Genomic DNA, 72,089 nt, shown 5'->3' with positions numbered 1-72,089 from the left:
TGCCTGTAGATGTTGGAGATTAAACCTTTATCAGTGATAGCATTTGCAAATATGTTTTCCCATGCAGTGGGCTTTCTTGTTGTTTTGTTGATGGTTTCTTTTGCTGTGAAAAAGCTTTTTATTTTGATGTAGTCCCATTTGTTAATTTTCTCTTTAGCTTCCATTGCCCTAGGGGCAGTGTCAGTGAAGAAGTTCTTGTGGCATATGTCTGATATTTTGTTGCCTGTGGATTCCTCTAGTATTTTTATGGTTTCCCGTCTTATGTTTAAGTCCTGTATCCATTTTGAGTTTATTTTTGTGTATGGTGTAAGTTGGTGATCTAGTTTCATTTTTTTGCATGTATCTGTCCAGTTTTCCCAACACCATTTATTGAAGAGACTGTCTTGACTCCATTGTATGTTCTTGCCTCCTTTGTCAAATATTAATTGAGCATAGTGGTTTGGGTCGATATCTGGGTTCTCTATTCTGTTCCATTGATCAATATGTCTGTTCTTGTGCCAGTACCAGGCTGTTTTGAGAACAGTGGCTTTGTAATACAGCTTGAAATCTGGTATTGAGATCCCACCTACTTTATTCTTCTTTCTGAGGATTGCTGAGGCTAGTCGGGGTCTTTTTTTATTCCAGATGAATTTTTGGAGAGTTCTTTCTAGGTCTGTGAAATATGCTGTTGGTATTTTGATGGGGAGTGCATTGAATCTGTAGATTGCTTTGGGTAGTATGGACATTTTAATGATGTTGATTCTACCCATCCAGGAACATGGTATGTTCTTCCATCTGTTTACGTCTTCCTCTATCTCTTTTCTCAGTGTCCTGTAGTTTTCCGCGTATAGGTCTTTTACCTCCTTAGTTAAGTTTATTCCTAGGTATCTTAATTTTTTTGGTGCGATGGTAAATGGGATTGCTTTTTTAGTCTCTCTTTCTGTAAGTTCATTATTGGTGTATAGAAAAGCCATAGATTTCTTGGCGTTAATTTTGTATCCCGCTACATTGCCGAATTCATTTATTAAGTCTATTAGTTTTTTGATGGAATCTTTTCGGTTTTTTATGTACAATATCATGTCATCTGCAAATAAGGACAGCTTCACTTCTTCTTTTCCAATTTGGATGCCTCTTATTTCTTCTTCTTGCCTAATTGCGATAGCTAATACTTCCAGTACTATGTCAAACAGGAGTGGTGAGAGTGGGCATCCCTGTCTTGTTCCTGTTCTTAGGGGAAATGGTTTTAGTTTTTGCCCATTGAGTATGATGTTGGCTGTGGGTTTATCATAAATAGCTTTTATTATGTTGAGGTATGAGCCTTCTATTCCCACCTTGTTGAGAGTTTTTATCAAGAAAGGGTGTTGGATTTTGTCAAATGCTTTTTCTGCATCTATTGATATGACTATGTGATTTTTATCTCTCAATTTGTTTATGTGATGTATCACGTTTATTGATTTGCGGATATTGTACCATCCTTGCATTCCTGGGATAAATCCTACTTGGTCATGGTGTATGATCTTTCTGATGTACTGCTGGAGCCTATTTGCTAGAATTTTGTTGAGGATTTTGGCATCAATGTTCATGAGGGATATTGGCCTGTAATTCTCTTTCATTGAGTTGTCTTTATCTGGTTTTGGTATTAGGGTGATGCTGGCTTCATAGAAGGAGCCTGGAAGTGTTCCTTCCTCTTGAATTTTTTGGAATAGTCTGAGGAGGATAGGTTTTAGTTCTTCCTTGAAAGTTTGATAAAACTCTCCTGTGAAGCCATCTGGCCCCGGGCTTTTGTTTGCCGAAAGCTTTTTGATGACTGCTTCAATTTCTTCCATAGTTACTGGCATGTTGAGCTGTTTAGAATCTTCCTGATTGAGTTTTGGAAGGTTGTATTTTTCTAGGAATATGTCGATTTCCTCTAGGTTGTCCAGTTTGTTGAAGTAGAGTTGTTCGTAGTATTTTGTAACAATCCTTTGTATTTCGTCGGGATCTGTTGTTATTTCACCTCTTTCATTTCTGATTTTGTTTATTTGGGTCCTCTCTCTTTGCTTCTTGGTGAGCCTGGCTAGAGGTCCATCAATCTTGTTTATCCTTTCAAAGAACCAGCTCTTGGTTTTGTTGATCTTTTGTATTGTTTCTTTGGTCTCTATGTCGTTTATCTCCGCTCTGATCTTTATTATTTCTTTCCTTCTGCTTACACTGGGCTTATCTTGTTGCTCTCTCTCTAACTCTTTGAGTTGTTGGGTTAGGTAATTTATTACCATTGTTTCTTGTTTTTTGCAATAGGCTTGTAGAGCTATAAACTTCCCTCTCAGGACTGCTTTCGCTGTGTCCCATAGATTTTGGATTGTTGTGTTTTCATTGTCGTTTGTTGCCATGATGTTTTTTATTTCTTCCTTGATGTCTTTGGTAACCCAGTCATGGTTTAATAGCATGCTGTTTAGTCTCCAAGTGTTTGATTTCTTTGGGTTGTTTTTATTGTAGTTGATTTCCAGTTTTATGCCACTGTGATCTGAGAAGATACTTGATATGATTTCTATCTTCTTGAATTTGGAGAGACTTTGCCTATGTCCTAACATATGGTCTATCTTTGAAAATTACCCATGTGCACTTGAGAAGAATGTATATTCTGTGGCTTTGGGGTGAAATGTTCTGAAGATGTCGATTAATTCCATCTGTTCTAGTGAGTCATTTAGGTTTGATGTTTCTTTGCTGATTTTTTGTTTAGAGGATTTGTCCAATGGTGATAGTGGGGTATTGAAGTCTCCTACTATGATTGTATTACTGTCAATCTCTCCTTTGATATCTTCCAGGAGTTTTTTAATGTATCTTGGTGCTCCTGTATTGGGTGCATATATGTTTACTAGAGTTATTTCTTCTTGTTGGATTTCTCCCTTTAGTATTATGAAGTGGCCTTCATTATCTCTTGTTATGTCCTTCACTTTGAGATCTAATTTGTCAGATATAAGTATTGCAACCCCCGCTTTTTTTTCATTTCCATTTGCCTGGAAAACCTTTTTCCATCCCTTTACTCTCAGTCTGTATGCATCCTTTTTTCTGAGGTGGGTTTCCTGTAGACAGCAGATATCTGGGTTTTGTTTTCTTATCCAGTCTGTTACCCTGTGTCTTTTGATTGGGGCATTCAATCCATTTACATTTAAAGTTATTATTGATAGGTACTTATTTGACGCCATTTTTATTCTATACCCCTGTGTACCTTCTTTGCTTCCTATTTCTTTCTTTTTTTTTTTTTTTACAGCAGACCCTTTAGCATTTCTTTCATTGCTGGTTTGGTAGTGATAAACTCCCTTAGTCCTTTTTTGTCTGTGAAGCTCCTGATTTCACCTTCAATTTTGATTGATAGCCTTGCTGGGTACAGTATTCTTGGATTTAGACCCTTCCTTTGCATGACTTGGTATATTTCATTCCATTCCCTTCTGGCCTGATGAGTTTCTGTTGAGAAATCAGTTGCTAGTCTGATGGGGGTTCCTTTGTATGTAACTGTCTGTCTCTCTCTGGCCGCTTGTAAGATTCTTACTTTGTCGTTGGTGTTTGCCAACTTAACTATAATGTGCCTTGGCGTCGGTCTTTTGGGGTTCATTTTGCTTGGAACTCTGTGAGCTTCTTGGATTTGTGTGGGTTTTTTCTTCCCTATATCAGGGAAGTTTTCAGTTATTATTTCTTCAAACAGGTTTTCTATTCCTTGCTCAGTTTCCTTTCCTTCTGGCACCCCTATTATCCTGATGTTGTTTTGTTTTGTATTGTCCCGAAGTTCCCTTACGCTCTCCTCAATCTTTCTAATTTTTGTTTCTAGAAGCTGTTGTAATTGGGTATTTTTTTTCCATCTTGTCTTCTAACTCACTTATGCGGTCCTCTGCTTCATCTAGTCTACTCTTGATGCTTTCTATTGAGTTCTTTACAGCAGCGATGTCATTTTTCATTTCTTCTTGGTTCTTCTTCATTTCTTCTTGGTTCTTACTCATATTGTCGAATTTGTCTTCCATCCTTTTCAGCCACTTTATGACCATTTCTCTGAATTCTTTCTCTGATAGGTTGTTTGCCTCTAAATCGTTTACTTCCTTTTCTGGTGATGCCTGCTTCTCTTTCCTGTGGGGGCTGTTTCTTTGTCTCCTCATGGTCTCTCTTCTCCGGATGTCTGGTTATATAGATTTCTCTCTCTGGCGTTGATTTAAAGGTATAAAATACAACACAACCAGGCACAACAGACAAGGCACTGAACAGAATTGTATTCACGATATTAATAACATCCAATAAAGGTAACCACCAGAGAAAGACAAATTAGGGAATAGGAGTGGAAGAGGGAGAGTAAAAAGAAAGAACAACAACGAAAAAAAAAACAAAAAACAAAGAGTGTGAATCTGAACTTGGGAAAAGAGCAGAAAGAAAGAAAAGAAAAAGAAATAACAGAAAAGAAAGAGAAAAGAAAAAAAAAGTAAGAGAGACAAGAATGATACTAAGAGAGAAAAGGGGAACAAACTATATATATGGGGAGTAAACTCCACTAGAACAACCACTATTCCCAGCAAATTCCAGCAACACGAGCCTGGAGATTAATACAAACTGCAACAGCAGCTAATATCAAGTGAGGCAAGGGAAAGCAAAAGTAAAAAACAAACAAAAACAAAGCAAACAAAAGAACCAACCAAACCAACAAAAAGAATAATCAAAACAATCTCATAAAAAAGCATAAAAATTCAATCTAATCAACATTCAAGCAAACAACAACAAAAGGCCCGAGAGAAAAATAATTTTTTTAAGGTAGCGTAGAGAGAGGTTTGTATGGATTTGGAGCAGGGGGTTGGGAATTAGATATATAAGTAGGGTGAAGTTTTAGCAGGGAGTAAACTGAAAAAGTAGGGAAAATCTAAAGCCAGAAAGGGTTAAGATAAACTGGGGACCAAGGGGAAAAGGTTAGGAGGAGAGTGATGACATAATGTTAGCTTTGAGATAGGGTAAAGCGATTGTAAGGGAAAGATGCAAATCGAATGTAGGACACTAATCCAAAAATAAAAGAAAGAGAAAATCAAATGACATTAAAAAAAAAAAAAAGTAAAATAATAGTAATAATAGTGCTGATTGAAAATAAAAATGTAATAATTAAAAAGGTGAAAATCGAGTGAGGAAAAAGAAAAAAAATTAGTTTCTTAAGTAAAAGATGCAAAAAATGAAAATAAAAAATATGAGAATAAAAAATTTAAAAAATTGAAAAAAGAATTGAAAATTAAAAAATAGGAAGACTAAAATGTGCAGTAGCGGCTGTCATTAACTTCCTCTATTATTCTGTTTGGTACGCCTTTTTCCCAGTCTGGGCGGTATTTCAGTTCAGCTTCATTCCAGGGCTCCTCAGTGTTGGAAGCCAGTCCTGCTTTTTAAGCCAGCCGTGTCTTAATTTCTCGTATTTATTTTTTATTACACCAGAGACAATTAGCGTTTCAGCCCCTGGGTGGCAGTGTTTCTGAATTGACTTCCGGGCCTCTCTAGCTCTTTTTTTTTTTTTTTTTTTCCCTCTATGGCACTCACTACCGGTTTGTGGAGGTGTGCGCCTCAGAGCTGCCTCTCTGATGGTCACACGCAGCTCTGGTCCCCAGGTTCCGAAAAAACACCTTCCCCCTGCAGTCTTTCAGGGTTTCCACCTGGGTTTACCTCTGTATTGGGCTTAGCAATCAGAGTCGGAAAGAGCCCAGGTGTGCGGACCGTGGGTCTGTGCACCAGGCTAAGGAGCCTGCACTCCTTTGAAAATTCTTAGTCTGACCCTCCTGGTCAGATTAAAATGAGTTGCTTTCAAGAGGTCACTTCTGTTAGCAGCTCAGAAGACCCCCCTCCTCATTCACGGATCACGGCAGTTCCAACTGCCGCCGATTTTTCTAGGCACAGACCTCCCGGCTCCTGCCGGTCCTGCGGCTGCCGCGCTTCCCTCACCCAGCGCTTCCCTCACCCACCGCGGGGATTAGAAACCGCCCCTCATTTCAGGCGAAATCTGACCTTTCCGTGGTGCAGTGAAGAGTTTCTTTGAATCCGAATGTTTGCGCTGATAGGGGACCGGTGGTCTGGTGCTCCCAGCAGTTCAGTGTTTGCAGTTGTCGCGGAAAGTCAGGTTTCCACTAAAATCCTCCTTTCCTTGCAAGATGGCGAGGCGCCCGGCGAGCCCGCAGCTCCGGGAGGGGACCCAGCCCCTGTGGGTGCTGCACGGTCAGGGGAACACTGCCCAGCACTCCCCCGCCTTCTCCTGGAGTTTAGTTGTCCCTTGGCTTGCCCACATACACTCCCTCTGCGAGCCTCTGCTGCTCCGACTCTCCGCCCCAGGAACAGACTCCAAACCCGACTCTATTCCGTCGCCATTTTTTCCTCTCTCCATTTATTCTTATTAATACTTGTAGAAAAAAACCCACAGTCCTGTTTACTCTATGTGACACCTTAATCAATAAAGAAATTAAAAAAAAAAAGAATCATTTCCACCCTAATTGGTTTGGCTCAGTGGATAAAGCGTCGGCCTATGGACTGAAGGGTCTCAGGTTCGATTCCAGTCAAGGGCATGTACCTTAGTTGTGGGCACATCCCCAATAGGGGGTGTGCGGGAGGCAGCTGATCGATGTTTCTAACTCTATCCCTATCCTTTCCTCTCTGTAGAAAATCAATAAAATAAAAAAATAAAAAGAATCGTTTCCACTTCTGCTGTCAGTCATTCAATGGCTTCCTTTTGTCTCAGAATAAAGGTCTGAGTGTTCCACTGGCCAAGTAGGAGCCAGGCTCCAGCTGGCAGGATCGGATGTAACTGCAGGACAGAGTGGCACCTGTGAGCTCCCAGGAGCCACACCTCAGGTGTCCCTCCCAGTTTCAGGAGCCCCAGGAGTTGCTACACAGCAAGGTCTGGGGAGGACCAGGGAGCCAAGGACACAGGTTCTCTAGACTGACCAACAGGGAGAGTCCACACCTGCCCTCACCCAACTCCTGTCCAGACTCACCTATCCTCGCTGAGCTGTTCCAGGGCCCAGAACCAGGCCCCAAATTGCTCCTTGGGCTCTATTTTGTATTTCTGGCCAGCCTCCTGCAGCAGCACTGTCTCCTCCATTATTTTCTGCTCCTGGGCCCAGAGGGAAGGAGAGGATGCAGACACTGCCTGAATGGGGGTAAGGAGTTGGGTAGGGAACTGGTCCTGGGTCCTTTCACACAGGGGCTCCCTCCTTCCCTCTAATTCTATCCAGGCCCTACCTATGCTCAGAGCCCTTCCTCCAGGGTGATGTGAGTTTATGTGGGCTAGAAAGAGGGGGATTGAATTATCCTGGAGAAGTGTCAAAGTGCTAGATTTCAGTAATATTTGAGAAAGAGAATAAAGGATATACAAGGAAGAGCACAGCCAAAGAACTATATGGCTCAGCAGTGAAAAATATTTGCACATTCATAAAAATGTATCTGATTCAATAAAAACTATGACACATGTCGAGGGAACAGAGGGAGGGAAATAAGGCCACAGTAGAGTGAGAAAGCTAAGCTTTCACCTGCTGGGACTATCAATAGATAAGTCCTAACAATTACGTTAGCAATTATACTTTTGTTAAAAAATAAGTTTAAAAATTAAGGGGAAAACATTGGGGCCAATCTTTATATTACAACATTATTGAAATTTAACCTAAATGTTGAAAACTTTTTTAAAAAGGCATTACTAGGTCAAAGATATTCCTGAATATGAATATTTAAACATTAGAAAAACAGAAGAGGTTTAGAAAAGCAACAAAAAGAGGTCCAGGCTAATGGTATTGGGCCCATTATATATTTTAGGAATCATGGCAGACAACTTTGAAATCAAGCCAGTAATTTTTTAACTTTTCAACTGTTTACATACATGAATTACATCATTGTTCTTTAGCTTCTCTTCTCTTCTCTAATAATAGAAAACAATTAACTGATCAATTCTGATACAAATGCCATAGAAAAATAAAAGTTGCTGATTACCTGACAGATTGATTACTAACATATAAAATGAGACAAAATTTTATTCTATTTTTATAACATCCAACAAAATTTATAGTTTAAATTACCTGGAAAGATGATGCTCATAAAGTAAAATCTAAAAACTTACTGTTACTTTTGACCAAAAGGTATTCTCTATTCGGTACAAATGAACGAATATCCACGTACAGAGAAAAACAGCAAAGCACATTAGACCAGGCGTGGAACTTACCTCCTGCATATGGGAACCTCTAGTTAGTCATTTCTAATCTTACTTTCATACCAACCTCACTTGAAACACCAGATCTAACAGTTGACAGCTCTCAGAACCAGCTCTGGCCAGGCAGTAATCCCTAGATGCACCCGCATCCCTGGCCACATCCTTAACCACTGATTGATAATCAACTAAAATATCTTACTAAAAAAATAAGTGGGTTTCTACTCAATTGCAAAGCAAGCTATTTACATTTGAATTTAAACAGAGCATGCTAATCGAATTGAGTATGTCTATAGCATACAAATCATTTTGCTCTTACAAAGGCCAGAAGAAGAAAAGCTCCAAACAGGGTCTTGGGCTATACTTTGTTCCTACCTCCTTCCATAATGTGGGCCGGGCATCATGGGCACACATTCCTTATGACTGAAGAGAGGGGGGCATGGGATAGCTTTCCCTTTACTGTCCCAACTGTCTCTCTACAGGCGAGCCACCCAGGGCCCTGGAAGAAACTAGGAAATACAGCAATAGACCCTTAAATGAACAGTTCGAGACAGGCAAAATGCACACTCCATGAGAACGCAGCTCAGAAACCCCCGTCGTTTATTGTGCTTATTACTTCAAATATAATGGAACCTTCACTTGTACTTCTGCTCTCACAGTCAATTGAAAAACTTGTCATGTGGGGGCCTTTTCAAGCAAATCAACTCAATTTAACATAGCGTTCAGGAAAAGAAGCAGCCAAGCAGGAGTGTTAAATCCTACAGTTCAGATGCTTCTCCTAAAACAAACAGGACACAGGAGATGAGGCTAGTTTCACACGCTGAGGCTCACCTCCCGGACCACCATAGGGCTCTGTGTGCCCCATGTGCTCTGACGGCACAGCATTGCATGTGGATGAGAACGATTTGAATAGCTTAAATCTGTATGTGGGACGGGATCATTTGGTTGAGCACTATGTAAAATGGGCCCCAAATCAGAAATTCAATCCTTGTACATAAACAACTGATTTTTAAAAATTTGTGCAAATGAAAAGTTGTGACCTCAATCCAATCGTTCATCTTTAAAATGCATGCTCTTTGGAGCAAGGGGACAGGACATAGTGGTTTGAAAACACAGACCACATCAAAATCATGTGGCCAGTTGACCATGCTGATAAAAAGGTGGCGAAATGTGTAAACAGAGGGTCTGCTGTTCTACTCTACTTGTTCCCCTCGTTCACGTATAAGGAATAAACACAGTTTCTTTCCTTTCTGCTGATATTATCAGCACATACCAGGCACAATCTCAACAAGCAAGTTATGCTGCGGCCAGTTACTGTCAGATACCAGCTAATATATCAAACATGTCAAAAGCAAAATGATCTGGTTTTGGCAAATGTTCTTGAGACATTTAGACTAATTCTAACTATATTCAACACATGAACTTATTTAGTTGGCTGTGGTTTACTTGGGGGCTATTCAACATGGCAGATTCAAAAAGTTAGTGTAAGAGCTCAGTGTTCTAATCATTTTCATGATAGTGATTTTTAATTCTTTCAAAAAGTGGTTTTTAACTCTTGCCCTGTACTTACAAAGCTAACATCTTACTTCTTCCTCCCATGCCACATGATTAATTTGAGGCTTCAATTAGAATACTTTATGGAGTTGATCATACGCTACTTCATAAAAAATTTTGCTGTATCTGTGTAGAGGTTTGTCTGCAATCTACCTTACACAAAGGTGGGATAATTTTCTGTTTAGGCAGAAATACAAAATAGGTACTTAAATTTTCATGAAACAACGTATGCCACCAATGGAATGATAAATTTGTCATTTATAAAAAGAACCCTATGATACTCACCAGTAATGTCCATCTCAAACCACTTAACCAATCTTATAAGAAAGTGGAGCAAGATCCTGATAGAGTATTGGTTAAGGCGCTATTTTCCAAACCATGCAATAATGGTTCTATGCAATAATGGGTTTAAAAGGGAAATTGGTAGTCAAATATAAAGATACTAAATCTTTGGTTCTGAGAGAATCAAAATGCTCACTGATGTGTTAAAAGCTAATCAATCAAGTAATGAATAATGTCTAACAGCATTCACAAATTTATCTACTTAAGATTCTTTATTTTTTCCTCCAAATAATACAGTATATTCCTGCAAAAAGCCTAATTTGTGACTTTGTAGTTTCACAGGAATCTGAACCAGTCATTTTAATAGTATTGCCAGCACCAGAAATGTACACAGCTAAACCAACTGCTGCTTTGTTCTTTAAGGAAATTCCTTCAGTGAATTTCAAGTTCATTAAACTGCTTGAAGAAATCATCCTATTCAACATTTTTATGTAAGAGTCACATAAAATTATTGCAAAGGCCTCCCCTCCTTCACATATTTGAAAAATGAGACAATGTTAGCTCTTTGAAAAATAAATTAATTCAGTTGTGCACAAAGTGACAGGCAGAGACTTTCACAACTTCCTCTAACTTCAGGCTAATGAAAGGATTTGAATTAAGCAGGAGTTTGATTTTATGATAAAATCAGAGGACTTGCATATGCCTACAGATAGCTGAATATCCTCTGGGAGGACTTGATGATCATTGTTTTACATAGTCTGGAGTAAACTTATTCATTCATTCATCCAATTCATTCACAGCACCCATTCAATCCACGAGCCTGTACCACATGGCCTTCTGTTTTTTGGTGCTGGGGGTGTTGCTTGATGAAAATTTTAACAAGGTGTGAACGAAAGGAGCCACATGCTAACCTGACAAGCTCAGGGGAGGCCTGCGTGGCAGTCTTGCAAACTCAGAGACCTGAAATAACCACAAAGGATGGTTTGAAAATTAAATATTTAACTACAAACAGGTTATAGTGGGTAGTCATGTCCTAGTCCGATATCTTCCCTGACAAAGATCAACTTAGATCTTCTTTCCTGAGCCCATTTGCCTCTAAGATAACATATCTGTGAGATGTCTGGGTAACTTGTAACTTCCTTCTTTTGCTGGAGCCCCTGGGGCACAACCAAATGTGGTGGGCGCCAGGACAGATACTTCAAATTCCTTCATTATCATGTTAATTGTTCCTGTACCCACCTAAGTATGTGTCCATCATTTTGCTTTTTATCCAATCCCAGGGGTTTCCCACCGGTTGACTTTATCCCACCTCCTTAATCCATCACCAATGAGTTTCATGTAGCCGACCTATGTCCTTCCTTTGATGGCAATGTATAAATACAGATGTAACCCACCATTTCTTAGGAGCATTATCTCAATACATTGAGGTTCTGCTTCCCGGCATATGTCGACATTTTGGCTCAAATAAACTCACTAAAATTCTTTACAGGTTTCAATGGTTTTTTTCGTTAACAAAGGTGACTTCTCCAGTGATTTTCATTTCTAGTCGAAGGTCCACAGACAGTGCTGCCCATTAAACCTCAAACTCATGGCCAAGGGGGGCTCTTGATCTCCTGCTGTTTTAGCTACATTCCAGACAGATGGACAAAAGAAGAAAAGGGAGATTTTTCAGAAGATCAGCATAGCACAGTGCTTTCATATGATCGGCTTAAAGCTTCATCACATGGCCATACCTCGATGCAAGAGAGGCTAAAAAATGTAATTATATAGCTGAGTCACTGATGCAGAAGGAGAACTGGATATTGGAAGGTAACTAGCACTCTGCCACAATCTGTAAGGAAAGATTAGGGACGTTTTAACTTCAGACTTAACCATGATAAAATTTCATAGCCCTTTGCAAGCATATATGAAAAGCTTATAAAAGCAGGTCTGTAATAATAATTTCTTAAGCTAACAGGACAGACAAAGTGGTGTGGACAAAAGGGGCCACATGCTAACCTGACAAGCTCAGGGGAGGCCTGCATGGCAGTCTTGCAAACTCAGAGACCTAAAGTGACCACAAAAGATGGTCTGAAAATTAAATATTTAACTAAAAACAGGTTATAGTGGGTAGTCCTGTCCTAGGCCGATATTTTCCCTGACAAAGATCAACTTAGATCTTTACTGAGCCCATTTGCATTTTTGCCTCTAAGATAACATATCTGTGAGATGTCTGGTGATTTGTAACTTCCTTTTTACCCTGGGCCCCTCAGGGCACAACAAATGGCACCAGGACATTCCCTCATTGTTATTATTATCAAGTTAATTGTCAACTGTTAATTACGTTAAAATATCCTGAATCCATCTCTGTAAAAGAACCACATGTCCATCATTTCACTTTTTACCCTATCCCAGAGGTTTTTCCGCTTTGTTTTATCCCACCTCTTTAATCTATCACCAATGAATTTCATGTAACTCCCCTACGTCCCTTTCCTTTGATTGCAATGTATAAATACAGATGTAACCCTGCATTCTCCAGAGCATTATCTCAATTCATTGAGGTTCTGCTTCCTGGCACATGTCGACAGTTTGGCTCAAATAAACTCACAAACATTCTTTACAGGTTTCAATCGTTTTTTTTTTTTGTTTGTTTGTTTGTTTTTTACATTAACAGTGGAGATAGGCTTAACTTTTAGAATGAAACTAGGTTTGATGCAAGAAATTTTATGCCAGTCAACTGATCAGGATTACATATTATATGTGTGTGTGTTTCATCTTGAGTATTATAACTAGTAGTTCTTAAAGAACAGGATTTTGTGTGTATTGTGTACATTTTTCTAGGAAGTGTTTATCATTATTATCATAGACTCAAAGACATATGTGAAGAAAAAGGCTAAGAATTACTATCCCTGATTTGATGTGGGACACCTCTCATTTCCAACTTCACAGAGAATTATAATCCAGAATTTTCAGTAAGTGGGGCATTCGCTGGTGCTGACATTAGTAAACTGTCCAGTGCCCCTTCCAGAAGCCTGTCTCTTCCCTTGCCCTCTGAACTCTTCTCTCACTTTCTCTCTTCTTGTGGCATATCGGTTTCTTTCTTCCAAGTGAGTCAATGAATGCAGATGAGAATGTTAATTTATTTGATATGATGCTCTGAAAAAACATGAGGTTCTTCATTTGTCAGACCATCAGGGCAGTTTGAGAAGGCTAAAAAGGGCTAATTCCAATGTAACCCTGATACTTGGGCTAGTGATCTGAATCCAAGCCAGCAAGCTCAGTGTACATTCCTGATAACCTATAATTAAGTCCCTATCTCCTTCCCAGATACTGGTCTTGCAGAACCTGTTACTGTGAACAGTGCACTGCCCCAGAGGGAGGGTTATTAATGCTGGCGCTACGCCAGACCATCAGATATGGCCTGGAGACCCCCAACACCTGGGGGCCTTATTGCAAGGCCCGCGAAAAGGACCTGAAGCATAATCCACGTTTGTGGGACAAGGACCACAGAGAGATATAAGGGAGGGCCCCATGCATGTTCCTTCACTCAGATTTGGAAGGCTGTTCCCTGAGTCCCCGGCATATTAAACAGTGTCCCTCCATTTCTTTGAAGCGTCCTTGGTTTTCTTTGGTCTCCTGTAATAGCTAATGCTCTTTGGACAGATCAGATCTCAGCCCAAATGTCCACTCTGATTGCTCTCCCAAACCTTGGGACATGTCATGAGACAAGTTATAAGAAGGGCCATCAGTGCTGAATGATAGCTTCTTTTTGCCTTCCTGGGCCCTTCACTCTTGCCTGCTACTTACTGGTGTATTTGCTTACAGTTCCATTGGTCTAGATGCTATAAGACTCTAGATGCTATAAGAAATCTAGCATCTTCCTCAGCCACGACCAGTACTTCCTCAGTCACCTTCACATGAAACTGCCAGAGCCTTTCTCCACTAGAAGGGCCCTGCTCAGACTCCTGGTTTTCTAAAGCAGATGCCAGCTCTACTCCCCACGCCAAAGACTGTAACAGTCAGCTGATCAGGATTACAGACTATGTGCGGTGCACTTAAATGGTATCATAAGGGGCAGCCCTCTGTACTTGCTCAGGAAATTGTTGTGGGGTCGAACCCTGGAGTCAGAATAAGACCACTGGAGGCTGCTGATTGATTAAAAAAAGCAGACAAGGATTTATTGAACTGGCCAGGACGGCCGCGAGAGCACCACACGCAGGTGGCCACGCTTACGACCGCGCTGTCCTAGGTGTAAGGCAGTCCTTTTAAAGGCCCAAACCACAAAAATTTTCCTTTGTTCTAAATTCTAAATTCTAAATGCTGGGAACAGCCCGCAGGGGGGTTCCCAGCCATATCCTATTGAACATTGGAATGTGGCCCTATTTTGCGAAAGCAGGTTTTTACAGAAGCAGAACCAAGTGGAGTCAGTAATCTCTAAAGGTAAGGTGACCAGATTTTAACATTGGTAAAGCAGGACACCATTGACCGGGGCGGGGGGTGGGGGAGTGGGGGGGTGGGGTTAATTTTTTAAAAAATATATATTTTATTGCTTTTTTACAGAGAGGAAGAGAGAGGGATAGAGAGAAACATCGATGAGAGAGAAACATCGATCAGCTGCCTCCTGCACACCCCCTACTAGGGATGTGCCCGCAACCAAGGTACATGCCCTTGACTGGAATCGAACCTGGGACCCTTGAGTCCACAGGCCGACGCTCTATCCACTGAGCCAAACCGGTTTGGGGTCAAGGGGGAGAGGGGTTCTTGATTAAAAATTTGGTCTATATTGTAATCGCTTTTGGTTTTTTTAATAAAAGGAAATTCACTTCTTAGATCATCATTGAATTTGCATCCTCTTTTCTTACTCATCATGTTAAAAATCTAAAAAAAATAATTTAAAATTATATTATAAATTATTATATACATATTGCTTAAAAACACAGTAAGTAGGTACATAATTACATGAACATTTTGTTAGTTTAAAAATTAAATTAATTTGATTGTTATAAAGTAACTATATTTTAAAAATTATTTTAATCCTATATTTTTTTCTAAATAATAACAATACTAACTTGTATTATTTTTCCTCTGAATTTGCCGTAACGTAAGTCGTGTCACTTTCAAGGCCGGCGCTAGACTTTTTGCCGCCACTATAAAATATAAATAATACGAGTACTGTCTGCTAAATTACCTAAATTATCTGAATAGCTGATTTGTAATGACATCACTTGTTTAACTAGCTTACTAGCACGCAGTACGATGTGTATCATCTGAGAGAGAGTTACAAAATGTTTTCGTCGTTGCCAATCCCCAAAAATTCCATTGTTCATTAAGTCCAAACAATGGTGGTCGAATTCTAACAACTGATCAACAATGTGAACTTTGATAAGCAGTTCTCGATAATCAGTTCTCAACAATTTTTTGTTATTATTAAAGTTTAACATTATAAAATTAACAAAAATAATATAAAACTCATATCCTGGCTAAATAGCCACATGGCCGCCGAAAACCGTATATTCCCTTCCCGTTCTCCCGCCGTTCCCTAGCTTGTCGTGCATTCTTTCCAAAAATCAGGACTTTTTTAAAACGCCGCGGGACGCGGGACAAATTGTTAAAAATCAGGACTGTCCCGCCAAAAGCGGGACGTCTGGTCACCTTACTAAAAGTTATCTACAGTTTCTACTCCTGGAGCTACTGAGTCAGTGGGAATCAATCTCCTGTAGTTCTGGTCCACAGGCACAGGAAAATGACCTCTGTGAGTCTCCAGGTCTCAGTCTGGAAGCTGAGGTAACCACCCTATTGTCCAAGCAAGTGTGTGCAGAAGCCAGAATAGCAGGGTTAAAATTCAAACAGCAGTTTTTACCTAAGTATGGTTGCTACCATACTTCAGAAATCACCTCCCTGCAGCAGGCCTAAGCTGGAAGGTCCGTGTGGCCATGAACACCAGGCCACAGGGACCTGAGTGCCATGGGCTAGACCCAATCCTAACCTCACAGACAGGAAAACCATAACCCAAAGAGCAAATTACCTGAGCGAGCAGTGCAGAGCAGGGCCTGATTCCTGCTCACTCTAATGTGTGAACTGCCAAGACAATGGAAACCCTATGCCCACAGGGAGGGACAGCTGCGAGGTAAATTTTAATGGAAACCTAGATTAACCATCCTTTTCCAAGGGCCCATTTGGGCTGCAACAGTGTGTGTGGTAAGATTAATTAGTCATGGCCTTTGATGAATTGGTGACACGGAGACAGAATTTAGCAAGAGCTCCTGAGGGTGCAGTGCAAACCGTTGTTCAGCATTAAGGAGAAATACTCAGTGCTTCCCAGGCCAGAAGGAATCACAGAAGGCACCCACAACCGTCTCCGCAGAGACGGAGCTAAGGCCAGGATAAGACAAAGGGTGCACCTTCTGAACAAAGGTGTGACTCGAACACGTGGGCAGCTCTCGGTGTCTTGGCATCGCATTTCCCAAGACAAGAGCTGATGGAGAACCAAACTGGTGGGGACTCCACTGGAGACCACAGCAGCAAGCACAGGACAGAGTCAGAATGTGCATGCTGACCACCCGGGGAGAATGCGTGCCACCTCCCCACCTTCTTGGAAGGAGCACAGCAAGGCAGGGCTGTGGCTTTCAGTTCTTAAGAGGGGGAAGCAACCCCTCCAGGCGAGTCCCACCCCTGAACTGCTGGGCAGGAGCTGCAACCACCACCTGGGCCCCTCCTCCCAGGGCCTGAGACAGGCCTCTAGACCAGGCAGGATGGGTTTGTTCCCCTGGCCAATGTCTGGTTTTGGCAGGGGCATGTGGTTGTGACAGGAGACAGAGGGACCTCCAGGGAAGGCTTTCTTTACAAACTGGGGGAGATGCAGGGAAGAAATCTGCTTCCTCTCTGCTGATGTGGGAGTGTAGCTGAGACGGCTGCAACCAATGCAGCCACTTTGCTGTCTGGGGAAGAAGTGCTCCAGGGTGCATGGCTGATGGAGGGTTTTGAGAGTGGCCTTCTGCACACAGTGCACACAGGGATCAGGTGCCACATTGGTGAGGGAATTGGAGGTCATTTTAAATTTTTTAGTTTTTTTCAAACAAGCCTCTATTTGTAGGAAGAACAGAACTCAGGATTTTTCCCCTTCACTGCACCAAAACCTAAGCTCTCTTTGTGGAGAAAAACCTGTGTCCTACACCTTGATGTGGCTTGACCTTGGCTTCACCCTCATCCCGTGAATGCAGATGGAAATTTTGTGACCAAAATGGTTTAGAATATAACAAAATATTTCTGTCACACCAAATAGACGTTAGTGATCTGTTGGAGAGACAGATCTAATTACAGGTGATTCTTTGGGGAAGAAAAAAAGTTCTTTTATGAATAATGAAAGCTGATAAAACTCAGAGCACCACAAAATTAAATTGTGTCCTTCATGTTTGAGTCAGACCACTAGCTAGACTGCTTTTTGATATCTCAGTTTCTCTCCTCTGTATCTCTTGTCTGCACAGGGATCCTATCAGGTGACCCAACCCTCATTAGCAATCCAGTTTGGGAGACCATGTATTCCAGCTGCTCTACCCATGCATGCATATATGCATCTATCCTTCCTTCCATCACATGCATGCATGCATCCATCATCATCCCTCACTCCCTCCCTCTACACATCCACCCACACATCCATTCACTGGCATTATCACCTATTTGCCATGCACTACCCTATGGGGGATGTTGTCCTCACATAACATCCACTGTTAAAAGGTTCTACATTACAGATGTGGACACTGAAGCAGGTGAAAAAGCTTGCCCAAAGTCACATTGTGAGTTGCAGAAATGGGACTTGATTCTGAAGCTTGAATGCTGCTTCAACCTCCAAAAGACTAGCAGCCTCAGCGTCTCCCTCATGTCTCATGCTCTTGGTACTCCCTTTACCTTAGCCACAGGCCCACACCTGTCCCAGCAAAACCTGAAAATTCCAATTAAAGGCAACAACTGTACAGTACATACCTATAGCTGGGTAACAACTTACAAAAAAGCAGAGGCTGTATCTCTGTGTTCAAAGCTCAGCTGTGGGTTCCCCTTCACACAGCCCTTAGACATGGCAGCCATTCAACCCATTCAACCTCTCACAATGTGTGCCCCACACCATCTTTCCCCAGGCTCAGCAACTACTTCCTCTGAAATATATTTAGTTTTTAAAATGCTATACCTGTGTAGTTGGATTCAGTGAAGAGAAAGAATGTCCTACTTTCCTGTCAGAATTCCCCCCACCCCGAGTTTTATTCATTTTTTATATCCAAAGCAGACAGTCATTGTAGCCTTGTACTACTCTGGAACAAAAAATTCCTCTGCTACTCAGCCATGGAGGTTAGGGAGCCGGTGTTTGGGATTAAGGAGGTTCTTCCTAGTGTTTCTTAGCATCACCATGCCCTGTGATTAGTCTGGGGCAGTGGTTGGCAAACTCATTAGTCAACAGAGCCAAATATCAACAGTACAATGATTGAAATTTCTTTAGAGAGCCAAAATTTTTAAACTTAAACTTCTTCTAACGCCACTTCTTCAAAACAGACTTGCCCAGGCTGTGGTATTTTGTGGAATAGCCACACTCAAGGGGCCCAAGAGCTGCATGTGGCTCGCAAGCCACAGTTTGCCGACCACGGGTCTGGGGAAAGACAAGGTGCCTTTTACTCAATGTACCATTGGATGTCCTAGCCAGAACAATTAGGCAGGAAATAAAAGGTATGCAAATCAGAAAGAAGTAAAATCCTGTTTGCAGATGTGCCTTTATATGCAGAGAACCCTAAGACTCCACTACAAAACTGTTAGAACTATTAAACAAAATCAGTGAAGTTAGAAAATTAAGAATAAAAATAGAAAAATTAGTTGCCTTTCTATACACTAACAATGTACTGTCTGGAAAAGAAATAAAGAAAACAATCCCACTAATAGCTTCAAAAACAATATTTGGGAATATATTTAACCAAGGGATTAAAAGCTCTGTACACTGAATACTAAGACACTGATAGTAGAAACAGAAGATACAAATAAATGGAATGACATCCTGTGTTCATGGCTCAGAAATATTGTTAAGATGTCCAGCCCTGGCCAGTGTTCCTAAGCGGTTAGAGCGTAGGCCCACACACCAAATGGTCTTAGGTTTGATTTCCAGTCAAGGGGAAGTACCTGGGTTGCAGGTTTAATCCTCATTCGGGAGGCAACCAGTCGACATTTCTCTCTCTCTCTGCCACTCTCTTCCACTCTAAAAATCAATGGAAGCTCTGGCAGGTGCGGCTCAATGTTTACCGAGTCTCCCATGTACTGACGGGTCTCGAGTTTGATTCCTGGTCAAAGGCACTACCTGGTTGCAAGTTCCTGGGCCCAGGTCCAGGCACATGTGGGAAGCAAACAATTCATGTGTCTCTCTCACATTGAAGTTTCTCTCTCACACTGATGCTTTTCTCCTTCTTCCCCACCTCCCTTCCACTCTCTCTAAAATCAATAAAAAAAATATCCTTGGGTGAGGATTAACAACAAATGTTCATACGAATCAAAGCAATCTTTAGTTCAATGCAACCACTATAAAAATGCCAATGGCATTTTTCACATAAATAAAGTCCCAGCCCAGTCAGCAAGGCTCAGTGGTTGAGCATTGACCTATGAACCTCGGGGTCATGGTTTGATTTTCAGTCAGGGCACATGCCTGGGTTGTTGGCTCAATCCCATGTGGGGCATGCAGGAGGCAGCTGATCGATGATTCTCTCTCATCATTGATGTTTCTATCTTCCTCTCCCTCTTTGAAATCAATAAAAATATATTTTTTAAAAATTAAAATTAAAAAGTCCTACAATTTTTAGGGACCACGTAAAATCCTGAATAGTCAAAGCAATCCTGAGGGAGAACAAAGCTGCACCACACTTCCTGACTTCAAGCTACATTACAAAGTTGTATTGAAAACAGTATGGCATAAACCAGACACCTAGAACAACTAAACAAAATCAAGTGCCCAGAAATAACTCCTGCATACAGGTTCAACTATTATTTGACAAGGGAGCAAAGAATACGCCATAGAGGAAAAGCTCTTCCATAACTGTGTTGAGGAAAGTGCATATTCACTTAAAATAGAATGAAACTGGACCTCTTTCTTATAACATTCACAAAAGTAAACATGAGGTTTCAATATAAGACCTGAAACTGTGACACTCCTAGAACAGGGAAAAGCTCCTTGACAATGATGGATTTGTTAATAAATTTTTGGATGACAACAAAACCACAAGTAACAAAAGCGAAAATCAACAAGTAGGACTACATCAACCAGAAAAACCTTCTGCAGAGCAAAAGAAACAATCTATAATATGAAAGGGAACACACACACACACACACACACACACCACTAAAACAAAACAGGAAAGATATGAAATAAGAATTTCCATAGTGAAAAAAAAAAAATTTCCATAGTGATGGTTACTTGAACTTTGAAATTAGGAGACTTTTTTTTCTTATTTCTCAATTGAGGATGGCATTTTATAACAAAAAATGCAAAAGAGTAATTTAAAACTTTATGAATCAGAGTATAACACAAAATTTTAAAAAATTTCATGGCAACAGAGGAGAAACCAAGATGGCAGCATAAGTAAACCCCTGAACTTGCTGCCTCTCACAACCACTTCCAAACTACAACTAAAAGACAAAACAGACATCATCCAGAACCACAGGGAGGGTGGCTAAGTGGAAATTCTACAACTAGAAGTTAAGAGAAAAGCACACTGAGACTCAGAGGAGCTGCAGAAGTAAAGTGCAGAGGTATTGAGGTGCGTGCGCTGAGAGGGCTGGCAACTGAGTACGCAGCTGGCTTTTTCAATCCGCGAGAGACACAAGCTCCCAACTGCTCTGAACTCCAGTTTTGGGCAAGACTTTGGTGACCCAGACTCATATGGGAAGAAACTGGACTGCCAGTGGGCGGAACTCGAGGGCGGCTTTCTCTCAGAGGTGCTTGCAGCGATTACCAAGGGACACTGAGACCTGGGAGCCTCTTAGGGCAGGGCTGACGGGAAGCCATTGCTGTTTGCTCCACCCTGTGACTCCACACCACCCCAGCTGTGCGCAGAAACTTTTGCATATGAATGGCCTGGTCCTGTGAAATCTAAATTTACCTAACAAACTGTAGCTGAGTCAGCAAGATACAGAACATCCAAAAGAAGGCCCAAGGGCCATAGCAGCTTGCATTGCTTCACAGCTGGGCCTCATCTGGGCACCTCCAAAACCCAAAGAAGAGGAATATGCAGATCTCTCCACAGTTCCTGCTGGGTGGCCTCAGGCAAAGGCTAAATTAGCACCTCCTTGGAGATCCAAGAGCCAGTGTACCCAGGAGTCAGAGTAGGACCATCCAGGTTACAACTCCTCAGATCCATAAGGGACACACTCAGGTGGCAGACTCAGTGAGCACCAAAGCCCCAATGAAGCAAGTCTTGCCTCATAAGGGTATCTCCAGCACAGAAGTCCTCCCATTGTAGACACAGCTGAGCCTCACAGCCAATTGGCCGGGAGGTCAATTCCTCCCAGTGATACCAACAACAATCAAGGCTTAACTACAACAAGACTGTGCACACAGCCTACATAGGGGTGCACCAAGAGTGTCCACCTCCAGTAACTGGGGAGGCTGAGCCATTGGGCTCTATAGGACACCTAGCACACAAAGCCATTCTATCAACACAGGAAAGCAGCCAAAATGCGGAGACAAAGAAACAGGTCACAAATGCAAGAAATGGAGGAAAACAAATGACTGGAGATAGAGTTCAAAACCACGGTTATAAGGTTTTTCAAGAATTTTCTAGAAAAGGCCGATAAATTTTGTGAGATCCTTGAGGATATGAAAAAGGACCAACTAGAAATTAAGCATACACTGACTGAAATAAAAAATTATATACAGAGATCCAAGAGCAGACGAGAGGATTGCAAGAATCACGTCAAAGATTTAAAATACAAAGGAGCAAAAAACACCCAACCGGAAAAGCAAAAAGAAAAAAGAATCCAAAAATATGAAGACAGTGTAAGGAGCCTCTGGGACAACTTCAAGTGTACCAAGATCAGAATTATGGGGGTGTCAGAAGAGATAGAGCAAGATACTAAAAACCTATTTGAAGAAATAATGACAGAAAACTTTTCCCACCTGGTGAAAGAAATAGACTTACAAGTCCAGGAAGCTCAGAGAACCCCAAACAAAAGGAATCCGAAGAGGACTACATCAAGACACATCATAATTAAAATGCCAAGAGCAAAAGACAAAGAATATTAAAAGCAGCAAGAGAAAAACAGTTACCTACAAGGGAGCATCCATATGATTGTCAGCTGATTTCTCAACAGAAACTATACAGGCCAGATGGGAATGGCAAGAAATATTCAAAGTGATGAATAGCAAGAACCTACAACCAAGATTACTCTACCCAGCAAAGCTATCATTCAGAATTGAAGGTCAGATAAAGAGCTTCACAGATAAGAAAAAGGTAAAGGAGTTCATCACCACCAAACCAGTATTATATGAAATGCTGAAAGGTATTCTTTAAGAAGAGGAAGAAGAAAGTAAAGATAAAAAATATGAACAACAGATACATATCTATCAACAAGTGAATCTAAAAATCAAGTGAATAAAAAATCTGATGAACAGAATAATTCTGGTGAATATAATAGAATCAGGGGCATAGAAAGGGAGTGGACTGACAATCCTCAGGGGGAAAGGGCTGTGGGGGTGCGGGAAGAGACTAGATAAAAATCATACACCAATACTGTCAGATCTGGTAATCTGGTCAATGGCTCTGACAAGCCTCACTGCATTCAGATTGAAGCCTCTGAATTTGTGTCCAGGCAGGAAATCCAGCCCATTATTATCAGGCCTGCTTAGAGTTAACTTATGGCTACTCTGGTCAGAGATTGAAGCCTTTGTCCTATGGATGAGGACAGTGCGGGGGAAAAGTAAGGGCATGGGGTGGGGTGGGAACCGGGTGGAGGGGAGATATGGGGGGAAAAAAGAGGAACAACTGTAATAATCTGAACAATAAAGATTTAATAAAAAAATAAATAAAAAAATAAAAAAATTTCATGGCAACAGAAATGTTAAGCCAAAAACAGATAATAAACTGGAACAAATATTTGCATCTCATACATCAAGGGCTCTGACAAATTAACCTGAAAAGGAACAATCCAAATAAAATGTGCATAAAAGATCAAGTTCACAGAAATACACAGCTCTTGAATATATGAATGTATTTGGTGTAATTCCTGAGAATGCAAATGAAGACCACAAGGAAATCCCATTTTTCACCTGTCACAGCAGTAAAGGTTACAGAGCTGTGATGTTAGTAGAGGTGTAGGGAACAAAAGCTTCTATGCAGGCTGGAACAGGCCCCATGGGGGCAGTTTGCAAATATTGACACAAAATGTTAAATGCACTCACCTTTAACCCAGCAATTTAAATTCTAGGAATTTACAGATGTATCAGATAACTGAGTATTACACAGCCATTAACATTCAATGTGACTATGCCATATATACTCTCTACTATACATTGTGAAAAAAAAAAAATTCTGCTAGTTGTGTCAGAAATACGCATAAAATCACTTTTGGAAAGATTCACAAAAAGTAGATTGTGCCCTGGCCAGCGTTGCTCAGTGGTTAGAGTGTCAGTCCACACACAGAAGGGTCTCAGGTTTGATTCCTGGTCCAGGGCATGTACCTGTTCCTGTACCGTGTTTCAGTTTAGCTCACTGCCTCCAGTTAGGGCGAGGAAGCTAACCATCATCGATGTTTCTCTCTTCCTGTCCCTCCCTCCCACTCTCTCTGAAAAAGCAATGAAAAAAATATCCTCAGTTGAGAATTAACCAAAAAAACAAAACAACAACAAAAAGTAGGTGGTGGTGGCTTTTGGAATGGGGAAAAGGAGTGGGAGTCAGTGTAGGAGGAAGCAGTTGTATGGATTCTTGAACTGGGTGCTACCTGATTGGCTTTCCTTCATTATGCTAATGAAGGAAGGAGGAAGTTCCGTTTAGGTTGTAGGACCCTTCCAGCTTTAAAAATTAATAAATGATAAGTTGGTTCCTATAATTTTAGGGCTAACTTAATAACTTATACAGCTTATAAGGCCATTTTCAAGATGTGAAATTTTCCTTTGAATGGTATTTTTAAATAATGAAGAGGCCTAAGATTTATCACTTTAATATTTCCCATAGATAGCAATGCAGAACAGGCAATAAGACAGGGAAACTATTCATAACAACTTGAGTCCCTTGGCTATGTTTCGAGAATTTTTGTATATTTTACATAAATACAAACCCTCAAATTTGGAAGGGAAAAACAAAAAAGCTGTTTTGGCCCTTTTTTGGCTTAGAGTGAACAGGTAAGTGTAAACACTGATTTTAGAGAATGTCCACACCCCAATTCTTCTCATGAGTGTTTATGTCCAAAGAGCAGCTATGCTACACAGAAACCTTATCAAGCTGTGTATTTTGTTGAATTATTGACATAACCAAGTGCTCACATGAATATATTTTATAGACTTTTAAAAAAGAAACATTTACAAAAAGAAAAAGAAAGAAAGAAACATTTACACAAACAATAAACATGGAGGCACTAAGGCTCAAAGTGAGCAGGCCAGCATTTACAAAGTGATTTTTCAGGAGTGGTCTTATTTTCGAGAACGTTTATGTTCTAAGAGCAGTACAATTAGCCTGTTACGGAGGGTCTTAATCTTGTTTGTATAGTGTTGTTGAAATATTTTCTTTAGCTTTTGCCTTAACAAATCCAAAGATGGAAGATGATGACAGTCTGGTATATTCAACATGATGTGGAAAAATTCATTCCACATATCCAAATGCGGAAGCCTGGGAAAACAAAGCACAAATAAAGGATAATATGTAGCATTCAATATGTAGGACCCACTCTTGCCTCTGACTCCCAGTCTTGGAGAACTGAACATTAACAACCTTCACCTACATGCAACTCAATGCATCAAGAAAAGGAATGTTTAATCTATCCTACCTAATAATAGACAAATATGCAATTGACCGTACCTTCGCTATGTCCACGACTGGCCAGGAGGCGCGGGGGGGCGGGACTCAGGGTGGTTGGGGTGGCCGATTGGGCCAATGGGACGCTGAGCTTGCGTCGCCAGCGGCAGCGCGAGCTCAGCGTCTGTGCCATGGCTGTGCTGCGGCACAGAAGGGGCCTCTGGGGCAGCGAGCCCACGTCCCGCCGCGGACCATCAAAAGCGGGGAGCTGGGTGTCCACTCCGGCACCAGGCCAAATGGCAGGTTAGGCCTAGGGGACCCAGGCCTGGATGGCAGGTTAAGCCTAGGGGACCCTACACGTGCATGATTTAATCATGCACTGGGCCTCTAGTTTATAAATAAGAGGTATAATTAAACATCTATAAATATCTTGTTCCCAAAAAGTAATTCAAGAAAGTAGTCTTAGTAATAATAGCTCTTCAGTGGAAATCCTCTTTTAATTTTTTTCTTAAGACTATTGATCTGTTCCTCAATATGCGTATTTCCAATACTGTCAGATCTGGTAATCTGGTCAATGGCTCTGACAAGCCTCACTGCATCCATGCCAGGAACAGGCAGACAGGTTAGGCTGCTCAGAACAGAGCACTGATTTAAAGTTGTAACCACTGTAATGGCTAAACCTATCTGCAAAAATTTCAGAACCTGGAGATAATGCACTGGGGGAAATTTGTGTCCAGGCAGGAAATCCAGCCCATTATCAGGCCTGCTTAGAGTTAACTTATGGCTACTCTGGTCAGAGAATGAAGCCTCTGAATAATGCTCTGGTCCTTCCATGACGAGCAAGAGAAACCATAAAGTAGTTGATAAATTTGATGAGTCATGCAGAATAAAGCATATTGTAAGTTTTCCTCTGGGGCCTCTTATTTATGTACAGACACTGCATTTTATACAATTACTATTGACAGGTCTTCTTGTAAGGTCTGTAAAAATCCATTTGGGCTGTACACTTAAGGTGAATGTCTTTTTCAACGTGTTTTCATATTTCAAAAACATGTAAGAAAAAGTATCGAATATAATAAAAGCTCAGCGACCCTTACAGTGGAACAACCAGAACCACCGGTCACTATGATGTGCATTGACTACCAGAAGGCAGACGCTCAATGCAGGAGCTGCCCCCTGGTGGTCAGTGCAATCCCACAGTGGGAGCACTGCTTAGCCAGAAGCCAGGCTGGTGAGCACAGTGGCGGTGGTGGGAGCCTCTCCTGCTTCCACAGCAGCGCTAAGAAGCAGTGAGCCAAGAGGTAAGGAGCGAGCAGGCAGGCAGTTATGAGCCAGGGGCCCCGGATTGCAAGAGGGATGTCCAACTGCTTATGTAGGCCCAATCTAAACCAGCAGTCGGATATCCCTCGAGGGGTCCCAGGCTGTGAGAGGGCGCAGGCTGGGCTGAAGGCCCACCCCCCCTGCACAAATGTTATGCATTAGGCCTCTAGTAAATGATATAATGAGCATACATGTACCGAATACTCAGCTTAACTATTACCAATAGTTCACTCACACATCTATGTTGAAAGGAAGAATCCTAGTCAATCATTAATTGCCATTGTGATTTTATAGATGAGAAAACAATCTCAGAAAAACTACAGTCATGCAGGGGTGGGACTTAAAACGCTACCTGTGATGGATAGTTGCCTCATCATATCACTCTATAATTTACAAAGCACTTTCGCATGCATTATTTCTCTTGCTTCTCATAATAAACATCTAGGGTAAACAGGAGGATTATAATTTCCATTTCCAGAGGCAAGTAGACAAACAAGCAACTGGAGACTCGGTAACACCAGGTGATTGGTACGTACAGGAGGCAACCACTCAGCCAGGGGTTTTCATTGCTTGTAGGAGGGCCCTGGCTGCCACACTGTCACAGATGGGAACAGAGTAATGAAGCTGTGGAACTTGCTCACTGTACCCAGCACCCAGGACTGAGCCATGTCACCACAGTTACCAAGGCATGGGTTTTCCATGCAGTGGCAGAGATCCATTCCCCCCTGAGATGGAACTCAACACACCACCATATTTATTCTCTCCTAGTGCTAATACCCACCTTCTAAAAAGACCTTCAGGCTTCCAGACTCCTCCTTCATTTTTCACTTTCATGTAAGAGCCAAAAAGCATGCAGTACACGGTTGCAGCAACTCCAAAATAATCAATCTATAAAGAAAATATCGGTCTATATATCTAAAATACCAATGCATACACCAGTATATTAATATGCCTAACTTACTCAGCAAGCTACACAGATGCTACTTTTGAAGAATCTGGACATCATCTGATCTGTATCCCACTGATGTGCCCTAGTGAATGCCTGTCTAGGCTTTGCTGGAAGCACCCACTGGTCCCTGAAAGCTCTCTTCTCCTTGAGCTGTTGTGTCCTTCTAAGTCCTTTCTTTTGTTACCCAGAGGCAAATATAACACTCGAATCCCTCCCCCAGGGACAGTTTGTAAGGCCTCCTAACTCCTGGCCCTGGGACCCCAGCCTCCACTCTCACTGCACTCCAAAGCCTCGTGCTGTGGAATGTGCTCATAACTGAACATAACACTCAAGCATGGCCTAAATCCCAGGCAGCTCATATTAACTAGATGTTCAAATTAATTCTGAAAATATAATTAAGTTATAATATAATAAAGAAAAATGTTTCCAAATCTCTCAAGTTAACTCTTATACCTGGTAGTTCCATGGTTTGTTACTGAGCATCTCAGTACATTGAAAACCGGATGTTTCACACTTTGCTGTAAATGTAGTTCCTTTTGGAAAAAGTTTCATATCTATACTCTGACCCAGGTCAATAAGTGCCAAGCCATCAGCTAAATTATCATCTTCTCTGTCCTGTTCCAAAAATCTGTAGTAAACACAAACAAGACCAGGCCACATGAGTACAATAAAAAAAGTCTGCTAGCCAAATGGTAAGAGGAGAGCCCTGTTAAAAACATAACACTTGCCTGCTTCCAAGTATGAAGTTGTCTGGCTTAATGTCTCCATGGATGATCTCGCAGCTGTGGACTTGTTCAATCATGTGCAGCATTCTGATAGCAAAGGAGAGCACTAGAGCTTGAGGCATCACTTTCTCAGGGGTGTTTTTATAGAGATTGATAGCATTCTAGAAACAATGGAAAGTAGAATCATGAGTTGGTTACACAGAATCAATAAAATTTCAAGTCAAGAGCTTTGTCCCAGCCTACCACTCCAATAAAAGCTCGAACTATACAAGGTATGTGCAAGGCATAAGATAAAGAACTTCAGTTTCATATCTACATCATCAATGTTAATACACTTACCAGTAATGTTCCATAGCTGTAGAGATCTCCCACTAATACACTGCCATCCTGGAAGAAGTGGGCAGAATAGAACTTGATAAACATGTGTCGCTCACTGGGTGATAGCCTCTCCATCAGCTGGGTCCCAATGTAGAATTCCCAGGCATTGGCGGGCTTCTGGACCTGCAAACCAAGTGTGTCACATTCAAATCCAGTCTCACATTCTGGAAATGATGGCAGGAAAGCAATTTCTATCCCAATGAAGACATGGGTGGGAAGTGATAACAAGCTGTGTGGAACTTGTTGCAACATAATTTTAGTGGCAATTCTGAGTCCGTGTAGGATAATTTTGGTTCTTAAGTGGGGGCTATATACCTAAATGAAAGAAACCACCAGTCTTAAAAAAGAAAAAAAGTTCTAAAAGGCAGTTCTCTATTAAACAAAAAGCTGCCCAGATCACTTACCTTCAAAACAAATTTCTGTTTGCTTTTGGTATCCTTCACATCTCCATGGGTAACTTCATAGACTTGGGCAAAAGCCCCTTCTCCAAGAAGGTGATCAATGTAGACAAGCAAAGAACCTGAGGACACAGATATGTCAAAGTGGGGGGGAAAAAAAGACTTTATCAAAATGATTAATTAAATCCAAAGAAAGCAGAAGGAAAAAAAGAACTAGAGGGGGGAAAAAAAAATCAATGAAGTTGAAAACAGAAAATCAATAGAGAATATAAAAAACCCCAAAAGCTAATTCTTTTAAAAGATCAATAAAGACAATAAGCCCATACCCAGGTTACCTAAGAAAAAGACAGGACACACAATGTTAATATCAGAAGTGAGTATGTTACTATTATCAATGAAATGAAACAGAGGCATCACTACAGATTCTATGAACATTAAAAGGATAATAAAGGAATACTATGAGCAATTCTATGCCCACAAACTTGATAACCTAGATAAAATGAATCAATTCCTTGAAAGAAACAATGTACCACAATTGACACAGGAATAGATAATCTGAGTAGGCCTATATCTAGTAAAGAAATTGAATCAATAATTAATAGCCTTCCTAAACAGAAAGCACCAAGCCCAGATGGTTTCACTTGTGAATTTCATCAAACAAAGGAAGAAATTATACCAATTCTCTACAATATCTTTCAAAGGATAGAAGCAGAGGAAAAACTTACTAACCCATTCTATGAGGTCAGCATTACCCTAATACCAAACCAGGCAAACACATTACAAGAAAAGAAAACTAAAAATCAATATCTCTCAAGAACACAGATGCACATATTTTCAACAAAATATTAGCCAATCAAATCCAAAAAAATGTAAAAAAATTATTATACCACGACCATGTGGGACTTAATCCAGGTATGCAAGGCTGACTAAACATTAAAAAATCAGTTAAAGTAATTGATCACATCAACAGACTAAAAATAAAAATCATATAGTCGTATCAATAGCTGCAGAAAAAGTATTTAATAAAATTCAACTTTCAATCATGTTAACAATTCCCTGCAAACTAGGAATAGAGGGACACTTCCTCAACTTGATAAAGAACATCTACAAAAAACCTACTGCTAGCACCATACTTACTGTTGAGAAACTAGATATGTTTCCCCACTAAGATCAGGAACAAGGTGAGGATATCTCTTATTATTCCTATTCAACATTTGTACTAAAAGTCCTAGCTAATGCAATAGGTGAAAAAAAAAGAAAATAAGAGGCATACAAATTGGGGTAAAAAAAATAAAAGTCTTTGTATACAGATGACAACCGTATTGTCTATCCAGAAAAGAATTAACAAAAATCTGTAGCTAATAAGTGATTATAGCAAGGTTGCAGGATACAAGATTAATATACAAAAGTCAGTTGCTTTCCTATGTACCGAGATGAATAAATACAATTTGAAATTAAAATCACAATACCATTAACATTTCACTCCAGGTATGCAAAGCTTATTAAAACACTTAGGTATAAGTCTAACAAAATATGTACGAGATCTGCCCTGTCCAGTGTTGTTCTGCAGTTAGAGCATTGGTCCACATACCAAAGGATTAAGGGTACAAATCCCAGTTAAGGTCATGTTCCTTGGTTGCAGTTCGAGCCTATGCCCCAACTGGGGACATGTGCGAGGCAACCAATCGAGGTAAACAATACTGGTTTTTCACTCCCTCCCTTTTTTCTCTCCTCCCTTCCACTCTAAAAAAGGAATGGGAAAAAAAAAGACCCAAAATAGCCGGCACAATATTGAAGAATAACAAATCAAAGAACTGACACAACCTAACATCAACATCAAAACTTACTATAAAAGCTACCACAATCAGGACACTGTGGTATTGGTGAAAGGACAGACAAATAGGTCAATGGAACAGAGAGAAATAGACGCAGAAACAGACCCAAACAAATATAGTCAGCTGCTCATTGACAAAGAAGCAAAGGCAATTCAATTAAGAAAGCAGAATCTTTTCAACAAATGGTGATAGAATAACTGAACATCAACATGTAAAAATAAACCTAGATATAGAACTTTTCACAAAAGTTCAGTCAAAATGGATCATACACCTAAATATAAAACACAGAACTATCAAATACAAGACCCAGAAGACAATATAGGAGAAAATCTAGGTGACCTTGGATTTGTAAATGACCTCTTAGATACAACAAAAGCATGATCTGTATGCCTTGGTTGGTGTGGCTCAGTTGATTGACCCTTGTCCCGTGCACCAGGAGGTTGCCAGTTTGATTCCTGGTCAGGGCACATGCCTAGGTTAGAGCCTTAATCCCCAGTAGGGGGCATGCAGGAGGCAGCTGGTCGACATTTCTATCTCCCTCCCTGTCTCCCGCTCTCTCTAAAATCAATAAAATGAAAAAAAATTTTTTTTGAAAAAAGCATGGTCTGTGAAAGAAATGAATGAAAAAACAAGTCAAGAGACTGAAAGGAAATCTTTGCAAAACACTTATCTGATAAAGCACTATTATCTAAAAAATACAATGAACTCTTTTACTCAACACTAAGAAAAAGAGCAACCAGATTTAAAAAGGGGCAAAAGATTTATAACTCATCAAAGAAAATATACAGATGGCAAGTAAACATATAAAAATGTTCAATATCATGTCATTAGGCAAATTAAAAATAATAATGAGATACCACTGCACATCCTCTATAATAAAAGCCTAATGATGGGACAACCAGCACACTGACCACCAGGGGGCAGATGCTCAACACAAGAGCTGCCCCCAGGCCAGCCAAAAGCAGGTGACTGCGGTGGTGGTGGTGGTGGTGGTGGTGGGGGGGGGAATAAAGCTTCCATCGCCCTGCTGGTAGCCCCACAGATCAGCCCCGATCACCGGCCAGGCCTAGGGACTCTACCCATGCAATTTCATGCACCAGGCCTATGCCAAAACCCTTTTGGAAGACAATGTAAACATATTCTTACAATATAATCCAGCAATCAAAAACTCCTTGATATTTACCCAAATGAACTGAAAACTTATGTCCACACAAAACCTGCACTGGGATGTTTACTGCAGCTTTACTCATAATTTCCCAAAACTCAGACACAGACAAGATAGCCTTCAATAGGTGAATGAATAAATAAATGACAGTGAATTACTACTCAGCAACTGAAAAGAGCTATTAAGTCATTAAAAGACATGGAGGAATCTTAAATGCATGTTGCTTAATGAAAGAAGCCAATCTAAAAAGTCTACATACCGTATGAGTTAACTATATCACATTCTGGAAAAGGCAAAAACTATGGAGACAGTAGTAAAAAGATGGGTGGTGGGCAGGGTTTTAAGTGAGCACAGGGCACATTTAGGGCAGTGAAACTACGCTGTATGATTTTGTAATGATGGATACACGTCATTTCACATTTCTCAAAACAACACTAAGGAAAAGAACCTTAATATAAACTTTAGTTAATAATAATGTAGCAATATTGGCTCATCAACTTCAACAAATGTACTGCACTAAAACAAATGTTAATAAAGGAGTCTGTGAATTATGTATGGAAAGTATGTTGTTAGAATGTTATTCCCATTGTTATCCACATCCACTGTTTCCCACTCCCATTTTTATTAGTTTGGAGTACCTTTCAAAAGTTCTCTGGAAATACTATCAAATATAAATATACATATGTGTGATCTTCTTTTTAAGAAACAAAAAGCAGCCTGGCCAGCGTGGCTCAGTGGTTGAACGTCGACCTATGAACCAGGAGGTCACAGTTTGATTCCTGGTCAGGGCACATGTCTGAGTTGCAGGCTCGATCCCCAGTGAGCGGCATGCAGGAGGTAGCCAATCAATGATTCTCTCTCATCACTGATGTTTCTATCTCTTTCCCTCCCCCTTCCTCTCTGAAATCAATATATATACACAACAGTAAAAGAGAAATATGCAAATTGACCATCACTTCACGACACCCACCAGCCAATCAGGAGTATGCAAATTAAACCAACAAAGATGGTGGCAGCCCCACCCTCCAGCCTCTCTGGGCCTCAGGGCAGCACACATGTAGGCACGGAGCAGCAGGGCAGGGTGGGATGCCTTCTATGAGGGAGAGGGCAGGGGGCAGAGGGAGCTACAGGAGCAGCGCTCTGGCCAGAGTGAAGACTGAAGGCTCCAGCGAGAGCGAAGACTGAAGGTGGCGGCCAGAGCGAAGGCCTGGGTCCCAGGTGCTGGAGGAAAACTGGTGCTGGCAGCCAGAGGAAGGAAGGCCTATTGCACGAATCTTCGTGCAATGGGCCTCTAGTATATATATATATAAAAGACCAATACATTGTACTAGTCTGCCCTTTGTCTTAACAGCATGTTTTGGAGGCCATCCCCTATAAATACAGAGAGCTGCATTTCACTGCAGAGATATCCAGTTATTTACTGAAGCAGTCCCCATTGGCACCTATGTAGCCTCCAATCTGCTGCTTTTACATGCACAGGTTATTTGGGATATATGCAGTATATCTGTGGGAAATCCATAGAAATGATGTCTGCATCTAAAAGTATGTGCATTTTTAATTTTGATATGTATTGTCAACTGGCCTTCTAGACATCAGAGCCCCAATAGCAATCAAAATGTTACCTACTGTTATGGCTTAATATCCTTCCCGAGGTGATGGTGGTGCCAGAAGCAAAATCACCACAAACTTCTCACAGAGAAATAAGAGTTTAAAGTTACTACTACATAGTTCTCACCCAGCTGAAACTCAGTCTTGGGCTTGATGGCAGGAAGTTTACATTGCCACTCGAAAGCATTTGGACTGGAACGCACTGGTTGAGAAAGCCCAGACAGAAGCTTGAAAATCAATCGATCATCCCATGGATTCTCAACAGTGAAGTCTTAAAGGAATGGGAACAAAATAAATCAATTTAGTACCTAAGATATTACAAATAAAGCAAGTGGAGACATGCATTAAATAAGCTTTCAAAAGCCTCACTTGTAAAGAGCACTGATTCAAATAATAAACACCATATTCAAAAGTCTAAATGATTCTGTATAATTCATTGTCATTTTAGATCTATAATTTAAACCAATATTCAGTTGAGACAAAGGAAATCAATACCAAAGGCGCCTGTTTCTCATTTGGAACTGCCAGATACTGCCTTTAGCACAATTATGGGTACATGTCTTAAAGGGAGACTTGCGTATTTGTTAGGTACTTCTAATATGCTCTGATATATATTCTCTGAATTGCTTTTTCACTTATGTCTACAAAAGATGTTGCCTTTAAAAAAAAAAATTCTCACCTGAGGATACATTTTTTATTTTAGAGAGAAATATCAATGTGAGAGAAAAATCAATCAGTTCCTTCTTGTACATGCCCCAATGGGGGATCGAACTCCCAACCTATTTGGTATATAGGATGACCCTCCAACCAACTGAGCTACCTGGCAGGGCAAAAGATGCTGCCTTTTAATATGGACCCTATCTATGTGCAATTTGTATGTATGAGATATTTTGGGTTCACAAAGAGAAATCATTTTTAAAGGGAAGAAAAAGTTAGTGGCAGTTATTAAGCCTAATCCAGCATTATTAACAGTCACTTAGTGCTAAGCCTATGTAGGACACTGTTCTGAGTACTTTACAGTTAGTAACTTACTTGGTCCTTACAATAAGACTAAGTAGGTACTAGCATCATCGCCACTTTATAGAAAGGCCACAGAGGACTGAAATAATCTCAGCTAAGATCACATGACCTCATAGGCGGGGGAGCCAGGATTAGAACCTAGCCAGTCTACCTCTAGAGGCTGGGCTTCTAACCATTATGCAAGATGTTTTTGTGCAGCCTGGGTTGGGGGATCTCTTAACCTCGAACCTGATTACTTTTCTGTAAAATGGAGACAAGAGTATTATATTAAATGCTTGAATCATAGTATGCCCTCCAAGTCCAATTTCCTCTTCCAACAGGTATTTTTGACACTTCCTAAAATTAAAATGAATGGCCCTAATCAGTCTGGCTCAGTGGATAGAACATCGGCCCTTGGACTGTAGGGTCACAGGTGTGATTCTGGTCAAGGGCATGTACCTCAATTGCAGGTTCGATCCCTGGCCCGTGCGGGAGGCAACCAATTAATGTGTCTCTCTCACATCGATGTTTCATTCTTTGTGTTTCTCCCTCTCTCTTTCACTTTCTCTAAAAAAATCAATGGAAAATATCCTTGGGTGAGGATTAAGAAAAAAATTAAATTAAAATGAACAAACTTGCCCTCTAACATTGGCAAATGTGATAAAGCATGTAAATTCTTTCTGAATAATGACATTTGAGTCCCTGCTCTTTGAGCTTTTCATGAAGCAGCTTTTACTAGGCGACTATCCTTATTCAGGGGCACAATGAAGACTGAGAATCTGTTCATACTTGAGGTATCGACATTCCCAAATGAACGAGGCTGCACCCATTCTGCCTGGAGTCCAGCACTGGTGCCTGATGGCTCCCCCACAACAGTAAGGTTAGTATCTGTGAGTGTACAAGCTTTCAGGTTCCGCTCTGCCTCGCTGGTCAGCATGCCACCTGCAGCTGGCTGGCTTGGATGCAGTAAGGATGCTGAAGACGCACTGATGGGGAATGCTGCTTCTGGGCTTTTCTCTTGAATTGGACTGGATGTGTGAAAAGAATGAAAGAGGATGAAACTAAACACCACATGATTCCAAGACCACTGATTCCAAGACCACATGATTCCAAGACCACATAAAAGTCTCACAAAGCAGTTTCCTTTTCATTCTAGGAATGATATTTCAAAATTGCTTCACAGAGTTGATTAAAGTATTTTCTTCAGACAAAACAAAAATATACAAATACACAGCTAGTGCCATATGATTAGAAATAAATAAAAGGTGTGGTAATATATTCAATAAATTGGTAGATAATACAGGATATATTCTTTAGTAGGGAACAGAGAGGAACCAGTTTATACCCCCCAAGCTATTATATGAGCATTAGTACCGTCACCAAGACTGAACACTTACCTTTAAACAAAATGCCTTCTTTTATAACACTGAAATAAACAGAAAGTGTGAACCGCAATCCAACAACCCAACACTGGTACATTTCCACACACATATACATCTGTACATTCAACCTCATTACTCATGGATTCCATATTTATGAATTCACTAGAGGCCTGGTGCATGACATTTGTGCACGGAGGGAGCGGGGGGTCCTCAGGCTGGCCTGAACCCCTTGAGGGATGTCCACCTGCCTAGCCCACTCCCAGCAGTCGGACATCCTCTGAGGGGTCTTTAGTGCTGCCGAGGCGGCGGGAGAGGCACTGGCCACTGCTGTTGCACTCGCCAGCCGTGAGCTGGGCTTCTGGCTGAGTGGTGCTCCCCTTGTAGGAGCGCACGGACCACCAGATAGCAGCTCTTGTGTTAAGTGTCTACCCATGGTGGTCAGTGCATGTCATAGTGACTGGTAGTTCCCCGTTCGGTTGATTTGCATATTAGGTTTTTATTATATAGCATGTGCATGCTAAAATTTATTTGTAAACCACAAATCAATACTCAACCTGCAGAGTGGCATATAGATCAATGAAACAAAACAGAGAGCCCAAAAATGAATCCATACCTATATGGTCAATTAGTATTTGAAAAAGGAGGCAAGAGCATACAGTGGAGTAAACACAGTCTCTTCAATAAATGGTGTTGGGAAAATTGGGTGGGTATAAAAAAAAAAAAACTAGACTACCAACTTACACTATACACAAGAATAAACTCAAAATGGATTAAAGACTTAAATGTAAGTTACAAAACCATAAAAATCCTAGAAGAAAACATGGGCAGTACAATCTCAGACATCTCTCATAGTAATATTTTTGCTGCTATGTCTTCTAGGGCAAGAGAACAAAGGAAAAAAATAAACAAATGGGACTACAGCAAACTAAAAAGCTTCTGCACAGCAAAAACAAATCAACAAAATCAAAAGGGAACTCACTGTATGGGAGAACATATTTGTCAAGGATACATCTGATAAGGGGTTAATTTCCAATTATATAAAGATATATATTTTCAATATATAAAGAACTTATACAACTCAACATCAGGAAGACAACCCCAATTAAAAAGTGGGCAAAGGACCGGAATAGATACTTCTTCAAAGAGGACATACAGCTGGCCAATAGACATATGAAAAAATGGTCAAGAAAAATGCAAATTACAATCACTATGAGATATCACTTCACACCGGCCAGAATGGCAACCATCACCAATAAATCAACAAACAACAAATGCTGGAGAGGATGTAGAGAAAAGGGAACCCTCATGCACTGCTGGTGGGAATGCAGCCTGGTGCAGCCACTGTGGAAAAAAATATGGAGTTTCCTCAAAAAATTAAAAATAGAACTGCCTTTTGACCTAGTGATCCCACTTCCTAAGAATCCTGAAACATCAATTTAATAGAATATATGCACCCCTTATGTTTATCGCAGCATTATTTACAATAGCCAAGATCTGTAAAACAGCCCAAGTGCCCTTCAGTCAATGAATGAATAAAAAAAACCATGGTATATTTACACAATGGAATACAATGCAGCCATAAAAAAGAAGGAAATCTTATATTTTGTGACAGCATGGAAGAACCTGAAAATTATTATGCTAAGTGAAATAAGCTAGTCAGAGAAAGACAAATACCATATGACCTCACTTATATGTGGAATCTAATTAACAAAATAAACTGACAAACTAAATAGAAACAGAGGCATGGATACATGGAACAGACTGACAGCTGTGGGAGGGAGGGCAGAGGACTGGATGACAGAAAGCGAAGCGATTAACCAAAGAACATATAAGCATAACACATAGACAGAGAGTAGTGTGCTGATGGCCCGAGGGAAATGGGGAGGAGGGGGGGTGGAGGTGGCGAAGTGGAGGGAAGATGGGGACATCTGTAATAGTGTCAACAATAAAAATAAAGTAAAAAAGAAAAAGAATATTAAAAATGTACCAGAAAAAAGAAATCCCTTTTCTCTAATTAAAAGAAAAAGGGGTGAAGGGTTGGTAACAAAAGCACAGCCCAGTGGTGAGAGCAAGGTTTCTAAAATAAGAGATACGGGTTCAAGTTCCCGTGCTTCCAATAAGAAGCTATATGACTTTAGGTCATTTATTTAGCCTTCTAGGCCTGGTTTCCTCGTCTGTAATGGAAGAAAAGACTAGTTCCTATAACTGAAGTTACTGTAAGGTTAATTAAAAGATATAGTATATGAAAAGTATAGCCACTGTTCTGGGATATAATAAATGCTCAAAAGATTATAGCTACTTTCAGCGTCAGACTACTCAAGTATGTTGGAATTTTACTTCTGCAAAATATTAATGTATGGTAAGTCTGCATTGAGCACCAACTCCTAAGTTTAAACACTGTATCTTCTGCCTCATAAAAGAAAGTGACTGATTGTCTTAACTACAATGGGTATAGAGAAGGAATTCTGTTTGCTCAGTTCTGCAACAGGGTCTCTGTCAGGGTCTTTGTGTGGTAAGAGTACTGCAGTTCTACTCCCAAAATGAGTGGAAAACAGAAACTCTTCCCACAGGGATTCTCTGCTACCTCACTGCTTTTCTCACAGCCCCGATGTACCCCATATTTAGATTAATTACTCTATTTATCCACAGAGAGGACCTTCTGACTTAAAGCTGAGAGTCCATGAAAAAGCTATTAGCCTTTAAGGACTGGAATTCTATTACATCTTGAAGCAAAGTTAGAATGAAATGCTTACCATACCTAAACTGCCTGTCTTTTGAAGGTTGCACCACATTTTCTTCACGTGAATCCAAAGTCACATGGGTGCACTGTGCTGCTATCACATTTTCTGAAACATAAAAAAATTAGAGGTAGACGTTATGTGGACACGGGTGTACACACGAGTTTATGTTTATAAAGTCAAGGATTCCTTTTTATAGTGACTTTTGTTATAATTTTAGAATAGTGTTCCATGGTAAATGTGCTATAAGATTTTTAAAATGGGGGAAAATCACTTTAAAAAATATTCTATTACTATTATATGTGAGCATTTCAACTTTATACATCTAATCCATACAGTCCTTCAGAGAATAGGGCCTGGAGAAGGGCAGGTCCACTGTGGGAGGATGACCAAATCATAGGAGGTTACTAGTATGGGAGGCAGGCCACACCCTGCTTTGGGAGAACCTGATGACAAGGACATGGAGTATAAAAGGCTACTAGGCTTCAGGAGGTGTCTTTCTTTGGTGTCTTCCAGTCAGTCTGTTGTTTAGTTGATTGAATGACATAATATGTTTACATCAGAAAGCTCCCTGGCAATAGTTACTACTCCTTTTAACTAAAAGAAAAAAAAAAAAGCCACACATCTATTGTTAACAGACTAGATAGGGCAGAAATACAGAATTAATTCCTACCAAGTGATGTTAATACTATGTCTAGCCAAGTATTACACTGGATTAAATTTCATCAAATATTGCCTCACCAAATAGGTGCTAATATTTTTAAAAACTACAACATTAGCTCCTATTTATAGAACCAAAGTGATAAATACTATGATTGTAGCCAATTTTTGACTGCTCTGAAAGTTTTCCTGAGGGGAAAAAAACTTTAAAAATATTTCTTTATTAAAGTGACAAACTTGTGGTAATAATTGGCAATTGTCCAGGTTTCAGCTGACATCCTCTTTGAAATTCAGAAAAGAAATATACCATGTTGGGTTAATACTTGACAAAAAAAATTTTTATCCCTTTAGTTAAACATTTTTAAGCTAGGGGAGTGAAATTCCTTGGCAATTCTTTTACTGGCATGCTTCAGTGAACAATTGCTTTTTAAAAAAAAAAGTGTCAGCAATGACAAGAGTTGGCTAGTAATTCAGTAGTCTTCCAAAAGGTAAAGTAGTTTTAGATCTCATTGTATATATATTTTGTAGGCCAGCAGTTAATAAGTAATAACTATCTGTGCTCAATGAGAATGTTATATATTATGGTACAATTCAGATATACAAAGATCTTGATATAGAAATACTACATTTGGGGGAAATAAGAACTATTTAAGTTTTCTCATTAGTCTCACTAAATCAGATCACTAAAACATAAAATTTCCTGCATGACGGTGTGGCTTAGTGGTTGAGTGTCAATCCATGAATCAAGAGGTTACTGGTTCAATTTCTGGTCAGGGCACATACTCGGGTTGCAGGCTCAATCCACAGTAGAGGGGCATGCAGGAGGCAGCTGATCAATGTTTCTCTCTCATGGATGTTTCTCTTTCTATTCCTTTCCCTTCCTCTCTCTCTAAATATCAATAAAAACATATTTAAAAATACATAACATTTCATTAGTACTTGGCTATGCCTCTAAAGTAATGAGATTTGTAGACAAATATCAAGAACTAAAAATTGTTATTTGTTACTCTTATCAAATTAATAAAATATACATATTCATTAGCTTTTTATTTAATCTGTCTGCATGGCCTGTTTGTTGTAAAACATAAACCTATACCCTATATAAGTATTGTTACACAACCTTTATCTTCCAGAGCGTGTGCTGAGTCCACCGGAAGTTTGTGGAAAGGAGTAGATGCAAGCTGTGCAGCAGATGTAAAGTCTCCTGGGCTCTTAGGACTGGGTGCCAGCGTCTTGGTGCAGCGGACACCCCATACTGTCGAGTCATCCCAAAACTCTTCAGCATGAGGTACTTCCTGCAACAAAAGATGAACTGAAAAAAATCAACCATCTCCCTGTGTCATCCATGAAATTTATCACATTAATGCTTTTGAAGACTCAGAAAAATGAATAAAAGAGGAAACAGGTATAATTCTGGCTAACACACAGTCACTTTCCCTACTCTACTTGTTAGAAGCAAGTCAGTAAGTCCAGCCTACACTCAAAAGAAAGTAAACTAAGCTCCACTTTCTGGATAGAGGAACATCAAAGAATTTGTGAACAAAGGCTAAAACCACCACATTAATTAATAATTTGGGTGAGCTACTTTGAGGCTATACAAATACCCTGTTTTCCTCTTCAAGTTTCACTAGCTAATTTTAATATTCACCTGTGGATCTTGCCTGAAACAATTATTATCGCTGTGACTCTGACAGCCAGCCATTTTCTATAGCCACTCATTCCTTCTACCTGACTTGGAGTTCTTCTGTAAGGATGCTTTGTTCTTTCTCTGCCATTTTATTTATAGCAATATGAGTATTTTATTTCTTGGGTAAGAATTTAATACTACCCTATTATACTTATTTTCTTGCTTATGTTGTCCCAGGTTTGGCCACTGGCTGCTCAGGTTGGCTCCCATGTTCTTTTTCTGTGTTCCATCTTCTTTTTAAGAACTTCCTTACTTTCTGGCAATATAAGATATTCTAGGCTTGTTTATATTTTTCTAGCCCCAGCCCTAGAATCAGCTATTTCTCCAAGAACACAAAGGTCAATTTTAGAGTCTATGACAAAGGCAGAAACTGCTAAGTCAGAATCACCCTTGACCACAGCTCTTTAGTTGCCCATAAAAATGCCACCCCTGTTTTTTATATATACTGTGGTCTTCATAAATTCCACCATGTCTCTTCCAATAATGGCAGGAAAAGCTGGCTGATTGTTTTGTCAGCTGAAAACAGGATAAAGCAATTGGCCTATGCTTAAGGCCAGAATGTAAGGATAACTCATTGTGGGTTTTTTAGTCAAAACACACGTAGTTGAATAGTTCACTAAAATGCACCTATGAGATGATGCTACTATATTTGAAATTTAGCCCATTATTTGGGAAATTGTTAAGGTCAAAAAGTCCACCAGAAGCATTAGAAAGCTGGGTGATAATTAATTCAAAAGAATCCACTATGGGATGAAAACCATGACTCTGGGTTAAGCAGAGCTTCTTAGTACCTCTCTGACACATCACAACAGAGGGCAGCCTGGGGTAAATGAAGAGAAGTACAGCTTGGTAATACTCAGGGCTAGAGTGGAAGCTCAGTGTGGGCTGAACACAGAGCTGCTATAACAGAGAAATGCTTTGGGCCAACAAACAGGTGACACCTGTCTGCTGCCATACCTGACGATGGATCATTCCAATTTAACTTTTGCTAACAGTCCACTTGTAGGCCTCACTTCCCAGGTCTAGGAAACGTGTATTTCTCTACCCCACTCTTTACCCCTGTCCTCCTATATAGAGGGCAGGATCTTTGAGGGCAAGGACCACACCAGATTCTTTTTTCAGTTTCTATACCTATCACACTGTCTGGCACATACTAGATACTCAAATAATTGTAGAATAATGTACCCCAAAATTGCACTCTTCATATGACATATAATTTTTCAGCAGTTTTACATAAACTATCTAATTTATTAGTCACAACTATTTGGTAAAACGAAGAGGGAAAGTGGTCAGACCGTTTCACAGATGAGCAGAAATTACTTACCTTTGGTCTTGGAGAAACTCTGCTTACAGAGCGTTCTCCAAAAGTCCTGGCTCCTGTGGGTTTGTTTATAGGTTGTGGTAATCTAAGAAAAGATTTGTAAAATTATAAATAATAAAATATGCCAAGGAAATAAATGCTACTACCTGAGTGTTAGAAACATTCTCCAGTTATCCTATTTAACTAGTTAGTATTTAGATATATATTCCTTACTTTTGCAATAGTTGTAGCAAAACTGAGTGCAAACTGAATTAATGTGACTATGTAGGTAAGAGTAGAACTAGTTACCATATTTTCCGGCGTATAAGACGACTTTTTAACCCAGGAAAATCTTCTATACGCCCAGTCGTCTTATACGCCGGAAAATATGGCACTTCAGTGAGGGTGGAAAATACAAAAGTTTCTATTACACTGAGCTATAAGTTTTAGGAACAAAAAGAGTTAGTGGTGTGGCCACAGATCAGGGATGTCATGCATTTGATTTATTTCCAGTGCTTGGTCTAGCTATGGAATTTCTGAGAGCTGGTCAGGCCCTTTCTCCTTTCTGCCACAGTATAAATCACATCCATATTGTGGTATCTTTAATTCACACCGACACTTCTCTTTCCACGGTTTAAAATATTAATAGTGAAAATTCCTGAAGCTACCCTCTCTAAAGTAATTTCCCCTAGCCTTCAAACATATTATCTCTGCAGTATGAATCTGCATAAGCCACCTCCTTTTCTAACTGATCCTGCAAATATAAACAGAACATGTACAGATATCAGGATTGGTGAATTCATTCACATCCAATAAAAGTTCAAATCCACAGAACCCCTCAGTTCTCTGATAATTTACTACTATAAGCTTTTACTGTAGGTCTGCTTTCTTTTGACTCCTGCATAGCACTGAGAATATGGGGAAGGTTAGCAATAATCTGGTCATGTGGTGGAAAGATCATCAGTGGTGAGCTGGGACTGTCATGCAGATCACTTGATTGGCAGACCATTCTATTGCCACTTCACTGCCTTGAGACACAGTGGAATCTCCTACAAGGTGATTTTAACTAGGTGTTCCTTTACCCGTAATTTTCTTTGTTTCCATCTTCAAACACGGAAAAAGCAGATGGCAAAGAAGAGATAATATTATTGACTCCCCAAGTTCCAGAAGATCTTGCCTTTTCTGCAATATAGAAAAAACAGCATTTAATTATTACATTGGGGAGAAAACATTATTCTTTATGCTAAACTTCAACTCTAAATAAGAAAATGGAATAATAGCTCACAGAAAAGAAGTGATAGCAGCTTTTCAAATACTAGGTAATGCGGTATGTCACCATATATTGAGATAAAGTAACTTAATTATGGTCAGTGGTTCGCATTCAAGTTCTTACCACATAGAAAAACATGGTGTTCATCATTCTCCTAAAACTGTGGTCAGCAAACTGTGGCTTATGAGCCACATGTGGCTCTTTGGCCCCTTGAGTGTGGCTCTTCCACAAAATACCACGGCCTGGACGAGTCTATTTTGAAGAAGTGGCGTTAGACGAAATTTAAGTTTAAAAAATTTGGCTCTCAAAATAAATTTCAATTGTTGTACTGTTGATATTTGGCTCTGTTGACTAATGAGTTTGCCGACCACTGTCCTAAAACATTGTTATTGTCACCTGACTCACTTAACAAAGCTCTCGGCGGCTTTTTTTCCCCCATTTTGTTTAAGAAAGAATTAACCATCATAGCTTTATATTTCAGATCTTCCTGAATCTAACTGGATCTTAATATTGTTGGGTTTTTTTAATTTATGTTAAAGAGAGAAAGGGCGAGATAGAAAGAGAGAGGAAGTGAGGAAGACAGAGAGAGAGAGAGAGAGAGAGACATTGATTGTTTGCCTCCCACATGTGCCCCAATCAGGGATCAAACCCACAATCTGGCTGTGTGACCTGACCTTTTGGTGCACAGGACGATGCTCCAACCGAGCCATAATGGCCAGGGCTTAGTTTATCATGATCTCTCCCTGGCTTCCAGCAGGAATCCTGATTCCAGACAAATGCAGGATAGTTGCTGGCCTCCAGCAATCCACCCCTGCCATTCTACTACCAGGCAAGACTCGAGTCAGACTTCAAGTGCTCAGTCCTTTCCAGCTGTTTCTACCCAGGGGGATCTAGTCCTTCTTTGGCACTATTATTCTCGGATTTTTTAATTTCACACATTCTCTGCCCTTATGTGGCAAGCTAATCAAGGGTAGGGCCACTTCTTGTATAATCCTTGATATTCCTATGACAGCCATCTACAATGCTATGTACTTAGCAGTTTTAAACAAATTCTTACTTTGAAACTGAGCTTCAAATGCATCTTCATTTTGATCTAGAGATGGCCATTCATCTTTGTCATCAGAAACATCAGGAAGTGTAGGAGCCTGAAACATATTCATGATGAACCCTTAAAGGAGTAGAAAGAATAACTGTAAACAAGGCTGCAAAAACCTTTCATTAATCTGCTGTCAGAGGCTACACATTCCAACCAAAGGCTTTACCTAATGCTTCTTTTGTATGCACGGTGGGTGATGGCTGCGCTTTGGATGGTGTTGCCTGAACCATTCCCAGGGATGTGTTTGGAGTTGTGTGAAAAGAACTTGTGTTAACAACCTTGTGTGTTTCACACCCTATTAAAGGAACGGGGACAAGATGCAATATTAGTAGGGAAATCAAAATTATTTAAAAGGTATACAATATAAGAAACTTATTACATTAAAACATTTATTATTGTTGATAATTATCACTAAGGATTTCCATTACTAATGTACTTTCATTTTTATCCTATCTAACAAAATAATATGCAAATTGACCATCACTCCAACACACACGATGGCTGTCCCCATGAGGACACAAGATGGCCGCCACAAGATGGCCAGCAGGAGATGGCAGTTGGGAGGGGCCAGGCCTGCAGGGAAGAGCAGTTGGGGGGGACCCAGGCTTGCAGGGGAGGGCAGTTAGGGGAAAACAGGCTGGCAGGGAAGTAGTTAGACATCAATCAGGCTGGCATGGGAGTGGTTAGGGGGTGATCAGGCTGGAAGGCAGAAGCGATTAGGGGCAATCAGGAAGGCAGGCAGGGGAGCAATTGGGAGCCAGCAGTCCTGGATTGTGAGAGGGATCCCAGATTGGAGAGGGTGCAGGCTGGGCTGAGGGACACCCCCCGCCATGCACGAATTTCGTGCACCGGGCCTCTAGTCTTATTAATAATCCCATGAGGTAGGTAAGGCCCAGATCTCTCTCTCCCTCCTCCTCTGTTCACTCCAGCCACACCTACCCCCCCACCCCCCACCCGCCTTGCTTAGATACATCAGGGACATTCCCACCTGAGGGTCATTCTGCATGGGCCTGAAACAGGTTTTCTAAGCTAGCCACATGAGCAGCCCCCTCTTCCAGGCTTTGACCACTAAATATTACTTTCTTTTTGGACATCTTCCCAGGTCACTTCTATAGTTTTGATCCACCTCTCCAACAGCAATACTTCCTTTCCCCTCCACATAGGTGGGTTTTGTCCTTTCTGTTCATGACTACACCTAACTCTCTACTATAGTGCCAGGCCCCTAGAGAGTGCTCAGGAAGTCTGGGTTCAATGCAGGGGTCTCCAGCTGTTTTTGAGTAGCTCTGCTCCCAGAAAACTGTCATTGGAAAGGATGTCACAGTCACATGCGGGGGGTAGGGGGAGGAGTGAATGTCCAAGCTATGTGTTTTATTTTACTTATAAAACTTACATAACTTTAGTGCAAATGCCTCTAACAAAGTAATACCAAATAGAACTATAATACCCCTAATTAAACCTTTAATCACATTTCTTACCTCATGACATATTAAAGTTGACTCCTGTTTTAGATGAACTTGAGAAATTTACAGTAACAGTAAGGTTTTCACAAATCAAGTTTCCAAAAGATTCTAACTAGTAAGATGTGACTAACAAATCTATCTCTATTTGAAATGGTCCAGGACTCATCTAACCCCTATATTCTAATAGGAAAGCTAACACACAGCTTCATGAACCATGGCCACCACACAGACCTCTGAGCGACCTGGAGAAGTCTGGGAAACAGGTCAGAAGCAAAATGTATTGTAACTATACATTACCTTCTTTCATTTCTGCTCTGATCTGTGGCTTGAATTCCTGAGTAGTTCTAGTAACACATCTGGAAGAGAAAACTCTTAAGACACACTAACTCTCAAAAATAATAGTAAAAAAATGTCAGCAATTACAAACCTACTGGTAAAAAAAAAAAATTAAAAAATGGATAGAACTGCTTAGGTCTACAGTGTAAGTAAATAAAACGTTTGTTTTATTATTTTCCATTTCCTTTTGAGGAAAAGAATTCTTACAATTATAGGCCAGGTACTAATGTTTGCCTGACACAGTGATTATGTATTTTAATAGCATGCTAATCGTTCCTTCATGTGGTACTGCAGGATAATGACTCCCTAATTCAAATGTTCCCACTCATCACATAGGCTAACGGCTAACACACAGCTCTCCTGAGTCATGGTGAGGAAAAGCACTTCTGAGCTTTAGCTACATGGCCACCACTCGTCATGAGCCAGTTGACACAGTACATTGTTCTCCAGATTTTAATGATTATTAAGAAAGAAAAAATGGCACAAAAGACACTTATATCAGTTTTTTTTAAGTATAGTTGTGATAATAGATTTCATCCATTTAACACTGCTAAAATTTTCTTAACAGATCCTGTTAAGATATAAAGTAAAAAGTATAGCACTTTTAATTTTATCACATTGGTAGGGGCTGCTGGACAGGCATCATTTTTACAAGGCATGTCACTGCTGCTGTTCTATCATTTTATAGGTGCATAAATTAACTATGAAGACCTAATGGAATCATGACTACCATACAACAGTACCCTTCTTACATACATGGTAGAGTACCCAGGTCTGAATTATTATCTTAATGTGAGTGAGAAAGCATGATGATTTAAAATCTTATTTCCAGGGGAAATCATTGACAAAAGTTAATTGCAGACATTAAGGGAAAACAGTACTTAAGAACCATAATATGTGTTAAAGAGTTTAGCCCAAAGGGAGAATGTGAAATTAATTGTAGCTTTTATTTTTTCTAATAGATCAATAAAATGGTTATATGTTGGAAGAGAGAAACTGAAGATAAAAATATAAACAAAACAAGTGATATGATACTGTATTTTAGAAATCTAGAAAAATCCCTCAAAATTGGGGATACCTCTGCAGCAGTATATAGATATTGTGTAATGGATATTAATCTCAAACCACTCCTGGTGGGAAGACAGAAGGAAGATGAGAACATATGTTAAGAAACTGTTTGGACTGTAATAATCCCTATGTGTACTCAGTAAGAGGTAGTAAGCAAAGGCAGTTTCAGTTTATCAGATGTATATTCTTCTGTTATAAAAAGATTGTTGAGTTTCAGTGTAGTGAAAATTTTTAATTCAAGAGAGCAGTATGAAGTAAAACACATACTCTAAAAGAAGTATGAAAGAAGTTAAATCTGCAAGATTTGGGGCTAAAGTTTTGGGAACTTGGTTTACAAACAGGAACTAGCTGTCTTTTACATCTTGCTCCTGATTTTGTAAACTATGTAAGAAACTGAGAGACACCATTCACAGCACTGTCATCACTGGACCAACTCTGGCTCACCTGGTATCATTTCCGGCCACGGAAAACATGGAGTCTGTCCCTGGTTGGGCTGCCAAAGGAGCAGGAGGAGCTGCACTCTGGCTGATGGCTGGGGACACCAAAGCCGCAGTGACCGCATTGGCTTCAGGAGGAACAGCAGCAGGTGCCTGTCTGGGTTTCTCTCCCATGCCCTCTGAGGTCTGCTGAGTTATGGTTGGCAGAGATGGAGTGCTCAGTTCCTGCTGGGAGCCAACACTTGACCCCATGCATGCTGGATTAACCTGTCATGTTAAGCAAACAAAAGCAAAGCCATGAAGTCCAGAATCTTAGTAAGTAGGTGTTACGGCGTTTCAAACACTGGCATCTTTCTTCAGTAGATTCCTTTCTCCTTGAGGTATTCTGAAATGAACAGTCAACAAGAACACAAAGGACCATTCTACATGACAGATGGTTTTGCAGTTTAACCATAGACACAACTGGCACCTCAAACTTCAAACCACTGAAATAACTCCCCCTCTAGTTTTATTAGTGTTTAAGAACTGTCTTATTTCTCTTAACTTAATTTTGGGAAAAGACCAAGTCAATTTATCAAATACTCATAATAATGTTCCTTCCATCAAAATTTTACCTTTGGTAGCTATTTTCTCTTTAATGAATAGAAAACCTGAGTATAAACTACAATTATAACTGCCACACAAACAAGCATGGCTTACACAAGACGGACAACAAACTCTTCACTTAAAATCTTTGTTTTCCTATTCAATGTAGAGTGTAATTGTATACTCTTTTGTTAACAAATTTAAATAGAGAAGAATGAATTCCTCACCGTATAAAAATATTTTTACAAATTGTTAATACCAAATATCTAGGGCAAAAATAGTTATTTCACAGACAAAAGGACAAAATATAAGACGTTCATACTCACAGTTTCCGGTCTAGATGGCAGAGTAAGTAAATGGTGTTTGGTCTACTCCCATGACCACATCAAAATCACAACTAAATTATAGAACCACCCTAGAAAACCACCTGAGGACTAGGTGAATAGAAGTCTTATAACTAAGGACATAAAGAAACCATGCTGAGACAGGTAGGAGGGGCAGAGAGACACAAGGCAGGCAGTTCCAAATCCACGTGTGGCAGTTAAGAATCGGGGCAATAGCTCAGCTGCAGAAGTCCTCTCTGAGGTGTGAAGGGTCCTAGCATCACACCAGGCTCCTCATCCAAGAGCACTGTGCCAGGAAGTGAAAAATCGGAAGATTCCGTCTGGGTGAGACAGAGAGCTGTTATAGTCCCAGGCATCCTCTTAAAGGGTCTGAGCACAAACACTCACCCTAAACTTCAGAGAAGGGACAGCAGCTTGAAAAGTTCCAGGAACATACTTGGAGGAACTGAATGGTAAGGCTCAAGGTGAGGCCTAGAGGGGCAGCTATATCCCAGAAAGAAGTGCTAGCAGGAGCCATTGTTCCTTTGATGGCCCCAACCCCACACAGCCTACAGTTGGCACAGGTCAGGTCCATATATAGTCAAACCTCATTTCTCAAATGTCCTCTATCTTGAACAATTTGGTTCTTGACCAAGTTGTTCACCGAAAAATGTCTCGGTTATCAAACCAAACTTTGGTTTTTGAACTCACAACCCTTTCAAGCTGATACCTCAGCTTAAAAAAAAGTTTCTCTCAGGCAACAAAGAAGAGAATGTTTTTGTTGCTGGGGAAATCAAGGATTAGCACAATTGTAAAACATAAAGAGGCCATCAAGAGTGCTAATGTTGCTAAGGGTGTGAAAGAAACAATGATCACAGACAAAGAGGTAGAAAAACTGTTGTTGATTTGGATAAAGAAAAGCAGTTGGTTAGACAGTGACAGCATTTCAGAGGCAATGATATAGGAACAAGCAAAGATGCCCCATGCTGATATGAAAGACTCCTCTGGAATGAGTGCTGAAAGTGATTTAAGGCTAGTAGGGGGTGATTTGATAAATTTTAAAAAAGTGTTTATTTATAGTTTAAATAGTATATTAGATATGTACTATATATAAGAAAGGTTAAAACAGGGAATCATTTGGGGGTCTAGAATGGATTATTTCAATTTACATGATTTCTAATGGAAAAAAAAATGATTTGGTTTTCTAACAAATTGGTTCTTGAACAGCCTTCTGGAATGAATTGAGTTGGAGAATTGAGGTTCTACTCTAGAGCTATCCATTAACCTGGCTAACACAATTCTCACCCCACCCTGGTAATTCTCTAACCCTTGTCCCACTAGACTCACACACTGACTGAACCTCTTGTGGCCTCCGATTGCCCTGTTCCTCTTACTAATCGGCCCCCAGCCAAGCACTAGTGGTAGTGGCCTGGCTTCACAGCATAATCTCTCCCAGGTGTCTATATCCCCAGCAAAGACAGCTACCAATTGGAGATTACTTTGTAGCTCTTACCAGATGGCACTGGGCTGGACACAGGAAGCAGATTACCTTGTCCTGTACTGAAGACACACCCAAGAAGCTACAAAAAAACACACACCTGGTGGCCCGCTTCAGACCACACTAGACCACCAACCAATCAGTATCACAAATGACACACCCAAAGGGTGGACTGACAGGCACTGGAGCCGTGCTCCGTGGGGTCAGCCCCGGCAGAACAGCTTGTCCACTGTAGTATCATGGCCAGTTCTCACAGCCAATCAGCCTGAGGATCAGTCCCACCCACTGATGTGCCAACACACTCAGTTACAACAGGAGGGCACACAAATCTCCCACAAGGGACAACCCTGGAGCATCCGACTCAAGTGAACAGGGAGACTGTGCCACTGGGCCCCATAGAACCCCTACTACACAAGACCTCCCTGCTAAGATGTAAAGGCATAACAGATAGCCCGGCTGGCCTAGATGAGTGGCTGGCTGAACATTAACCTATGAACCAGGAGGTCACGGTTCGATTCCTGGTCAGAGTGTATGCTCCAGGTTATGGGCTTGGTCCCCAGTGTCGTAGCTGATCAATGATTCTCTCTCATCATTGGTGCTCTATCTCTCTCTCTCTCTCCCACTCCCTTCCTCTGAAATCAATAAAAATATATTTTAAAAAAAGACAAAAGATATATCTACTACATAGGAACAAACAGGGAGGCAGCCAAAATAAGGAGACAAAGAAACATGTCCCAAATGAAAGAATAGTACAAAACTCTGGAAAAAGAACTAAATAAAATGGAAGCAAGCAATCTATCAGATTCAGAGTTCAAAACACTGGTTATAATGGTGCTCAATGAACTTAGGAGAAGAACAGATGATCTCAGTGAGAACATCAACAGAGACAGGAAACATGAAATGGAAATAGAAAACATAAAAAAGAACCGTCAGAAATGAAAAATAACGAAAATGAAGCATACATTAGATGCAATCAATAGCAGATTAAATGAAGACAGGAATCAAATCAGCAATTTGGAAGACAAAGTAGTATAAAACACAATTAAAACAGCAAAAAAGAAAAAAAAAATTAAATGAAGATCGTTTAAAGGATTTAATAGAAGTACCAGAAGGAGAAGAGAGAGAGAAAGAACACAAAAGGCTGAAAACCTATTTGAAAAAATAATGATGGAACACTTTCCTTCCCTTTCCCTAGTGAAGGAAATAGACATACAAGTCCAAGAAGTACAGAGTGCCAATCAAGATGAACCCAAAGACACTCACACCAAAACACATCATAATCAAAATGCCAGAATTTAAAACCAAAAGAGAATCTTAAAAGCAGCCAACAAAAAGCAGTTATCTACAAAGGAGCTCCCATAACTCTCAGCTGATTTCTCAACAGGGGTGCAGTGCCTTCAAGGATGAGAAAATATGGTGACTTACCTCCCAGGACATCCTGAGCAACCAAATTATCACCCAAGTGTGAGGGTGGAATAAAGGTCTTTCATGTGTGAGATCTCAAAAAATTAACTCTCAGATATGCTTTTCTACAAAAAGCTCTTGGAGACTATGTGCCACCAAAATGGAGATAGATGTAAAGGAGCAACAGTGACAAGGGAATGAGAAAACAGGGATACAACATAGGAGAGGAGCAAGCGAAGGACACCTGCCCCAGGCCAGCCTAGAGGACCAAGACAGAGGCTATGGGGGATATGTGGCCAAGAAAAGTGAAACTAAGAATATATCTGATGCATTTGAACACAATGAACATTGGAACATAACTGAACAGTTTCTTTAGAGAGAGTGTGGGGATATAGAGGTGGTAAGTACCAAGAAAATATAGCAAAAAAAAGCCCAAGATAATTCTTTTAACAATTTCCTGGAACTATCCCAGGAAAAAAATTATGCAAAAAAGAAAATCCAAATAAATGAGAAAAAACAAAACATTCCAATAGAATCATAAATATATAAATACAGGGTGTAGAAAAAGTAAGTTTACAGTTGTGAGTACTCAAAATGCAGAGTTTATTCTTGTATTATTATTTATTATTATATTATTTTCCATATAGCATACTTTTGCCCCACACTGTACAGAAATATATAAACATGTACATGCATACTTAACATCAGAATTAATTAAAAATAGGGCCTACAAAGGAGCAAATAAAAAGGAGAAAATCAATGGCATGGCAAGCATCAGTAAAGAGCACACATACCTCAGGACTTTCCTGAAAAGCAGGAAGGTGCTCCTGGGATGTCTCTACTGCTTGATGCAACTTCTTATAAAGTTTATCCATTTTCTCTTTCAGTAGTTGTTCTTCAAAAGCATTTGCTTCTTTCATTTTCATATAATGTCTATCTTCATTTACTTTAGAAAAGATAAATGGTTTGAATGGAAAGTTTAAATTTAGGCCATAAAATTGCAATTATTTTACTAGTCTTTTCCATATATATTAGGTTATCAGCACTAAAACATATATTACATTTATTTTGCCAGCTATTTACTTAAATTAAGGTATAATTGACATATAACTATTAGTTTCAGGGAAAACAATATGATTCTATATTTGATAACAAGGTAGTAAGTAGTTAACATGTCACCTTACATGGTTACAAAAAATGTTTTTCCATGTGATCAGGACTTTTAAGATCTACTCTCTTAGCAACTTATAAATGTGCAAGTTTATTAACTATAGTCCCCATGCTGTACAATATACCCCATGACCTATTTATTTTATAACTGGAAGTTTGTACCATTTCACTCCCTTTACTCCTTTCACCCTAATCCCTGCCAATCACCAATCTGTTTGTATTTATGTGTTTTTTTAATTCCAAATAGAAGTGATATCATACAGTTTTGTCTTTCCCTGACTTACTTCACTTAGCATAATGCCCTCAAGGTCCAGCCATATTTTTACAAATGGCAAGATTACATTATTTTTCACAGATGAATAATATCCCAGGGTGTGTATGTATGTAGATGTATCAATCACAATTTCTTTATCCATTCTTGCATTGATGGACCCTTATCTTGGGTATTAGAAATAATGCTGCAATAAACATGGGGGTGCATATATCTTTTTGAGTGTTTTCATTTAGCCTAGTATTTTATATACTAACTTCGTATCTTGTAACTTTACTGATTTTTTAAATTAATTCTAACACTTCTTTGATGTTTTTCCATACACATCTCATGCTATCTGCAAATAGTGAAGTTTTACTTCTTCCTTTCCAATTTGGATGCCTTTTGTTTTTGATGTGTAATTGTTCTGTGTAGAACTTCCAATAACCATGTTGAATCAGAGTGGTGTAAGTGTGCATCCTTGTCTTGTTCCTGATCTTAAGAGGAAAGACTTTCAGCTTTTGTCACTGAATTTGGGGTTAGTAGTGGGGTTTATTATAGTGAGGTACATTCCCTTTATACCCACTTAGCTGAAAGTTTTTATCATAAATGGATGTTGAATTTCATTAAATGATTTTTCTGAATCTATTGAGATGATCAATGATTTTATCCTTTTGTTTAGTGACGTGTCATGTTCAATGATTTGAACCATCCCTGCATTGCTGGAATAAATCCCACCTGATCCAGGTGTATGGCCTTTTTAATGTATTCAGTTTGCTAGTATTTTGTTGAGGATTTTTGTATCTATGTTCATCAGGAGAATTGGCCTGTTATACTTTTTTGTGGTGTTCTTGTCTGGTTTTGGTATTAGAATCAAGCTGGCCTTATAATAATACTAGAGGCCCGGTGCACAAAATTCGTGCATGGGGGGGAGGTGACCCTCAGCCCAGCCTGCACCCTCTCCAATCTGGGATCCCTCTCACAATCCAGGACTGCTGGCTGCCAACTGCTCACCTGCCTGCCTTCCAGACTGCCCCTAACCACTTCTGCCTGCCAGCCTGATCACCCCCTAACCACTCCCCTGCCAGCCTGATTGATGTCTAACTGTTCCCCTGCCAGCCTGTTTGCCCCCAACTGCCCTCCTCTGCTGGCCTGGTCACCCCTAACTGCCCTCCCCTATTGGCCATCTTGTGTCCACACAGGGGCAGGATCTTTGACCACATGGGGGCAGCCATCTTGTGTGTTGGATTGATGGTCAATCTGCATATTACTCTTTTATTAGATAAGATAGAGGCCTGGTGCACGGGTGGGCGCCAGCTGGTTTGCCCTGAAGGGTGTCCCGGATCAGGGTGGGGGTTCCTTTGGGGCGTGGGGCGGCCTGGGCGAGGGGCCTCTGGTGGTTTGCAGGCTGGCCATGCCCTCTGGCTACCCAAGCTGAGGCCCTGGTATCTGGGGTATATTTACCTTATACAATTGAAACTTTGTAGCCTGGAGCGGAGCCAAGCCTTCTGCTTGCTCCGTGGTGGCAGCCATTTCTGTTGGGGTTAATTCACCTTCTATAATTGAAACTTTGTAGCCTGGAGTGCAGGCCTAGGCCGGCCAGGGCAGGTGGGAAGCGTGGCTTCCTCTGTCACCGGGGGCAACCCTAGCCTGCTCTCTCCAGCTCCATGGCTGCAGCCATTTTTCTTGGGATTTATCTTCTATAATTGAAACATTGTAGCCTTAAGTGGAGGCCTGGGCTGGCCAGGGTGTGCGGAAAGCTTGGCTTCCTCCATTGCTGGGGAAACCCAAGTCTCCCCCCTGCTCTCTCCATGGCCGCAGCTATCTTGGTTGGGTTAATTTGCATAATCGCTCCTGATTGGCTGGTGGGCATGGCTGGTGGGTGTATCGGAGTGATGGTTAATTCGCATATTACTCTTTTATTAGATAGGATGAGTTTGGAAGTGTTCCCTCTCTTCTATTTTTTGGAAGGGATTGAGAAGATTTGGTATTAACTGTTCTGTAAATGTTTGGTAAAATCCACCAGTATAGTTTGATAGAATTCACCTTTTAATTATCATTTTTATCTACCATCAGCATGGTTACTTTTATGATCAGGGCATGTAAATTATAAAATTTACATGTAGATCAACAATATTTGGTAATAACACAGTATGATACCAAATATTTCTAAAACAAACATGATTGTGGAAATCACATGAAAATGGAATCGTTTTTAAAATATTTAAATCTAAGAAGAAATAAAACTAAAGCTCTCTGAAGAGTCAGTATGTCAAGTACATTGTGGGTAATTCCACTTACAATGACTGGGTTACATAACCATGTCATACAAATCAAATCATCTGGCTAAGACTTTAGGTCACAACATGTGAAAGAAAAATGCATCTGTGCATGGCACAAAATGGGTCTTCCATGGGTGTTAACCCTTTGCACTCACTTGCTTTTTTCTCGATTCCTTTATTCTAATGCTAACCGTGTCGAGTGACACTCGACATCCGAGTGCAAAAGGTTAAATGACTATTCTTTCAGGTACTGATGAATGAGAAAAAAAGGAAGGCTAGCAGAGTGACTATAGTACAAATAACTGATTTTCCTCCGAGGTCTACATGATTACAGAAAAAAAAAAGTACAAATGTTGGGTGTTAACATTCAGTTTTCCCTGTGAGAAAACTTGGATGCCTCCACAGTCATAAGTAACATAGCACTTTATCAGAGGATTCCTTCTAAATGTCTTATTTGTATTAATTAGATCTTGAATAAATCTCAACTCCAATTCCTAACTTAATCCTTTGACAGTACAAATAACTGACCCAGTGATTTAGAGTTGCTATATATAGAAGTTCATCTATAAGGTAAATCAAGTTTTAAAATATCTATTTCACTAAAATCTAAAGCAACATTGGTATGAATATCTATATTAGTGCTGTTTCATCTCCAACCCCTTTGACAACAAGGCTATAACAATAACAATGAACAAAGATGTCTAGGCTTTTGATAGGATGAGCTGGAGACTTTGCAGATTCTTTTACCACATCAATTATCTGTTTAAATATGTTAGTTACTTGAAGTAAGGATTATTTTAGTGATATAAAAAAAAACTCAAAACTGCTGTACCCCACTGCTCATGCTTTCTCCGTTGATTGTACTTGTGGGCTCTCAGCTCTTCAAAGGAGAATTCTGACTCTCCACAAATGAGCTTCTCCTTGCAGTACATAACAACCTGCTGAATGTCAGTTCTGGCTGTCAGAGAGGGATGTGCAGAGTATTCTGATTTAGAAATCAAGACCACCCTTTGTTCCCTATAATGGGAAAAAACACATTATTTACAACACTATACAAAAGCAGCTCTTGATGAAAACTAAGGAATAAATTAATGTACTTACATATTCGACTCTTTATCACAAGCTGAAGATGTTAGTTTAGAAACTTCTGAACCCTAAAAAGACAAAATAAACAAAAAAAACCACTCACATACCTGAAAAGAAACCATCACACAAATTATTCCACAAAACAATATGAAAATGCTTAAAGGGCCTCTCCATGATCACATATTTATTTATGTTCTTTTAAGTTATAATTAACTAGGAGCCCAGCGCGCAATTTGAAATCACGCAGTGCCGTCCACCTTCAAGTTGCCGGTCCAGCCCTGCCTCCCTCTCCGGCCCTTGAAGCAGCCCCGGCCGCTGCTGATCAGGCCCTCCCCCAGCACAGGCCCACAGAGTCCCCTGCCGCCCTGCCCCCTTGCCCCCAACCTCTTCCTGTCCAGTTGACCAGTTACAGCATCCCGGTTAATTAGCTTATTTCTCATTTTATATATATAAAGATAATCTGAAACTAGAGTTTACATTACTGGTTGTAACTTCTACTAAAATGTCCAATAGAGAGTGATTTACAAATTCTCTACTTGGTAGTAGAGAAGGGCAGGCACTTATTCTCTTCAATCCAGTCTAGGAGCTGGACCACAGTGCCTAAGTGTCATAGGATTAACATTGCAAAATGCCACATTTTTAATCATTAAGATTTTCTTCTGGTACTATTTTATCCTTACAAGTTCCCAATGCTAGCATCTGTTCACTAAACAACTATTTACTGAATACCTCATACATGGCCTGTCCTGAGCCAGGTCCTGGGAATGTGACCATGAACAGGACCCATCACTGCCGTCTAAAAACTCAGTCTGGACAATAGGAAGCAACAAGGAGGCTGGCATGAATGTGTAGGATGTAAATTGGAAGTGTGAGTATCTATCAAAATTAGAAATTCATATTCTACTTCAAGAAATGTGTTACATTAAGAAAACATGCCATGTAAGGTAAGGTCAGAGCCATTTCCATTGGATATAGCTTAAAGGAGGCCCCAGAAAACTCTGAAAAAGCAGTTGTGCCAGGAAAGATGCTGGAAAAAAGGCTGAGCGAAGGAAAGATGAGCATTTTAAAAAATATATATTTTATTGATTTTTTTACAGAGAGGAAGGGAGATAGAAAGTTAGAAAAATAGATGAGAAACATGGATCAGCTGCTTCCTGCACACCCCCTACTGAGGATGTGCCCGCAACCAAGGTACATGCCCTTGACCGGAACCGAACCTGGGACCCTTTAATCTGCAGGCTGATGCTCTATCCACTGAGCCAAACCCGTTAGGGCAAGATGAGCATTTTTACACTTCAATGAGCCATTAGGGCAGAAGAGATCTTGACAGGGCAAAAATCTTGAGGAGTAAAGTCAAACTCAGGTGAAAAGCTGCCTTTTTCTATGGAGATGGCAGGGAAGGGTGCAGTTACATTTATGGGTTGATGGCAGATTACAGATGTCATTTGATGGCTTCTGCTGTTATCAATGAAATAGTATTTTTGCCAGCTCCTGAGGGAGAGGTTAGAGTCACGTCCCAAGTTCCAAATTTGAAGAGCATAAAAAGGGGTTTAAATTCATTATAATTTGACATTAGAGTGAAATGGGAAACAAGATATATATAAAATAAGAGATACATAAAATATAGAGTGCTTGAGAAACTGGAAATACAATTGCCTGAAGTAGTAGAGCCCAGGTTTGATGTTACAGATACCAATGTTTAAAGCTGAGGGTTTTTAAAAAAAAAATTTTTATTCACTGATTTTAGAGAGGGGGTGGGGAAGGAGAGAAACATGAATTTGTTATTCCACTTATTTATGCATCCATTGGTTGATTCTTCTATGTGGTCTGACCAGAGATCGAACCATAACCTTGACATATTGGGAGGACACTGTAACCAACTGAACTAACCAGCTAGGGCCTGAAGCTGAGGTGGTTTGATTTAAATTGATTTTAGAGAGGGAGAAAGGAAGAGAGAGAGAGTAAAAGTGAGAAAGAGAGAGAAACATCGATCTGAGAGAGATACATTGATCAGTTGCCCCCATATACACCCTGACCAGGGGTTGAACCTTCAACCTAGATATGTGCCCTGAACAGGAATAGAACCTGAGACCTTCCATTGCTCAGGACAACACTCCAACCAGATGGAGCCACAACGGCCAGGGCTCAGTTTTTAAAGCTAGGCTCGGGAGCCTCCAGGTGAGTGTGGCCCAGGGTAGGGGTTCCTGGTCCTGAGAAGGCCAGCAGAACAAAATGAAGAAGCTGCTGGGGAGCTTCTCAGCGTATGGACACAGGAGGTTGTATAGTGGGGTTGCCTAGGTCAGATAAATGTAAGATGGTGTGGTCAGTAAGTCAAATTTAATATTAGAGTCCTGGCCAGGTAGCTCAGTTTGTTAGAGCATTATCCTTATACACCAGGGTTCCGGGTTCAATCTTTGGTTAGGGTACATTCAAGAATCAACCAATAAATGCATAAATAAGTGGAACAACAAATCAATGTTTACCCCTCTCTCTCTCTCTCATTTAAATGTTTTTAAAATTTAATATTGGAAGTGAGCAGTGATAGATGACAACAGGTCAGAAAGTCACCACAGGTGCAAGTAGATGACATGGAGGTTAGGGTCATAGGATGTGTAAGGCAGAAGATTACTGTTCAATACCATCCCCAGGTTACAGAAATGTTATTACCTGATTCTTAGAAACACAGGCTGGATTTGATTTTGATGTCATCATTTGGTTTAAAATCTGAGCATTATGAAGAGGTTCTGAGGTTCTAGCTATGGGGCAGGAGAAATAATGAAATAAATAGGAATAAAAACCATATTAAAAATTATTACAAACATATTCTCCCGATCTTTCAATAGAAGTATTACAAAATAAATCAGCTCTTTCAACACTGTCTCACAAAGTGGAACTAAAACACTTTTTGAATAAGAGAAATATTGTAGAAACGGTTTTCTGATCAATTCAAAATGCCCCAAAATAATGTAAACTGTAGTTATTTTTTTAAAAAAGGGCAAGTTAGTCCACCTTACTGCTTAAATATAATCTTTATTTCTAAGGAAGAAAATTACTACATTTCTTTAAAGTTGCATTAAACACATTTGATTCAAATCAAAACTGATAGACTCTAGAATAAGTACGACTCTCAATTTGGGGCAATTTTTGTTTATTTTTTGAAATCCTAAGAATACAATGAAATCAAGTTTTTCTTGTGGGTTTGCTCTTTTAAAGTGCTAATACAGAGCCCCTGATCTCCAGTGCTATTTAAGCAGGCCTTAATATGATTAAGAGTACCGTATTTTCCGGTGTATAAGACGACTTTTTAACCCAGGAAAATCTTCTCAAAAGTCGGGGGTCGTCTTATACTCTTGGTGTCATCTTATAGGGCGGGTATATCCCAAACTCTATATTTTAACTGGAAAAGTTGGGGGTCATCTTATATGCCCAGTCGTCTTATACGCCGGAAAATACGGTACCTTCCCCATTACCTAAGACAGGGGTCCTCAAACTTTTTAAACAGGGGCCAGTTCACTGTCCCTCAGACCGTTGGAGGGCCGGACTATAGTTTAAAAAATACTATGAACAAATTCCTATGCACACTGCACATATCTTATTTTGAAGTAGAAAAACAAAATGGCAAAAACACCCGCATGTGGCCCGCGGGCCGAAGTTTAAGGACGCCTGACCTAAGACAATACAATCAATAAAACTGAAAAAAAAAAAAAAAAAAAAAAGTTTAAGGGGGATGAAGGGGGTGGGAAGCAGTGCAAATCAGAGATTAAATTAGCAACTATTTAAATATTTTACAAAACATTATTTTACCTTGAGCTGGCAAATGGGTTTTGGTAACACGTGTCTGAAATAACCTAAATGACAGTAGAAAGGCACAAATAATCAATATAGATAATACACTTCAATTTAATACATATTTGCAAAACCTAAACATGCCAAATAGCTTATTCTAAGCTAGAAAAGACTGAGATCAAGGGAGAATATAAAGTTGAATTCAAGAGTTGCTCCAAAACTTAAAAAGAAATTCTGGGATTATCTTCGTACCCAATAGATTCAGATTAGAAAATTCATCAGTTTGCACAGTTTATATCAGTATTTCTTAAACCCATACAGCAAATGCACCCTTCTTCTCTGTGTACCAAGTATGCCAATGTTCCAACATGGGGTACTTAGACCCTCTTTTTAAGTATTCTATATACCTGGAACATAGTGAATATGTTTGGAAGAAGCTACTACTTATAAAAGCACATATAGAATTGTTCACACTTTGAGAACTTAAATGTCATTTTATGGCATTTTTGAACATCAAGCCAATCTGTCAAATCACATGCAACATCCAGAGCTGACATTTTTGAATGATGTGAGCAAGAGTGCACAGTATGAAGAGACTAAGAGACATATAGCCAAAGGCAACCAGATGCCAAATTTGATTTTACTCTTAATTCAAACAAACCAATGGTTTAAAAAAAATTACATAGCAATGAATAACTGAAAATTAGATAATAAAGAATTATTGATAATTTTTTTAGTGAAAATGGTGTAAGGTTCCACAAGAAATCAACTTTTACAGATGTTTACGCAAGTAATTGGGGTAAAATATTTCGCTGTCTTAGATTTGCTTTAAATTCTCCATAGAAAAAACAAGTTCAACTGTCAAAATTACTATTAAAAAGAGCACAAGGGCCGAAACCGGTTTGGCTCAGTGGATAGAGCATCGGCCTTCGGACTGTAGGGTCCCAGGTTCGATTCCGGTCAAGGGCATGTACCTTGGTTGCGGGCACATCCCCAGTGGGGGTGGGGGGGGGAGGTGCAGAAGGCAGCTGATAGATGTTTCTCTCTCATCGATGATTCTGACTCTCTGTCCCTCTCCCTTCCTCTCTGTAAAATACCAATAAAATATATTAAAAAAAAAAAAAAAAAAAGAGCACAAGGGGCCCAGGCCAGGTATCTCAGGTGGTTACTGGTAGAGAGCATCATCCCAATATGCCAAGATTGCAGGTCCAATCTCCAGTGAGGGCACATACAATAATCAACCAATGAATGCATAAATGAGAATGATAAATTGCTGTTTCTCTCTCTCTCTCTCCAAAAAAAAAAAAAGAGTATATTAAACGCTGGAAGGAGTGCAGTGAGATAAACTCTCTCATATGCTGCTAAAGAGGGACCAGCAGAACTCTTGTATAACCTTTCCAGTAGGAAATCTGGTGATATGTATCACAAGCCTTAAAACTCTTCCTATATCCTTTCACTGAGTAGTGTCAATTCTGAGAATTTGTCAGAAGAAACTAGCTAAAAATAGGAAATATATTAGGAGATACTTTAATTATGAGGGAAAATAATCTTGACGTAAAGCTGCATATGTACATAAAGCATGGCTGCTATCCTATAAAAAGCAGAGAAATGCCAAAAAGCCAACTAAAATGCCAAAAAGTTTCTTCTGCTTTTTTAGTTTTCTGTACCTTTCATTTCCCTAAATGAAGGATACTACGTAATCACAGAAAAAGTAAACAATTGTGGAAACCAAAATTATCCATTAACATATGTTGTTTTGCCCTGGCCAGGTGGCTCAGTTTGTTAGAACATAGTCCCATACACCAAAAGGTTGCAGGTTCAATTCCCAGTTGTGGCACTTACCTAGGTTGTGGGTTTGATCCCCAGGGGAACCTACAAGAGGCAACGAATTGATGTTTCTTCCTCTCTCTCTCCACTCTCCTCTAAAATCAGTAAAAACATATGTTCCAGTGAGGAAAAAAAAAAAAAGAAGATTATAGTTTTTGTTAGTGTTAATCCTCACCTGAGGATATTCTTTCCATTGATTTTTAGAGAGTAGAAGGGAGGGAGACAGGGAGAAAAAGACAGAGAGAGAAACATTGATGTGAGAGAGAGATACAGATTGGTTGCCTCCTGCATGTGCTATGATGTGAACAGAGATTGAACCTACAACCCAGGTATGTGCCCTTAAACAGGAATCAAACCCACAACCCTTCAGTGCTTGGGCCAATGCTCCAATCACTGAAAATACTGGCCTGGATTATTATGCTTTTTTTTATAAAAATGTTTAACCATTAAATTGTGACAGAACTCTGGGACAGGTTTATCAACTACTTTATCCTCTCTAATAAAAGAGAAACATGCAAATCGACCGTACCTTCGCTACACCCACAAGCCATGCCCACCAGCCAATCAGGGTGAGTATGCAAATTTACCCAACCAAGATGGCAGATAATTTGCATATCCAGGCCAGAGTGAAGACTGAAGACAGCGTAGAAAGAAGCCAAGCGCTACAGAAGGGAGTGAAGCTGCGGAGAAGCAAGCAAGCGGGGCGGCAGAGAAGGAAGGGAAGCAAGCTGGGTGGGGAGAAGGGAGGGAAGCAGGCGGGGCAGCGGAGACCACAGCAGGAAGCCCTATTGCAGGAATCTTCCTGCAAGGGGCCTCTAGTAAGTATATAAAAGTTCATAATTTCTTAACAGCAGTATAGAGCTCAATATATACAACCTGACATACAGTACAATTTACTGTTAAAATGCACAAACACAAAACACACACAGAGGCAGAAGAAAAGATATTGGAAGTACTATTTCTGGGCAGTTTCTTTCCTTTCCACTCTTATTAGCCACATCTTCCACAACAAGCACTTGACAATAACATTATCTCCAGAGCAAATATTACATTTCAAAGCAGGAAACACCACACAGAGCTTCATTTTCTAACTACCTGTACTGTTCCTGCAGCAGCTCTTTAGGTTCCGCCTGGTTGTGAATTCCTCTCCGGAAGACGGCACTGGCATGTTGCAGCTGTCCTTGGCCCTCCAGATGCTCAGCCCAGGCTATGTACAGAGGAGAGGACAGCTTCCCAACCCCATGGTTGTACAGAAACTCAAAAAACTGATGAGGGTCAGTGTTGCACTCAGCCTAAGAAACCCAAAGCAAACAGACATGAGAACAAAGGAACCTGTGGTCTAGGTCTAGCCCAAATCAACCAGAGGTTTCAGGCTGTACTGCATAGGGGAAAGCCCTTGTTCTGATGACAAACCTAAAAGTGAAGCTCATTCCTTTCCTATACATTCAGTATCCCCATAACTACCCAGACTATTGCCCAACATAGTGAACTCTATAATAACCCACTATATAAAGTATTACTTTTGTTTAATTGAGCTTGCTCAAGTTCTATAGGGTGACTCTATCCTAGTATTTTGTAATTTAGTGACCCAATCCATGTTTATTCTAGCCATTACACTTATGATTTTATTGCTAGAATTCATGTTCCCAAGCCATTATTTCAAGATTAATGAGACCAAGCCTTTTAAAGTCTATAAGCTAAGGCAGCCTTATCCTTTGAGTACTAAATTTAGTTTCTGAGAGCTCATACTTTCTTAATTATTTGGAATGAATTTAATTTATTCTCAGGACCCCATCCCAAACACACTTGTGAGAAAGCTTTTTTTAATTGATAGTTTCTACCATACAGAAGCCAAAAGGTTCTAAATTACACATCTCTGACCATAAAAGTTTATCACTGAAAACACGAGGAATTAAGACAGTCTAAAATCATCTTAAAACCTGGGAGAAAAAAGCAAAAGTATAATACGATTATGAATCTGGATCTATACTTACAAATTTTAAACAATAATTGATGAATCTTGGATCATTATGGTATCTCTTGTTTTCTAAAAATTCCTTCATTAAACGTTCTAATAGAACTGTAAAGTATTCTTTATTCTCAGGAAAATTCTCTTCTATCCATTGCATATAACTAGAAAAATATGGATAATATTAGTTTTCAAGTCAACATAAAAATTTGTTTAAAGAAAATAAACTAAATGCTAACCTTTGCCATACACTAAGCGGGTCATTACCCCTGTAGCTCTGCATGTGGGCTTCAAACATTCTAGAAAAGAGAAAAATATGCACATGGGATATTAGGGATAATACCTAAAAGCAAAAAATGTATTTTATACTTATGCTAGAGACCCGATGTATGAAACTCGTAAAAGGGGCTCAGCCCCCGCCACCACGGTGGCTGCCTTTGCCTCAGCCCCCACCGGCCGTGGCTCCTGCCGCCACGGCTTCATCTGGAAGGTCATCTGTAAGAACATTTGGTCTAATTAGCATATTACACTTTTATCATCATAGATACCTTAAAACAGGCGTCCTCAAACTACGGCCCGCAGGCCACATGCGGGTGTTTTTGCCGTTTTGTTTTTTTACTTCAAAATAAGATATGTGCAGTGTGCATAGGAATTTGTTCATAGTTTTTTTTTAAACTATAGTCCGACCCTCCAATGGTCTGAGGGACAGTGAACTGGCCCCCTGTTTAAAAAGTTTGAGGACCTCTGCCTTAAAACAAAAATCTTAAATACCAATTCACATGCTAACTATATATATAAAAGGCTAATATGCTAAGTGTCCCTCCTACCATCCGACCGGTCGCTATGATGTGCATTGACCACCAGGGGGCAGACGTTCAACACAGGAGCTGCCGAACTGCAGTGACTTGGCAGCAGCGGTTCTCAGGTGATGCACCCCGATACCAGAGAGGAGGGAGCCCAATTCCTCATGGGGCTGCATGATTCCACCTTTAGCTGTGGGTTATGTTGTTGCTGGGGCACTGTAGCCCCGAATCTGGTTTACTGCACACTTGCTGTTTGCATTCCATACCCTGTACGACAGCAACTTTGCAGAGTGCCCTCCGGTACTCCTGAACCCCTTAGGAGATGTCGGAGAGCCGATTTCCCCCAAGGGACCCCACATGCCAGAGGGACCCCACTTACTCTGCAGACACCAGGGAGGGACCACAGGAGGTTGACTCCAGGGCGTGTCCAGCCCATCTCACCCAGTCCCACCCCAATGGCCACCTTCTAATTAATTCCCTTCAATGTGCACGAATCCATGCACTGGGCTACTAGTATAAAAATTAAGAAAGCCATCACTCAGGATGGTCAGAAGCAGCACTTTTCCAGAAGAAAGTAAGACCAAGGCCTCTGAGCTTAGTCCTAAAACACACAGCTGCAGAGAGCTCCCGGCCCTATCCCCAAGACTTCTTCTTCCGCACTGATCCTCACTGTCACCACCAGCACCATCAGACAGTGCCCACAAGTTTGCTGCTTCCCCTCTTACTGATGGATTTACTTTTTGATTTAGCAAACCCACTTCTGTAAATCTAGAAGACAATACATCTGTGTATGTGCACAATGCCACAAATACTGGATTTTCACGGCAGCAAAATTTGTAATAGCAAGAGGCTGTCAACAACCAAGTATGCACCAACGGAGGACTTTTCAGATCAATTATGGTACATGAAATATTATGCAGTTGTAAAAAAATGATAAAGAGCTCTACATATGGCTAGAGAAATCTCCAAGGATAGTGTTAAGTAAAAAAAGTAGTATATACCCTGCTACATCCTATGTGAGATAAAGGTAGGAATTGTACACATACAACCATAGATATATTAACATTAATATATTATTAAAATATAAATATTTATATTTGCACAAGAAACACTTGAAAAATAAACTAGAAAATGGTTATATATGGGATGGTGGGAGAGTAGACAGGTATAGATCTCAGTGAATACTTTTCTAAATTTTTTTGCAACTATATTAATATATTAGTTGTTTTTAAAAATCAAAAACTTTCTAAATTATGACTCTCCCTTTCATGCCTCATAGCAGATAAATCCCTACAATGTCAGGTCCAAGGCAAACATTTCATGTGTGATATCAACCCAATTTCCCTAGAAACATGACAAGTCCACTCTATACCGAAATGTCCAGTTCACTAGAGCAGAGGCCAATGTAAAGTCTTCAGAAAGTGAAAATAAGGTCAGAAATGCCTGATTTCTCCTTTTAAGGGGAGTGGGGAGGGAAGCAAGCTTCTGGAAGTGAAATCCTTGGCGGCTACATTGAAGGCTAAAGAAAAAGTCTTAGAGAAAATAGATGTTTATTTTGACTGAATCTCCTGACCCCAGAGAGTAAGATCCCCCTGGTGCTGTCACATAAGTTTAACTTTTAAGTGATTTTGAAACCGTGGTATAAGTCGCCTAAGTCATAGATCAAAGGCTTGGGAATTTAAAAAATGATTAGAGGCTGACATCAATAACAGTAAGTGTAGATTTTATTTCTTAAAGTACACGTCATTCAAAGCCTTTTAAAAGTTGACTGTGGGGCCGAAACCGGTTTGGCTCAGTGGATAGAGCGTCGGCCTGCGGACTCAAGGGTCCCAGGTTCGATTCCGGTCGGGGGCATCGATGTTTCTAGCTCTCTATCCCTCTCTCCTCCTCTCTGTAAAAAATCAATAAAATATATTAAAAAAAAAAAGTTGACTGTGGGGTGATCGGTAAGAGCAATTTTAAATTCTCCCCTTGCTCTGTAGAGTTTTTTTTGTTTGTTTTTAAGAAGTGGCCTTGAGCCCTGGACGGTGTTGCCCAGTGGTTGGAGGTCAGGCCGCGCAGGGAAGGGTCGCAGTTCCTGGTCAAGGGCAGGTGCCTAGGTTGCAGGTTCGGCCCCGGCCGGCGGGGGCGCCTGGGGGAGGCCAATTGATGTCTCTGTCTGTGTCTCTGTCTCTCTCTCCCTCCCTCCCTCCCTCTTCCCCTCCCTTCCTTGCACTCTCTCTAAAAAATATAAACTCAGGTGAGGATTAACAACAAGAGTAAGTGGCCTTGAAAGTTTCTCAGTAAACCTGCACGCAGCTTTAGGTTCTGGTGGCGCTGGGTTTTTGTCTCCCTGAGGCGCAGGCCCAGAGCGGGCTCCTCACGGAGGACAAGCGGGGCTCTGAGCGCCTCAAAACTGCCCAAATCTCCCCACACTGCTACCTCCAGGTTTGGGCGGAGGCCACAGCCTGGATGGGCAACGAGGGGGTGGGGTCAAAGGCCGCGGAAAGGGGCGAGAGGAGCAGGAGGCAGAACCCGGCAGGGCGGAACATGCAGACCCCAGGCTGGAACCCCAGGCGCCCCAGCGCACGCACGCCCACCCACCAGACCCACACTCACTGCAAAACGTTTTCCGGGCTGTCCATGGCGAGAGGACACGCCAGCACCGGCCCCACCAGCACCCCGAGTGAGGAGCCGCCGCGAATTCGAATCTCCAGCGCAGCCGCAGTAGCAATGACGAGCGTTAGCCAAGCTCCTGGCCATTGGCCTCTGCTGCAGTCGGACTAGCCAATCGCCGGGGCCGTTGCCAGGAGACCAAGTCCTTCCCCCAGCGGGCCGCAGCTCCGCCCACTTTCCGCGGCCGCAGACAAACCGGAAGCTCGCGAGTGGCTGAGGGGGCTGAGGCGCGGCGGCGTTCTCTGAGTTGGCTCAGGCAAGGGGAGTGGATCTTTTTCGTAGCTGTGCAAGTTGCAACTGGCTCCCCCAAGGATCATCCCAGGGAAGTCACTGTGGGAGATGAATACCTAACCTGACACCTCCCCCGGCCCCGCCAGGCGAAAAAGTGGGACCTGGGCCCCCAGTCCCGAAAGTGGTGCCTTTTCGACTCCTCTCAAATATATGAACCAGAATCACTATGCCTGGCTCAGGGAAAGAAGAAAAATAATACCTTTGTGGGTAAAGACCATGGCGTCGTTCGAGGCCGCGGAACCTGGGGTATAGGAGATGGGCAGGTGGGGTGAACCCAGCACCCCGCAAGACTATGCACCTCACATCCTGCAGCTTTCTGTTCAGTGTCTAACGCTGTAAGAAGAGAAAGGAGATGCTAACGCCGGTGGAGTTTCGCCCCACAGCCTGTAATGCAGTGGCGAGAGAGTTAGGGCAGTTCATCAATGACCCAGAAAAAAAACCCTCGCGGTTGTTGGCTTAGTGACTAGAGCGCAAGGGTAGGTTGGTGGGCACTTCCGGGTTGGTTATACACAGCATAGGGAGGTGGAACTAGGAGCTCTGGAGACCAAGTTCTCAGGAATTACAAAATTAAAAATAAATAAAAAATAAATAAATAAATAAAGAGACCTCTTTATAAAGGAGGCCAGATGTCCAAGAAGTATGTAATCTGCTGATGCTTCTTACCTAAGAGGGAGCAGAAAGAGTCAGCCTAGCCCTCTGGGCCTTTGGTCTTTCATAATTTCCCAATTTACCTCTCAAGATTGTTTCAAGGACCTCTTGACAATGCAAATAAAATATGAAGGACTAGTCATGGGATTATTCCTTCTAGAGAGGCTGTTTGGATTGTTTGCTCTTTTAGGGCTCTTAAGTTAAATACCTAAAAAAATAATAATTAATTAGCAGCTTTTAGAAACAGTGATGGTCTCAGAGTCCACAATTTCTCCCAGGGTGTTGATCAATTGGATCTACACACATATCTTATTAGTGGGTTTATTACCCAGAGGATACTCACTCTTTAGATAAATGTTAGGTTCTGCTAACCATCACAGGAATTAGCGTATTTTTAGTCCCACCAGCTCAAGATTTCAACTTGTGCTTGATAACAGCTCAGTCATCAATTAGGAAATGTTGATTGAACATCCAACATCATGTACTAGTGCTATTGGATTTATACTTAATTAACTCAGATCCTGTCCTTATGAGACTAGTGGTTTTGCCTGGGAGATGAAGATACAGTCATAGAAAATTGTTTAAAGATGTTATATATGTGTGTATTAAGTGCTAAATGAGTGAGTATTCAGACTATCTGCTAGGAGTGTTAAGAGGAGAGTGGGAAAATGGGGCCTGTTGGTCAGATAAAGCTTCATGAGGAAGGGGGGTGTTGAATTGGGCCCTGAGGTGGGGATGGATGTGGGTGGGGAGAGTTTGGGGGAGATCATTCCTGGTATATAAGAGGGTACTGAGGGAGATCACCCTTGACTCTTGTTAATGAACAATTCAGATTGTTTTTGTTTTTGTGTGTTTTGTTTTTTGGTGTTTTATTTCATATTTTATTTTTTCATTTTTAAATATATTTTATTGTTGATAGTATTACAGATATCTCCCATTTCCCCCCTCCTCCCAGCCCCTACCCCCTCTTCTTAGACTCTGCTCCCCCATCCCAGATCTTCACTACCCTATTGCCCATGTCCATGGGCTATGCACATTAAGTATAGTAGAAGCCCAGTGCACGAATTCGTGCACCAGTGGGGTCCCTCAGCCTGGCCTGTGGGATCAGGCCCAAACCAGCTCTCCGACATCCCCCAAGGGGTCCCGGATTGTGAGAAGGTGCAGGCCAGGCCGAGGGACCCCACCAGTGCACAATCGGGGCTGAGGAGGGATGCGGGAGGTTGGCCAGCCAGGGAGGGACCATAGGAGGACTCCAGAGTGTGTCTGGCCCATCTCCCTCAGTCCCGATCCCTGGACCCCAGCAGCAAGCTAACCTACCAGTTGGAGCATCTGCCCTCTGGTGGTCAGTGCACATCATAATGACTGGTTGACCAGTCTACTGTCTGTCCCCTGGTGGTCAGTGCACATCATAGTGAGTGGTTGAGCAGCCTTAGCTTATCATTAGCATATTATGCTTTGATTGGTTGAATGGACAACTGGACACTTAGCATATTAGGCTTTTATTATATATACTAATAAAAAGGTAATATGCTAATTAGACTGGATAGACCAGACATTTTTCTGACAAAGCCACAGTGGCGGGGGCTAAGGCAGAGGCAGTTAGGGGCGATCAGGCCAGCAGGGGAGAGCAGTTAGGGGCGATCAGGCTGGCAGGGGAGAGCAGTTAGGGGCCATCAGGCTGGCGGGGAGAGCGGTGAAGGGCAATCAGGCTGGCAGGGGAGCAATTAGGGGCATCAGGCAGGCAGGCAGAGGTGATTAGGGGTGATCAGGCAGCAGGCAGAGGGGTTAGGGGCAATTAGGCAGGCAGGTGAGCAGTTAGGAGCCAGCGGTCTCGGATTGCAAGAGGGATGTCCAACAACTGCTTACAATCAGACATCCCCCAAGGGTCCCAAATTGGAGAGGGTGCAGGCGGGGCTGAGAGACCCCCCCCCCCCCCCGCCCATGCACAAATTTCATGCACCGGCCTCTAGTATAGGATAAGTTCTTGGATTTATCTCGTTTTGTCTCCCCAACCCCACATTGAGGTTTGTCAGTCTGTTTCATGCCTCCATGCTCTAGGTCTTATTTTGTGGGTCAATTCATTTTGTTCATTAGATTCCACAAATAAGTGAGTTAGTGTGATATTTGTCCTCATATTGGCTTATTTCACTTAGCATAATATTTTCCAGGTCCATCCATGCTATCCCAAGGGTAAGAGATCCCTCTTTTTATTTTTTTTACAGCTGCATAGTATTCCATATTGTAAATGTCCCACAGCTTTTTTATCCATTCATCTACTGATGGGCACTTGGACTGTTTCCAAATGTTAGCTATCTATACTAATAAAAGGGTAATATGTTAATTATACTGCATAGACCAGACGTATTTTGGTCATCCTTCCGGACAAAGCCATGGTGGCCGAGGCAAAGGCGGTTAGGGGTGATCAGGCCGGCAGGGGAGCAGACAGGGGCATCAGGCAGGCAGGCAGAAACAGTTAGGGGTGATCAGACAGGTAGACAGAGGCAGTTAGAGGCAATCAGGCAGGCAGGCAGAGGGGTTAGGGGCAATCAGGCAGGCAGGCAGAGGGGTTAGGGGCAATCAGGCAGGCAGGCAGGTGAGTGGTTAGGAGCCAGTGGTCCTGGATTGCAAGAAGGATGTCTGACTGCCGGTTTAGGCCCGATCCCTGTGGGGTCCTGGATTGGAGAGGGTGCAGGCCAGGCTGAGGGACACCCCCCCCCCCATGCATGAACTTCATGCACCAGGTCTCTAGTTGTAAATAATGCTGCTATGAACATAGGGCTGCATATATCCTTTCTGATTGATTTTGGGGTGTTGTTTGTTTGTTGTTGTTGTTTTTATATATATTCTCAGAAGTGGGATTGCTGGGTCAAATGGAAGTTCCATTTTTAATTTTTTGAGGAAACTCCATACTGTTTTCCATAGTGGTTGCACCAATCTGAATTCCCACCAACAGTGTACTAGGGTTCCCTTTTCTCCACATACTTGCCAGCACTTGTTTGTTGATTTTTTGATGATAGCCATTCTGAAGGTGTGAGATGATATCTCATTGTTTCAATTTGCATTCTCTGATGTTTAGTGACTGAGCATTTTTTCATGTGTCTCTTGGCCATTTGTATGTCCTCTTTGGAGAAATGTCTATTCAGGTCTTCTGCCCATTTTTTAATTGGATTGTTTGTCTTCCTTTTGTTGAGTTGTATGAGTACATTATATATGTTGGATATTAACCCCTTATCAGATGTATCATTGGAAAGTATGTTCTCCCACTCAGTAGATTACCTTTTCAATTTGATAGTGGTTTCTTTTGCTGTGCAGAAGCTTTTTATTTTGATTTAATCCCATTTGTTTATTTTCTCCTTAGTTTCCTTTGCCCTGGGAGATGTATCCATAAACATATTGCTACGTGAGATGTCTGAGATTTTACTGCCTATGTTCTCCTATAAGATTTTTAGGTTTCATGCCTTACATTTAAGACTTTTATCCACTTTGAGTTTATTCTTGTATATGGTGTAAGTTGGTGGTCCAGTTTCATTTTTTTGCATGTATCTGTCCAGTTTTTCCAGCACCATTTGTTGAAGAGACTGTCTTTATCCCATGTATGTTCTTGACTCCTTGGTCAAATATTAATTGATCATAATGGTGTGGGTCAATTTCTGGGGTCTGTGTTCTAAATCCATTGGTCTGTATGCCTGTTCTTGTGCCAGTACCTGTTGTTTTGGTTATAATGGCTGTGTTGTATAGTTTGATGTATGGTATTGTGATCTT

At 40.8% G+C, this 72,089-nt stretch overlaps 1 protein-coding gene and 1 long non-coding RNA gene across 2 annotated transcripts; one reads left to right on the top strand and one right to left on the bottom strand.

The window, feature by feature from the left end:
* The first annotated feature begins 14,316 nt into the window (after positions 1-14,316).
* On the top strand, positions 14,317-40,317 carry LOC129151835 (uncharacterized). Its single transcript, XR_008558509.1, has 3 exons — positions 14,317-14,410; positions 35,074-35,196; positions 40,230-40,317. It is a non-coding gene; the product is annotated as an uncharacterized LOC129151835 (long non-coding RNA).
* BUB1 (BUB1 mitotic checkpoint serine/threonine kinase) lies at positions 24,618-67,357 on the bottom strand. Its single transcript, XM_054728043.1, has 25 exons — positions 67,332-67,357; positions 64,170-64,229; positions 63,956-64,094; positions 63,057-63,253; positions 60,153-60,196; positions 59,016-59,104; positions 56,364-56,416; positions 56,095-56,279; positions 52,355-52,506; positions 47,758-48,017; positions 46,207-46,265; positions 44,616-44,744; positions 44,411-44,521; positions 43,166-43,265; positions 42,108-42,189; positions 41,029-41,031; positions 40,217-40,391; positions 38,457-38,544; positions 35,106-35,344; positions 33,445-33,588; positions 28,716-28,831; positions 28,273-28,434; positions 27,662-27,823; positions 27,041-27,147; positions 24,618-24,813 (listed from the first exon to the last, which is right to left on the bottom strand). The coding sequence occupies exons 1-25, from the start codon at positions 67,355-67,357 to the stop codon at positions 24,618-24,620; spliced, it is 3,078 nt and encodes a 1,025-aa protein (XP_054584018.1).
* Between the last annotated feature and the right edge of the window lie 4,732 nt (positions 67,358-72,089).

This window comes from Eptesicus fuscus, chromosome 16 (genome assembly GCF_027574615.1).
Source record: "Eptesicus fuscus isolate TK198812 chromosome 16, DD_ASM_mEF_20220401, whole genome shotgun sequence".
NCBI lineage: Eukaryota > Metazoa > Chordata > Mammalia > Chiroptera > Vespertilionidae > Eptesicus > Eptesicus fuscus.
This window is presented reverse-complemented; position numbering and strand designations above follow the sequence as displayed.

Bases quoted from the DNA above. Each gene is read 5' to 3' on its own strand.
- BUB1 (XM_054728043.1), bottom strand. From the start codon at position 67,357: ATGGACAGCCCGGAAAACGTTTTGCA. The intron at 56,417-59,015 runs GTAATAACATTT...TTGTCTTTTTAG, and splicing joins CCTGTGTTTCTAAGAATCAG to GGTTCAGAAGTTTCTAAACT. The intron at 35,345-38,456 runs GTATGGTAAGCA...TCACACATCCAG, and splicing joins TCAAAAGACAGGCAGTTTAG to TCCAATTCAAGAGAAAAGCC.